General features: G+C 48.8%; 2 protein-coding genes across 4 annotated transcripts; both read left to right on the plus strand.

Moving 5' to 3' along the window:
• The first annotated feature begins 5,645 nt into the window (after window positions 1–5,645).
• Window positions 5,646–35,541, plus strand: LOC141079255 (fatty acyl-CoA hydrolase precursor, medium chain-like). 2 transcript variants are annotated; one of them, XM_073565297.1, is made up of 14 exons: window positions 5,646–5,771; window positions 6,761–6,965; window positions 8,642–8,768; window positions 8,975–9,108; window positions 9,301–9,454; window positions 9,588–9,701; window positions 10,302–10,397; window positions 10,779–10,841; window positions 29,109–29,249; window positions 29,328–29,405; window positions 29,759–29,906; window positions 30,065–30,217; window positions 33,796–33,868; window positions 34,015–35,541. In XM_073565297.1, exons 1-14 carry the CDS (start codon window positions 5,708–5,710, stop codon window positions 34,196–34,198), a joined length of 1,734 nt encoding a protein of 577 aa, XP_073421398.1. In that variant the 5' UTR covers window positions 5,646–5,707; the 3' UTR covers window positions 34,199–35,541. The 2 variants fall into 2 exon arrangements, with proteins under 2 accessions (XP_073421398.1, XP_073421399.1); XM_073565298.1 differs by lacking the exon at window positions 10,779–10,841.
• A 19,903-nt stretch (window positions 35,542–55,444) lies between these two features.
• On the plus strand, window positions 55,445–69,454 carry LOC141079258 (mixed lineage kinase domain-like protein). Of its 2 annotated transcripts, XM_073565301.1 has the most exons (11): window positions 55,445–55,513; window positions 56,333–56,786; window positions 58,289–58,369; window positions 59,035–59,194; window positions 59,546–59,643; window positions 64,136–64,271; window positions 64,350–64,434; window positions 64,653–64,801; window positions 65,135–65,184; window positions 65,278–65,403; window positions 68,919–69,454. In XM_073565301.1, exons 2-11 carry the CDS (start codon window positions 56,336–56,338, stop codon window positions 68,963–68,965), a joined length of 1,383 nt encoding a protein of 460 aa, XP_073421402.1. In that variant the 5' UTR covers window positions 55,445–55,513; window positions 56,333–56,335; the 3' UTR covers window positions 68,966–69,454. The 2 variants fall into 2 exon arrangements, with proteins under 2 accessions (XP_073421402.1, XP_073421403.1); XM_073565302.1 differs by lacking the exon at window positions 58,289–58,369.
• Window positions 69,455–72,089: the final 2,635 nt, after the last annotated feature.

Consider the following 72,089-nt stretch of genomic DNA (forward strand, 5'->3'; position numbering starts at 1 on the left):
CCTGGCTACTGGAGAGAGCCTATCTTCACTCCACTTCCAGTACCGGATTGGAATCTCCACCTTGTCGGGAACAGTTGCGGACACCTGCCAGGCTTTGTGGGACGTCCTCTGTCCAGAATTTATGCCCCTGCTCACCGCGGAAAAGTGGATGGGAATCGCTGAAAAATTCTGGACAGTCTGCAATTTCCCCAACTGTTTGGGAGCGGTGGATGGGAAACACATCCGAATTATCAAACCCAAAAGAACTGGATCGGAGTACTACAACTATAAAAAGTACTTTTCTACAGTACTCATGGCCATTGCGGATGCAGACTGTGTGTTTGTTGCAGTGGACATTGGGTCATTTGGTCGTGGGAATGACTCCCAGGCATTTAAGAACTCTGACATGGGCAGGTGATTGTATGGCAACCATTTCAATTTCCCCATGCCATGGCCTCTTCCCCACACCGAAGGTCCGCCACAGCCATTTGTATTGGTGGTGGATGAGGCCTTTCAAATGTTCCAAAACCTGCTGAAACCCTACTCCAACCGGGACTTGGACCACACCAAAAAATATTTAATTACAGACTGACCAGGGCCAGAAGAACTGTAGCGTGTGCCTTTGGTATTCTTGTCTCCAGATGGCGCATTCTCGCCACAGCCATTAATCTGAAACTGGAAACAGTGGATGAGGTGGTGAAGGCGAGTGTGGTTCTACATAATTTTGTGATGGCTAAAGAGCACCCGAACTTTGATCTCGTTGATGCAGCTCCTAACCCCTTGCCTGAATTTACTCTGCACCCTCTCAGGTCATCAGTTGAAGTTGGACAAATGAGGGACCAATTTGCGGCCTACTTTATCTCTGATTTAGGACGGGTGGAATGGCAAGATCAAATGGTGTAAAATTGTTTTCTTGGGTCTATGTTAATGAAAAACCTGTTTTGATACCTGTACCAAGTGCACTCTGTTTGTGTACACTCCAATACAATAATCAACTAGCCAGGTGTCCAGTGAATTCAGGATGCTGTGTTTTGTGCATCATGAATTTACTAGTACTCCTGACTAGGTGACTAGATACACACAAGTTGTATGACCTTTATCATCTCTCCAGTTTGTGTTCAATGTGCAGCGACGGTGGAGATAATACATATTTGTATCCCATGGCCTGATGTTACAAATAGTGATTTTTGGATGCACTAGCAATCTTCACTCTTTATGACACCTGCCCATGTGAGTATAAATATTATCTGTACCATCACTACTGTGGCTTGAGTTTGAACGCAGACTGGAGAGATGATAAAGTTTATATAACTTCTTCAATCCCCAGGTCTGGTGTCATGCTGAAGTGATGACACCCAAAATAACGTATCCTAACTTCAAAATGTTATCACACCTGGTCAAGTGAATACACATATGAGTTACTGCAGCATCGCTCCAGTCTGCGTGCAATAGATAATGCAGACTGAAGCGACGCTGTAGGTTAACTCATATGTGTATTCACCTGCCCAGGTGTGATAGTTATGATACGAGGCCAGGGTATTGTAGATATGACGTGTATTTTCTCTATCATCTGGTCAGTCTATTCGCCACAGACTGAATAGATGATGTCATTAATTCTAAGGTATATCTAGAATCCCCTGGCCTTGTGTCACAAAGAGTGAAATGATGATGGTAAAAACACACCATCCTCAATTCACTCCTTATGATACCTGGCAAGGTAACAATAGATATGCCTTGCACTCAACACCATCCTCTATTCAGTCTGTGCAATATTAGCAGACTGAAGAGACTGGTGGTGAAAATACAAGTCATATATTTGTGTTTTTGACTACACATATCTCCAGGAATGACACAACAAACATGTGTCAGTAATGGAGCTATGTGGTGGCAAAAACGCAAAGTATACGGCGCAGTGTGTGTACGGCGCAGTGTGTGTAGGCGGCAAAAGACACAATAACCAAACAGTATTATGGGAAACAATAATTTTACATTTATTGTAAAATAATAAAAAAAAGGTTTATCGGGAACGACGTTTTGGGGAAGATGGTGACACTTTGGGGGTGTGGAGAGACGAGGAACGGTTGGAAGGCGAGGAAGGGGTTCTAGGGGAAGGGACGATGAAAGTAGTGGGGGAAGGGAGCTCAGGGATGGAACTAGAGGCAGGGTGAGACACAGTAGGAGGAGAGGGGGGAGGGACAGACAAAGTTTTTTTTTTTTTCCCTGTGTCCTGGAGTCTCCTACCTGGACCTCTTGGCACTGTGTGACCGCCTTGAAGTTCTTGACCGCCTGGAGCCGGTGGACCTTGGCCTTGTTTCGGCAAAGAGGGAATGCAGGTCACCCCTCTGCTGCTCGGTGGTGGCGGTGGCAGTGCTGGTCCAGGCAGGAGTAGCAGTGGCGGTGGTGGTGCTCCTAGCAGGAGGAGCGCTGGCAATGCTCCTAGAAGGAGGAGTGGTGGCGGTGCTCCTAGGAGGAGGAGCGCTGGCGGTGCTCCTAGCAGGAGGAGTGGTGGCGGTGCTCCAAGCAGGAGTTATTGTCTCAGCGCTGCTCCAAGCAGGAGTTGTTTTGGCAGAGCTCCAAGCAGGAGTTGTTGTTTCGGCCGTGCTCCAAGCAGGTGGAGCGGTGGTGGTGGTGCTTTTAACAGGAGGAGTGGTGGCGGTGCTCCTAGCTGGAGGAGCGGTGGTGGTGCTCCTAGCAGAAGTGGTGGCGGTGTTCCAAACAGGAGTTGTTTCGGCGGTGCTCCAAGCAGGAGTTGTTGTTTCGGCGGTGCTCCAAGCAGGAGTTGTTGTTTCGGTGGTGCTCCAAGCAGGTGGAGCGGTGGTGGTGCTCCTAGCAGGAGGATTGGTTTCGGCGGCGGTGCTCCAAGCAGGATTGGTTTCGGCGGCGGTGCGCCAAGCAGGAGGAGTTGTGGCGGCGGTGGTGCTCCAGACAGGAGCAGAGCTTACCATGGTGGTGGCGGGGGAGTGTCCAGCAGCACTCAGCCTTGGGGTGGTGTAGTGGTGTCCGGCTTGACTTGGAATGCAGGTGGCCGTGCAGTGGTATGCAGCAGAAGTCGGTAGTGAGGTGAAGCGAGTCAGTGGTGGCACAGTTGGAAATGACACCACTGACTGCTGCACGTACTGTCTCTGCTGCATAGCCTGCAAGAAAGCAGTGCTGCAGGCCTGCATCACAGTCAGCTGGAGATCTGGACTAAGGTGTTCCGCCATGGCCCGTTCAATTTGGTGGAAAAAATGATGCGCTGGTCTGTTGAGGTCTGCTTCCAGACGGTCAAGGTGACTGTCGACAGACTGGAAGCGGTGGTCCATGTGGTTAAAACCGCTTTCCACTCTGTCTGACAGCGCCTTGAGGCCTTGCTGAAAGACCAAGCTCAAGTGCCTTAACTCGGGCATGACATTCCTGTCCGAGGCCCTCTGCTGCTGGCGGGAAGTGCCCGCAAAACCAGTGGCAGAGACCTAGGACAGGTGAACACCTGACATACCAGCTTCCTGGTCACCAGCTGTCCGTGTTGCTGACCTGCAAGATGCTTCTTGGCTGTTGGATGGCTGGGACGGGTCCAAGGTCGCTCGATGAAGGACCGCTCCAGGGACAGGTTGCAGGGCGCTGCTCCAGGTGCTGTGAATAGAAAATTAGAAAATTACTATCATGCATTTACAAGCACCAACTCCTGTGGAAAAGAAAAGCACAGAGTAAAACACAATACAGTACAAAAAAATACATAGGCTCTGCTGGCAATTACCGGTCTTAGGAACGCCAACACACGATGATATCTGTATTTTGTTCTGGTCCTTGCCGCAGAACCACTGCGAACCTGGCCCTCATTACGAACATCCCTGTTGAAGCGGTCCTTCATCGAGCGCCAACGAGTTCTGACTTTGTTCACTGTCGGAAAAAGAACGAAAAAAATTATACAATGCACTGAGGGCCAAATCTCTAAAATCACACACACCTGTGTGAGCACAGGCAAGAGTCAGTGCGGCATCACACAACAATACAATAGACAATGCACTGTTGGCCATGATAACACAAATGTGTATCATGCTAGAATATATTTAGCATCACACACACCTGTGTGAACACGGCCAAGAGTCAATGAGGCATCACACAGCATTGAAATACTTACGAAACTCCTTTCGGACCCTTTGAGAGGCGTTGTCCCAGCCATCCTCCAGCACTGCGGCCACCTCATTCCAGAGCTGCCGGGTCACCACCTTGTCCGAGTGCTGCTGATCACGGCTGTCCCACAATGGGACTCGCTCCTGGACCAACTGGATGAGGGCATCATTGTCCAGGGCAATTTTTTCATCCCGTTGTGGAGCCTAGAAAAAAAAAGAAAAAGATTATAATCTTGGAAAAATTTGGAAATGAAAAAAATAGAAAAATATACGGAATAGAAGCAAGATTGAAGATGAAAAACAGGACAGAAAAAAAAGGAAGGGGGGGAAAAAAAAAAAAAAAAAGGACATTCACAGTCAGTCTATACCTACAAGCCTTCTCCCTGCCGGCACTTGGCTTGGCTGCTCCTGCTGTTCGTCCTCACTTGCCGTGGCTGATGAGGTATGAAAAAGAACAAAAATTAATTTGCCACATGTGTAGATGCAGCAGCGAATACTTACCCAAACTGTAAGGCAGGAAGATACTCACATCACGCTCTGCTTGGGCCAGTTCACCACGGGACGGCCGACATTCATCCCCAGAAGACATGCTCCAATAAAAAAAAAAAAAAAAAGGCATTAGTACATAATACATTTAAAAGGACAGGCAGACAATAGGTTTTAGAACACTCACATTCTTGACGTTGCAGCTTCAATCCAAAATGCAGAAAGGGCTCTGGTCTCTTGCAGGCTGTCTGTAGAGTATTGTTCTGCCAGTGCAAACACCTTCTTTTATTTGCACAACCACCCAAACAATGCTTCTTTGTGTAGGGGGTGGTTTAAACCAGTGTCTAGACATGTTTACTCAAAAATCGCATGCACTCAAAAGCACAGGTGGGCGCATATCCATGCGCACACCTGCGACCCCATAGACTGTAATGTGTTTCTTGGCGCATTCCGTGAGCACGCGATCGCATGCATTTTTTTTACAAGGTTGGGCAGAACAAAAAATGCAACATGTAGTGTCTAACGCATCTAGGCGCACACCTGGAAAAGCGCATGCGCACAAAATCGCACATAAGCGCATGCAAGCGCTAGAACATGCGCCCGCCATGTTAAACATAGCAGCGCATGGCGCATGCGCCGATAGCGTTTGATGCACTGTGCACAAAAACGCTAATGTGAGACTAGCCTATAGCTGCATTTTTGCTGCAGCTTCTTTCCTGCCAAGAAATCATGTTTTGTTCCAGAAAAAAAGCAGCAAAAACGCCCAGTGTGAACTTACACTGAAGAAGCAAAATGTCAAAACCACAATCTGTGTCAGTGTCAGAACTTTTTGCCACGAATCATATATTCCCCATTTCCAGAGAGTGCAGGCTGTGGCAGAACTCCATAGGAAGGCGCAGTAAGGACGGTCACTGGAACCCCAGGCCCTTACACAGCTGCAGGTCTGTTACATGTTCACCAGCTCTTCTGAAGCCAGTGTCATGTTCTACTGATAGAAGTGGTGATTACACATGATTGACACTCCCATCAGCCAATCACAAGTCCAGCTCTAGCTCCGCCTCCAGATAAAGCCTCAGCCAGGAACTGCTGCCTCATTCATTATGATCTCTGGAGGTCATCTGTGACACTCTACAATGATGGGGGCTCTGATGAGGGTAGTTGTGCTGTGCACCCTGGCTCTGGGGGTCCTGACATCAGGTGAGGAAACATTGTTATGAGGGGGCCCTGAGCAGACTGACAGTGACAGTGTCACACGGAGAGCAGAAGAGAGCTGAGAAACCATGGGAGCACTCTGCTCAGCAGGATCCGACCTCTCCTGTAGAGTGTAAGCTCTTATGGTCAGTGGGGTCCGCTCTCTCCTGTAGAGTGTAAGCTCTTATGGTCAGTGAGGTCCTCTCTCCTGTAGAGTGTAAGCTCTTATGGTCAGTGGGGTCCTCTCTCTCCTGTAGAGTGTAAGCTCTTATGGTCAGTGGGGTCCTCTCTCTCCTGTAGAGTGTAAGCTCTTATGGTCAGTGGGGTCCTCTCTCTCCTGTAGAGTGTAAGCTCTTATGGTCAGTGGGGTCCTCTCTCTCTCTCCTGTAGAGTGTAAGCTCTTATGGTCAGTGGGGTCCCCTCTCTCTCTCTCACCTGTAGAGTGTAAGCTCTTATGGTCAGTGGGGTCCTCTCTCTCCTGTAGCGTGTAAGCTCTTATGGTTATTAGTGGGGTATTCAGTATTGTCATGGATTATTGGCTTCTTGGTTGTACAGCTCTCAGGTCTATGTTGGTGCTATAGAGTAAAGGTGTGGCAGTGTCCCTGGAGCCACAGATAACAGGCTGCTGACATTGCTGTAGCTCATGGGATTGTTACAAAGGTCGTTGATATTCTCAGTAATCAGATGATTTTCTGACAGTTATTCCTCCATCACATGATTGCACAGATTCGGGTGTGAATATGATCGATCCCATCAGTACAAGCCACAATAACACAGGCTACAAAAATCTGAGCCTATCTGATGAAGGGCTGAGGGTCCTGCACACCTGTGAGCGCAGCTCTGGCTGTGACCAGAGTAAAGGGATGATGTGAGTGCAGCTCTGGCTGTGACTGGAGTACAGGGATGATGTGAGTGCAGCTCTGGCTGTGACACAGTACAGGCATGATGCCCCTGCAGTTTTCTGCATCCAATAATCTGCTTTTTTGTGGCTTTAGGAGAGGAGGACGATCGCCCTCAGGTGGAGACACAATATGGTAAACTGCAGGGGAAGACGCTGTCTGCGAAGGGAACAGACAGAACCGTTCATGCCTTCTATGGAGTCCCCTTCGCGAAACCTCCAGTTGGTCCATTGAGATTTGCACCCCCAGAACCGCCCGAGTCCTGGAGCTCGGTGCGGGGGGCCTCAGACCATGCCCCAGTGTAAGTGCACTTAGAGGTTGGTGTGGCAGAACTCTGAACACATTTATACTATAATTAATATATATATATTATACACTGTGCAAAAAATAAAGTGAACACTTAAACAACACAATGTAATCCCCAGTCAATCACACTTCTGTGACATTAACCTGTCCAGTTATGACGCAACAGCGGTTGTAAATCAATTTCTCCTGCTGTTACAGAAATGGAACAGAGAACAGGTAGAAATCATCAGCAATAAGCAAGACAACTCCTATAAAAGAGTATACATTTTTTTTGCAAAAAAGCATATCGACTAAATACCCTGTATTTGTTATCCAGCACTTGCTGATTACTGTCATATATTTTACTGCAGAGTATTTTTGCAAATCTGTTTTCTTGTGTCCTATAAAAGAGTGGTTCTGCAGGGGGTGACCACAGACCCTTTCTCTGCTCTCACCCTTTTTTGCTGTTGTTTTGGTCACTTTTGCATTTTGTCATCGCTGTCACCCCTAGAGGTACAGTACAGTAGCATGAGGCGGTGTCTACAACCCACAGAACTTGCTCAGGTAGTGCGAGTCATCCAGGATGGCACATCAATGCGAGCTGCGGCAAGAAGGGTAGCTGTGTCTGTCAGCACAGTGTCCAGAGCATGGAGCAGATATCAGGAGACAGGACAGTACACCAGGAGACGTGGAGGGGGACATAGGAGGGCAATAACCCAGCAACAGGACCACTACCACCCCAGCAAGGAGGAGCAGTGCCAGAGCTCTGCAAAATGGCCTCCAGCAGAGCACTAACATCCATGTGTCTGCTAAAACGACTCCATGAGGGTGGTATGAGTGCCTGACATCCACAAGTGGGTGTTATGCTTACAGCCCAACACTGTGCAGGTCGACTGGCATGTGCCATAGAACACCAAGATTGGCAGATTTGACATTGGCGCCCTATGCACTACATGGAAGAGAGCAGGTTCACACTGAGCACATGTGACTGACGTGGCAATTCTTTGGAGGGCTGCACAGCCCTCCATGTGCTAGCCAGAGGTACACTGACTGCCATTATGTACCGGGATGAGATTCTCAGACTCCTTGTGAGACCATATTCAGGTGTAGTTGGCCCTGGGTTCCTTCTGATGCATGACAATGCTAGGCCTCGTGTGGCTGAAGTGTCAGCAGTTCATGCATGATGAAGGCATTGATGCTATGGACTGGCCGTTTCTCAGACCATAATCCAAAGACATCTGAGGCATCATTTCTCATTCCATCCACCAACGCTATGTTGCACCACAGACTCTCCAAGAGTTGACTGATGCTTTAATCCAGGCCTGGGAGGAGATCCTTCAGGTTAACATCTGCCGCCTCATCAGGTCCATGCCCAGGCATTGTAGGGAGGTCATACAGGCGCGTGGAGGCCACACACACTACTGAGCATCATTTCCTTGCTTGAGGCATTTCCACTGAAGTTGGATCAGCCTGTAATTTGATTTCCCATTTCATTCAAAATACAGACCTTCATGGGACATTAGTTGTGATTTACATTGATCATTTTTATGTTTTATTGTTCTACACACATTCCACTATACAATGAATGAAGACGTGCAATTGGAATATTTCATTAAGTGATATTTAGGTTGTGGGATTTTAGTATTCCCTTAATTTTTTTGACTTGTATGTGTATATATATTTTTATTACAGGTGTCTGCAGGATCCTCACATACTTGAGGAAGTGAACATCGAAATTACTTTACCTCCTGTGTCAGAGGACTGTCTGTACCTAAACATATTCACACCTGCTGATCGATTGAAGGAGGAGAAGCTTCCGGTAAGAGTCAAGCGTGTATTGTGTGACTATCATTTCTATATAATTGCTGCTGTGTGTAGATGCAAACTTTATGGCTTCCACTTTTGTGTGCACTGAGGCCGTGCCCATGGCGGTCCCTTATGATTCTAATTGGAGACACAGAGAAAAAATCTCATTCACACTTACCTGCATTCCCTATTAATGAACAGCTTCTACTCATTGCCCAGGTCATGGTGTTCATACATGGTGGAGCTCTGATGATGGGGGGAGCCATGATGTTTGAAGGTTCTGCACTGAGTGCCCATGAAAACGTTGTAGTTGTTTCCATCCAGTACCGGCTGGGGCTCCTCGGCTTCCTTAGGTAATGTCTATGCTGTCAGTGACTTTCCTGCCTAGAGTTAAGACATGAAATGACAATGCTATGTGGTGCCAGCCGGCTATACCTGGTGTTATGCGGAAGGGACCATTGTCAGTCTTTGTGTACATTGCTCTGCAGGGAGCCACTGGGTTGAGGTCACCTCATTTTATTAACAGCTATCTTTCCTTGTCACAGCACTGGAGATCACCGCGCTCCTGGGAACTACGGCTTTTTGGATCAGGTTGAAGCTCTCCAGTGGGTTCAGGAGAACATTGCAGGTTTCGGAGGGGACCCCAAGTCTGTGACTATATTTGGGGAGTCTGCGGGGGGAGTCAGCGTCTCTGCACTGGTGAGCAATTGTGATGCTGATATGTTGCTCATTATTGAGGCTCTGATTGGGCGGTTGTTCTGTAGGTGAAGGTAAGGTCCTGTCCTTTAAACCTTAATGATCCTGCTCTCTTTTATGTATTTCTTATATTCAGGTGGCGTCTCCACTGGCCAAAGGCTTGTTCCACAGAGCTATTGCTGAGAGTGGTGTAGCCATAATGCCAGGTTTGGTGGCCCAGACTAAAGAGGAGAGTGTGTTTTACAGTAATGTAAGTATGACTTAGGCCATCAAATGCTGCACTGTGTCTGATGACCCAGCGCCTTGTGCCACCAATCATCCGACCAATGACCACAGCTCTCGTCTGGCGGGTGACTGGATTGCTCATACACCGTCCAGTGTAGTCACAGGCGGTTTGCTGTGGATAACGATGATGCCAGAGTTTGCGTCTGCCGCTGAGCAGATCATTGAGTGACTGCCTATCGGGCGCGGTTGTGTTATCAGACCCTTACACTCTGGGTCCATTACTGTTACCAAAACTTTGCTATATTGTTGTTGTTCTTTTCATCTTCTCCCTCTCACTAATCCTCCCTGCTCTGTTCTGCACTGGCAGACTGTGATCTTATGCAGCTGAGTGCTTTAATATTGCTGCTGGCTACTTGATGGCGCCGTGGGTCCATACTAATAAGGGAGTAGCGGGGAATTGTGCGCCATGTGGCTGAGGCCACATCAGGTGTCTGGGGAGCCTAAATTGCTGCGACAGTCGAGGCCACGTAAGAGCCTGTCGGGTGTGTGACGCGAGACGAGCGCCGGTGCAGGAATGGGGCAAGCACTGACGCTTTGCTTGTATTGGATTTTCTCTCGTCTGCAGATCGTGGCCAATATTTCGGGCTGTGGTTTGGACGCACTGGTGGACTGCCTGAAGGCGAAATCTGAAGAAGAGATCCTGTCTCTAGTTGTCTCTATGGTATGGTCAGCGCAGCATAGGGTTCATTACCCTGATTCCTTCCTATCCCTGAACCCCAGTGATCCAGGGAATATTCACCAGTTCTATCTACATCACACGGATTTCCTACTGGCAGAAAGCTGTGCAGAATTCTGAATGCAGCTCTGGATCTGAATGAAATGTATGAAGTTATACAGAAGGAAAGCATATTACAATATTACATATATACATATTACAAGTCTGCCAAGACTTTAGTCTGCAGTGTGTATCCTATAAGTGTGTATCTTAAAAGTGTGAGATGATATGAATATATGAATTAATCCAGAATGATGCATACAGACTGTGCCCTGCCATCTGCCACCATCGCACTCTAACCGGCATGTCTATCTATTCTCCCTACAGACTGTGCCCTGCCATCTGCCACCATCGCATTCTAACCAGCATGTCTATCTATTCTGCCTACAGGTACGTCACCCAGCTTTCCATACAGACTTCTTACCTCTGCTTCTAATATTCACTTGGTACGTCACCCAGCTTTCCATACAGACTTCTTACCTCTGCTTCTAATATTCACTTGGTACGTCACCCAGCTTCCATACAGACTTCTTACCTCTGCTGCTAATATTCTCTTGGTACGTCACCCAGCTTTCCATACAGACTTCTTACCTCTGCTTCTAATATTCACTTGGTACGTCACCCAGCTTTCCATACAGACTTCTTACCTCTGCTTCTAATATTCACTTGGTACGTCACCCAGCTTTCCATACAGACTTCTTACCTCTGCTTCTAATATTCACTTGGTACGTCACCCAGCATTCCATACAGACTTCTTACCTCTGCTTCTAATATTCACTTGGTACGTCACCCAGCTTTCCATACAGACTTCTTACCTCTGCTGCTAATATTCACTTGGTACGTCACCCAGCATTCCATACAGACTTCTTACCTCTGCTTCTAATATTCACTTGGTACGTCACCCAGCTTTCCATACAGACTTCTTACCTCTGCTTCTAATATTCACTTGGTACGTCACCCAGCTTTCCATACAGACTTCTTACCTCTGCTTCTAATATTCACTTGGTACGTCACCCAGCATTCCATTCAGACTTCTTACCTCTGCTTCTAATATTCACTTGGTACGTCACCCAGCTTTCCATACAGACTTCTTACCTCTGCTGCTAATATTCACTTGGTACGTCACCAAGCATTCCATACAGACTTCTTACCTCTGCTTCTAATATTCACTTGGTACGTCACCCAGCATTCCATACAGACTTCTTACCTCTGCTTCTAATATTCACTTGGTATGTCCTTCAACTAACCCCCTGCTTTACCCCAGTGTTATTTAAGACCTTGTTTACTTTGGCTTGATCATATGCATCTGGTCCACTCTTAATTGTCTGACCAAGATGTGCACAGAACACTCCTCTCAGCTTCACACCTGAATGCACTTTGTAGCACAGATATTGCATAGCACAAGTCTGCCAAGACTTTAGTCTGCAGTGTGTATCCTATAAGTGTGTACCTTAAAAGTGTTAGATGATATGAATATATGAATTAATCCAGAATGGAACCAGAAGGGAACAGAAGGTAACTGGAAAGAGTCACTGTAAACAATGCTTCTGTTTGTTTCCACTCTGACCCCTATAATCCTTCACTTTCTGATAACTCCCCTAATTCCTACACCTAGTAAGGAACTGTTCATCTCTTCTTCAATCCTTCCAATCCATCTCACCTCTTGCTCAGATCTGTTTCTCAACATACAATCTTCTGTCTCCAAACACAGACAGCCCCCTCATGCCCTCTCCTGCTAACACTCTCTCTGCTCCTCCTCACTGCCGGCAATATCTCTCCAAATCCTGGTCCTCCTCACCACATTCCCACAGTCATTTCTACATCCCATCCACCCCCAATCACAGCTTTCCGTAACCACTCCAACCTTATACACATTCACCCGGCCCCAGCTTCCCCACTAACAGAAGCTCTGTGGAACGCTAGCTCTGTCTGCAACAAACTTTCCTTCATCCATGATCTTTTTATTACTAACAAACTATTCTCCCTCGCCATCACTGAAACCTGGCTCACCTCCTCTGACACAGCCTCTCCTGCTGCACTCTCATATGGTGCATTCCACCTATCCCACACCCCCCGCCCCAGCAGCAAGCATGGTGGAGGAGTTGGTTTTCTCCTGTCAGATAACTGCTCTTTCACCCCAATCCCACTGCCGCCCTCTGTTACCCTCCCTTCCTTTGAGGTGCACTCTGTGCGCATCTACTCCCCCTCCAACTGCCAACTAGCTGTCATATACCGCCCTCCAGGGCCAGCCATCACTGTTATGAAAAAGTCACCGTAGGAGGCAGACACAAAAATAGAAGCTACGTCCAGAAAACCAGAGAAGTTGGCAACTATCAGATTGCAGACCCCTGAACCTATCAACACAACTAGCAGTAGCCGTGGGGGGTTCCTACGGTGCCCTAGATCCCTCGATCACAGCCGGAGAGCTAAATAGCCTAAAGACAGAAAAGGAAATCTAAACTGCCCCAGAGCAGACCCCAAAGTAAAAGGCAGCCCCCAACATATAATGACGGTGAAGCAAGATGAAAAAACACTCACACCGACAGAAAGATAGGCTGAGCAAACGATGGGGCCCAAACTAACTACACAGGACAGGAAAGGAAGGTTGCTGTCTGCAATCTGCCAAAACCCTATCAAAGACATAAGCCAACAGGCTGATATGGAAAAAGACCCTGAAGCAGCTAGGCTTCAAAAACTAAATCAGCACTCAGGTATTTTCTGAAGACAGAGCTAAAGGAATTCAGCTCACCCCAGCAGGGAATGGCAGAAATCCAGAAAAACAAAGCAAAACAAAGTCAAAGCACAAATGCAAAAGGCAGAGCAGAAAACTTAGCTTTAGAAGAGCAGGAATTCAGACTGGTCTCCAAGGATCCCACAGAGAAATCACCAGCAGGGCAGAAGGGCGTCGGCGGCCTTATATCCAGTCAGTCACTCCACTCAGCCAGTCATCATCATTAGGCTCAGATGCTTGATAATCAGGCTTACTACCTTTCTTTACCAGAAGAGGGAGTTCATCGGGCCTCAGTAGTGAAGGGGAAAATGAACTCACAACAGTACCTCCCCCTTGAGGAGGGGTCACCGAACACTCAACCACGCCACCAGGGCGATCAGGGTGAGCCCGATGAAAGGCACGCACCAATCTTTTGGCATGAATATCAGAGGCAGAGACCCAGGAATTATCCTCCTGACCATAACCCTTCCACTTAACCAAATACTGGAGTCTCCGTCTAGCCAGACGGGAATCCAGTATTTTCTCTACCTCATATTCCATGTTACCTTCGACCAATACAGGGTCTGGAGGTGCCACCCCCGGAACAATAGGTTCAACAAACCTCTTCAACAAAGACTTATGGAACACATTACGGATTTTAAAAGTGACAGGAAGAGCCAAATGAAAAGAGACCGGATTAATAATCTCCAAAATCTTGTAAGGTCCAATAAATCTAGGCTTAAACTTAGGAGAAGCCACCTTCATAGCAATATTTTTTGATGATAACCACACCATATCACCCACCTTAAACTGGGGATCAATGGTCCTATGTCGGTTGGAAAACCGCTGGGCCTTTTCCTGGGAGAGAGATAACTTATCCACCACTTGGTCCCAGATCTGGTGCATTCTCTCCACCACAGTGTCAACACCTGGGCAGGCAGAGGGCTCCACCTGCCCTGAAGAAAATCGAGCATGAAACCCAAAGTTACAAAAAAAGGTGACATCAAAGTTTCAGAACTAGCTCTATTATTTAAAGCAAATTCGGCCAAGGGCAAAAATGAAACCCAATCATCCTGATCAGCGGAAATAAAACATCTCAAATATGACTCCAAGGTCTGGTTTGTTCTCTCTGTCTGCCCATTGGTCTGAGGGTGAAAAGCAGAGGAGAAGGACAACTGAATTCCCAGCTTGGAACAGAAAGTTCTCCAAAATCTAGACACAAACTGAACTCCTCTGTCAGATACAATATTCTCAGGAATCCCGTGCAAGCGAACCACCTGTTGCAAAAACAGGGGCACCAACTCAGAGGAAGACGGCAACTTAGGGAGTGGTACAAGATGAACCATCTTAGAGAACCTATCACAAATCACCCAAATAACAGTCATCCTTTGAGAGACAGGCATATCAGAGATGAAATCCATTGAAATATGGGTCCATGGCCTCTTGGGGACAGGCAAAGGCATCAACAACCCACTAGTGCGAGAACACGATTTAGCCTGGGAGCAAGTCCCACAGGACTGCACAAAATTCCTGACATCACGAGACAAGGAGGGCCACCAAAAAGACCGACTCACCAGATCTCTAGTACCAAAAATACCTGGATGACCAGCCAAAGCAGAGCAATGAACTTCAGACATCACTCTCCTCTTCCACTGGTCAGGAACATAAAACTTTCTACTGGGACAACGCTCAGGTTTGTCCTCCTGGAACTCTTCCAGAGCACGTCTCAAATCGGGCGAGATGGCAGAAAGAACTAGCGCTTCGCCTAAGATGGTAGCAGGTTTGGTCACCACAGGAGAATCAGCAAAGAAGCTCCTAGAGAGGGCGTCTGCCTTGACATTCTTAGTTCCAGGAAGAAAAGAAACCACAAAATCAAAACGTGTAAAAAACAAGGCCCACCTAGCCTGTCTAGGGTTCAAGCGCTTAGCCGACTCTAGGTAAATCAAATTCTTGTGGTCAGTGAGGACCACGACTTGATGTTTAGCTCCCTCCAACCAATGTCTCCACTCCTCAAATGCCCATTTCATGGCCAACAGTTCCCGATTCCCCACATCATAGTTACGTTCAGATGGAGAGAACTTTCGGGAAAAGAAAGCACAGGGATTCATTTTAGATGTCACAGGATCCTTTTGGGACAAAACAGCTCCTGCACCAATCTCAGAAGCATCCACCTCTACCTGGAACGGAAATGAGACATCAGGTTGCCGCAAAACCGGGGCGGAGGTGAATCTTCGCTTCAGCTCCTGAAAGGAAGAAACAGCCTCAGGAGACCAATTTAACACATCAGCACCCTTCTTAGTCAAATCAGTCAATGACTTGGCAATACTAGAAAATTTCGCTATAAATTTCCGATAAAAATTAGCAAAACCCAAAAACTTCTGAAGGGCCTTCAAAGAAGTGGGCTGAACCCAATCGTAAATGGCCTGTACCTTGGCCGGGTCCATTTCAATAGTTGACGGAGACAAAATAAATCCCAAAAAAGAAATCCTCTGTACTCCAAAAAGGCATTTAGATCCTTTGACATACAGGGAATTCTCCCTCAAGATCCGGAACACAGTCCGAATCTGTTCCACATGAGAATCCCAATCCTTGGAGAAGATCAAAATATCATCCAGATAGATAATCAAAAATTTATCGACAAAATCTCGGAAAATATCGTTCATGAAGCACTGGAAGACAGAAGGGGCATTAGTGAGCCCAAAAGGCATCACCAGGTACTCAAAATGTCCCTCTGGAGTATTAAACGCCGTCTTCCATTCATCCCCATGCTTAATGCGAATAAGATTATACGCCCCCCTGAGGTCAAGCTTGGTAAACCAGCAAGCACCTTTAACTCTAGAGAATAGATCCGAAATCAGGGGTAACGGATACTGATATTTAACAGTAATTTTGTTGAGGGCACGATAATCAATACAAGGTCTTAATGATCCATCCTTTTTGGCTACAAAAAAAAACCCGGCACCTAAGGGTGACGAGGATGGTCTAATATGACCCTTCTCCAACGCCTCCTTAATATAGGATCGCATAGCCTCATGCTCGGGTACAGATAAATTGAAGAGCCGACCCTTGGGGAATTTACACCCCGGGCTCAGTTCAATTGCACAGTCATAACTCCTATGAGGAGGCAGAGACGCAGACTCATTCTCACTAAATACATCATAAAAGTCCGCCAAATAATCAGGAACATCATGCGACTGAGGAGAGGTGGAAAACACCGGAGCCTCACTAAAGGCACACCGACAACCCCAACTCACCACAGACACAGATTTCCAATCCAAAACTGGATTATGAATTTGCAACCAGGGAAACCTGTTGTGAGTTCATTTTCCCCTTCACTACTCAGGCCCGATGAACTCCCTCTGCTGGTTAAGAAAGGTAGTGAGCCTGATTATCAAACATCTGAGACTAATGATGATGACTGGCTGAGTGGAGTCACTGACTGGATATAAGGCTGTCGACGCCCTTCTGCCCTGCGGGTGATTTCTCTGTGGGATCCTTGGATACCAGTCTGAATTCCTGCTCTCCTAAAGCTAAGTTTTCTGCTCTGCCTTTTGCATTTTTTGCTTTGACTTTTGTTTTGCTGGATTTCTGTCTTTCCCTGCTGGGGTGAGCTGAATTCCTTTAGCTCTGTCTTCAGAAAATACCTGAGTGCTGATATAGTTTTTGAAGTCTAGCTGCTTCAGGGCCTTTTTCCATATCAGCCTGTTGGGTTATGTATTTCATAGGGTTTTTGCAGATTGCAGATAGCAGCTCTCCTATCCTGTCCTATTTTAGTGAGTTTGGGCCCCATCGTTTGCTCAGCCTATCTTTCTGTCTGTGTGAGTGTTTTTTCATCTTGCTTCACCGTCATTATATGTTGGGGGCTGCCTTTTACTTTGGGGTCTGCTCTGGGGCAGTTTAGATTTCCTTTTCTGTCTTTAGGCTATTTAGCTCTCCGGCTGTGATCGAGGGGTCTAGGGCACCGTAGGAACCCCCCACGGCTACTGCTAGTTGTGTTGATAGGTTCAGGGGTCTGCAATCTGATAGTTGCCAACTTCTCCGGTTTTCTGGACTTAGCTTCTATTTTTGTGTCTGCCTCCTACGGTGACTCGATCATAACAGAAACCCCAGAACAATGGTATCATGCAGATTATGCAACACCAAAAATCTGCAATTTTCTTGATGGTCTGGGGTGACCCGCATTACCACCTGGGTCCAAAACTGAGGTTTATTTTTCGCCAAAGGAGTAGCATCAATCCCCCTCAAAGGGATAGGCGTCTGCAGAGGTGTCATTGGAAATCCACAACGTTTAGCAAAATCCAAGTCCATTAGGTTTAGGGCTGCTCCCGAATCCACAAAAGCCTTGGCGGAAAATGTGGACAGGGAGCAGATGAGTAATAGCCAGAAGAAACTTAGGTTGAACACCACCAACAGAAAACGTGTGTGCAAAGCGTTTCTCTCGTTTAGGACAGACAGAAATAATATGCGAGGCATCTCCACAGAAAAAACACAACTTATTACGCCTTCTGAACTCCTGACGCTGCTCTCTGGACAAAACTCTATCACATTGCATAGGTTCAGACATTTGTTCAACAGGTGGCAACACCTCTCGTGTAGTTTTTCGTTCGCGCAAACGCCGATCAACCTGAATGGCTAATGACATAGAATCGTCAAGACCGGAGGGAACAGGAAATCCCACCATAGTATCTTTTACGGCTTCTGACAAACTCTTCCGAAAGAGAGCAGCCAAGGCATTATCATTCCAGGTAGTAAGTACCGCCCACTTTCGGAATTTTTGACAGTACAATTCTGCAGAATCTCGACCCTGGTTCAATGCCAGCAGGGTCTTTTCAGCCTGATCAATGGCATTAGGTTCGTCATACAACAACCCTAAGGCTTGAAAAAATGCATTCACATTAGTCAGAATAGGATCATCTGGTTTCAAAGAAAACGCCCAATCCTGGGGATCGCCACGCAGCAAAGAGATGACAATTTTAAACTGCTGCGCGGAGCTCCCTGACGAGTTAGGCTTCAAGGCAAAAAATAATTTACAATTATTTTTGAAATTCAAAAATTTAGACCGATCCCCAAAAAATACATCAGGTGTAGGAATCTTTGGTTCAGCAGCATGTGAATGAGCAAGGTAGGCGGAAATTCCCCGCACTTCCGCAGCAAGCTGCTCCACACGATCAGACAATTGCTTTATCTCCATTGAGAGAAAAAAAAATTCCCCCTACAGCCTCAGAGATATAGAGGAAAAAATATACATACTTTTTTTTTTTTTACAATTCTTTCCTGCTACTGAGTACCCTAGGATCTGCGGTATGGCGGGTGATTCTGTTATGAAAGAGTCACCGTAGGAGGCAGACACAAAAATAGAAGCTACGTCCAGAAAACCAGAGAAGTTGGCAACTATCAGATTGCAGACCCCTGAACCTATCAACACAACTAGCAGTAGCCGTGGGGGGTTCCTACGGTGCCCTAGACCCCTCGATCACAGCCGGAGAGCTAAATAGCCTAAAGACAGAAAAGGAAATCTAAACTGCCCCAGAGCAGACCCCAAAGTAAAAGGCTGCCCCCAACATATAATGATGGTGAAGGAAGATGAAAAAACACTCACACAGACAGAAAGATAGGCTGAGCAAACGATGGGGCCCAAACTAACTACACAGGACAGGAAAGGAAGGTTGCTGTCTGCAATCTGCCAAAACCCTATCAAAGACATAAGCCAACAGGCTGATATGGAAAAAGACCCTGAAGCAGCTAGGCTTCAAAAGCTATATCAGCACTCAGGTACTTTCTGAAGACAAAGCTAAAGGAATTCAGCTCACCCCAGCAGGGAATGGCAGAAATCCAGAAAAACAAAGCAAAACAAAGTCAAAGCACAAATGCAAAAGGCAGAGCAGAAAACTTAGCTGTAGAAGAGCAGGAATTCAGACTGGTCTCCAAGTGTCATGTCGGACACTGTTCACACCAGGGTGTCCGGCAGACAGCGGTAATACCCTGTTGGGTATTCTGTTCCAGTCGGGATAGGGTTAACCAGGTTGTCATGCTGGCTGAGGGCTGGGACACGCCCTTGGTCTTTAAATAGTTCGTCCTGACTATGGGCGTCGCCGACTATAGCTTTAGCCTAGTGCTAGCAATACCGGTCAGCAGTGGTGGTGTTGGAGCGTCTGATATCTGGTGCAGTATATCCCTCAGTGGTTCTTTCTCCAATCTGTTATATATATATTTGGTTGTCCTTGCACATTATTGTATTCCCTTGTGTATTAACTGTGTGGTGTTTCTTTTACCCCTGTCCATACGTATTTGTGGGGTCTGGTGTCTGGTCCCCTCACTGGGTGGAGGGTGGTGGGTTCAGCTTAGGGCTGGACAGGAGACAGGGACAGGGTGGAGGCTCAGGCAGGCACACCTTCAGTGTAAACCCTGGGTAGAGGGACAGACAGGGTCCCCCTAGTCTGAGGGACATCGCAGGGGTCCCGGGGTTTTTGCCTAAAGTAACCTAGGCATACCATGACATTATAGTCGGCCCAAATAATAAAGTGAGAAAAAAAAAAAAAAAAAGGTATAGATAGGGAATATAGGGGTTACTTACTATGGATCCTATACTTTCCCTAACCAAGCAGCTGGAGGCTCTATCCATACAGGTCACTGAACTCAGGGGGGCGGTCCAGCAACAAGGCCTGTCAGCTCCTGCAGTACCTGCTGAGGCTGCAGCCAGGGCAGCTGAGCCCAAGGTTCCCCTTCCTGAACGATTTGCTGGTGATCGTGGTAAGTTCACGGTGTTTCGTGAATCATGCAAATTGTATTTCCGTATGCGTCCACATTCCTCAGGTAATGAGGCTCAACGCGTGGGCTTGGTGATTTCTTTGCTGAGTGGTGATCCACAGGCTTGAGCCTTTTCACTCCCTTCAGACTCACCGGCATTTGAATCTGTAGATTTTTTTTTCTCTGCTCTGGGTTTGATCTATGACGATCCGGATAGATTAAACTTAGCAGAGTCTAAGATACGCTCACTGCTACAGGGTGATCGACCAGCTGAGGATTACTGCACGGAATTCCGGCGCTGGGCGGTGGACACGCAGTGGAATGACCCTGCGCTTAGAAGTCAATTTCTGCATGGGGTTTCTGGAAGGGTTAAACAGACTCTCCTAATGTACGAGACTCCCGCCTCTCTGGAGGCTGCGATGGCACTTGTAGTACGCATAGACCGACGTCTCCGTCAGGGGGCGCTGGTTTCGTTGCCTCCGGGAGGTGGGGGAGTGGTCGGTGAGGTTGCCGCGGGTGAATCCGTGGAACCCATGCAGATCGCTGGTATAGCACAGTCACCGAGTAACAAGCCTAAACGTCCTTGGCACAGAAGGCAGGGGCTCTGTTTTTTTTGTGGCAAAGGAGGACATTTTATTAACGCTTGCCCCCTGGTACCTATGAAGGGCGCACCGGCGGAAAACTGATAGGCTCAGAGGGTTTGGAGGAGTCTAGTCTGAGCCTTTGTGTATCCTCCGTCATGGTTTCCCAGTGTATGCTCCCTGCTAGGGTGGTACTTGGGGGGCAAATGCTCTCTATTACAGTATTTATTGATAGTGGCTCAGCTGCCAATCTCATTGATGAGAGGTTCGCGCATACAGCGGGATCTCCGGTGGAGAAATTGCCGAACCCCATCCGGGTGGTTACCATCAATGCTTCCCCGTTGTCTCAAGGGGAGATCACAGAGTGTGTGTTGGATATACAACTCCACATTGGAGTATTACACTCAGAGCGGGTAACTTGTAAGGTGCTTAGTAACTTACCGGCTCAGATGGTTCTGGGCTTTCCATGGTTGTCAATGCATAATCCTGTTATTGATTGGAAGACCCAGGACATAATTCAGTGGAGCAGGGAGTGTCAGGAGAGGTGCCTGGCTACATGTATTTCCGCTTTGACCCCCAGTATCCCGGAGCCGTTGCTGGATTATGCGGATGTATTTTCTGAGAAGGGTTGTTCGGAACTACCACCGCATCGCCCCTATGACTGTGCTATTAGGTTGAAACCAGGGGCCAAGTTACCTAAAGCTAGAATGTTTAATATCTCAGGTCCCGAGAGGCTAGCTCTCAAGGAATACATTGCGGATAGCCTGAGCAAGGGTCATATTAGACCTTCCTCTTCTCCTCTGGCTGCTGGCTTCTTCTTTGTTAAAAAGAAGGATGGAGGTTTACGCCCGTGTCTGGATTTCAGAGAACTCAACCAGATTACGGTCCGTGATCCTTACCCTATGCCACTTATACCCGATTTATTCAACCAAGTGGTTGGTGCCAGGTGGTTCTCCAAACTGGACCTCAGGGGGGCGTACAATCTTATAAGAGTCCGTCAGGGGGATGAGTGGAAGACAGCGTTCAATACCCCTGAGGGTCACTTTGAGAGTTTGGTAATGCCGTTTGGGTTGACTATGGCACCGGCGGTCTTTCAACACTTCATTAATGATGTCTTCTCTCAGTTGTTGGGGAGGTTCGTTATAATTTATCTTGACGACATCCTCATTTTCTCTCACGACCATGATACACATATAGAGCATGTTAGACAGGTTCTGCAGTTGCTCAGAGAGAACAGACTCTATGTCAAGCTTGAAAAATGTGTGTTTTTCGTACAGGAGCTACCGTTCTTGGGTTATATAATCTCCGCCTCAGGTTTTAAGATGGACACCGCAAAGGTGCAGGCGGTACTACATTGGGATCGGCCTGATAATCTTAAGGCGCTTCAGCGATTTCTTGGCTTCTCCAATTACTATAGGAAATGTATTAAGAACTTCTCTATGATTGCCAAACCACTGACTGACATGACTAAGAAGGGTACCGACTTTTCTGACTGGTCTGAGCCTGCGGTACAGGCGTTTGAATTCCTCAAGAATAGTTTTGCCTCAGCGCCCATTCTGGTGCAGCCCGATGTCTCCTTACCGTTTGTCGTGGAGGTGGATGCGTCAGAGGTTGGAGTGGGGGCTGTACTGTCTCAGGGCCCTTCTTGGGCCAAGTTGCATCCGTGTGCCTTCTTCTCCAAGAAGCTGTCGCCTGCGGAGCGTAATTATGATATTGGCAACAGGGAACTATTGGCCATCAAATTGGCATTTGAGGAGTGGCGACACTTCTTGGAGGGGGCTGTTCATCAGATTACTGTGATAACCGACCATAAGAATTTGCTTTATTTAGAATCTGCTAAGCGCCTGTCCTCCAGACAGGCTCGCTGGGCATTATTCTTCACCCGGTTCAACTTCATTGTTACCTATCGACCTGGGTCGAAGAATGTTAAGGCAGACGCTTTATCCAGGTGTTTTCCTGGTGGAGAGTTATGTGAAGAGCCGGTGCCTATTCTCCAAAAGGGTGTGGTGGTATCTGCCATCACGACAGAGATTGAGGCAGAGATTGCGGAGGCTCAGGAGGTGGTACCGCCGGGGTTGCCTGTTAATAAATCTTTTGTGCCGCTACATCTACGCTCTAGAGTGTTGGGCGAACATCACGACACGGTACTGGCAGGTCATCCAGGGGTTAAGAGCACTCTGGAACTGGTATCGCGTCGTTTTTGGTGGCCTAAAATCTGGCAGGATGTGGCCTCATATGTGGCTGCCTGTACCACGTGCGCACGGGCCAAGACTCCTCGTTCCCGTCCCGCTGGTAGCTTGCAGCCTCTCGGGGTGCCCAGTAAGCCATGGACTGAGATTTCCATGGATTTTATTACTGACTTGCCCGCCTCGGCAGGGAACTCGGTCATTTTGGTAATTGTTGATAGGTTCTCCAAAATGTCACATTTCGTTGCTTTACCGTCTTTGCCCAATGCTAAGACTCTTGCTCAGATATTTATTCGCGAGGTGGTCAGACTTCATGGTGTCCCATCTGACATTGTGTCTGATCGAGGTACGCAGTTTGTGGCAAAGTTTTGGAGAGCTTTTTGTTCTCGCCTTGGAATCAAATTATCTCATTCATCGGCTTTCCACCCTCAGTCGAATGGACAGACTGAGCGGATGAACCAAAACCTGGAGCAATACTTGCGCTGCTTTATTTCCGACAATCAGGAAGAGTGGTCAGCGTTTCTTCCTCTGGCAGAATTCGCAATAAACAACCATTGCCAGGAATCGTCTGGGGAATCTCCTTTTTTTTGTGTGTATGGTCAGCATCCTCAATTTTGCACCTTGCGTCAGGGGTGCTCAGTTGGCGTCCCTGAAGAGGACCAGTTGGGAGCTCAATTGTCGTCTGTTTGGAGGAGAGTCAAGCAGCGCTTGTTGAAGGTGGGTTCCAGGTACAAACGGGTGGCTGACTGCAGACGTGTGCCAGGTCCGGACCTGTGTGTGGGTGATTGGGTGTGGTTATCTACTAGGAACATTAAGCTCAAGATACCGTCACTTAAGTTGGGTCCCAGGTTCATTGGCCCATTTAGAATCTCCGCAGTGATCAACCCAGTGGCATTTTGTTTGGAGTTGCCGGCTGTGTATAAGATTCATAATGTATTTCACAAAGCATTGCTAAAGAAGGTCGTGGGTTTGGTGGATGGTTCCCCCGGGCCACCACCTCCCGTCTTGGTGGATGGCGCGTTGGAATTTGAGGTGTCCAAAGTGGTGGACTCTAGGGTTGTGCGTCGCACTCTACAGTACCTGGTCCACTGGCGTGGCTATGGTCCTGAGGAGAGGACATGGGTGCCGGCCTCTGACATTCATGCTGATCGACTGGTTACTATGTTCCATCGTCGCCATCCGGACAAGCCAGGTCCTCGACATGGTGAGGTTCCGGAGGTCCCTCGTAGAAGGTGGGGTACTGTCATGTCGGACACTGTTCACACCAGGGTGTCCGGCAGACAGCGGTAATACCCTGTTGGGTATTCTGTTCCAGTCGGGATAGGGTTAACCAGGTTGTCATGCTGGCTGAGGGCTGGGCCACGCCCTTGGTCTTTAAATAGTTCGTCCTGACTATGGGCGTCGCCGACTATAGCTTTAGCCTAGTGCTAGCAATACCGGTCAGCAGTGGTGGTGTTGGAGCGTCTGATATCTGGTGCAGTATATCCCTCAGTGGTTCTTTCTCCAATCTGTTATATATATATATTTGGTTGTCCTTGCACATTATTGTATTCCCTTGTGTATTAACTGTGTGGTGTTTCTTTTACCCCTGTCCATACGTATTTGTGGGGTCTGGTGTCTGGTCCCCTCACTGGGTGGAGGGTGGTGGGTTCAGCTTAGGGCTGGACAGGAGACATGGACAGGGTGGAGGCTCAGGCAGGCACACCTTCAGTGTAAACCCTGGGTAGAGGGACAGACAGGGTCCCCCTAGTCTGAGGGACATCGCAGGGGTCCCGGGGTTTTTGCCTAAAGTAACCTAGGCATACCATGACACCAAGGATCCCACAGAGAAATCACCCGCAGGGCAGAAGGGCGTCGGCAGCCTTATATCCAGTCACTCCACTCAGCCAGTCATCATCATTAGGCTCAGATGCTTGATAATCAGGCTCACTACCTTTCTTTACCAGAAGAGGGAGTTCATCGGGCCTCAGTAGTGAAGGGGAAAATGAACTCACAACACACCACCTTCTTTGACCACTTCACCACCTGGCTACTTCATTTCCTTTCCACTGATATCCCCACTATCATCTTGGGCGACTTCAACATCCCCATTGACACTTCCCTCTCAGCTGCCACTAAACTTCTATCTCTCACTTCCTCCTTCGGCCTCACTCAATGGTCTTCTGCAGCCACTCACAAAGATGGCCACACACTAACCTCATCTTCACCCACCTCTGCTCCCTATCTAGCCTCTCTAACTCACCTCTTCCTATCTCTGACCACAACCTACTTACATTCTCTTCCCCCTCCACTCTTTGTCCACAATCCCCACCTCAAAAACTTGCACACCCTCACAGAACACACTCTTTGTCTAAATCCCTCCTCCCTCTTACAGACATAAGTTCCCTACACAATGCGGATGCCGCTGCCGCTCTATATAACAGCACAATAGCTGTAACTTTGGAATCAGTTGCCCCTCTCACACATACCAAAGCTCGCAAAATCAACAGACAGCCCTAGCACACCAGCCTGACCAAAGAACTGAGGCGAACTTCCAGGGCTGCTGAGCGGAGATGGAAAAGATCCCACTCCAATGAGGACTTTATCACATTCAAACAGTCCCTCACTACTTTCAAGGAAACACTTGCTGCAGCAAAACAAACCTACTTCTCATCTCTCATATCCTCCCTGTCTCACAACCCTAAACAGTTACTCAACACCTTCAATTCTCTCCTCCGCCCCCCAGCACCTCCTCCCTCTCCACTCATCTCAGCTGAAGACTTTGCCTCATTTTTCCAGGAGAAGGTTGATAACATCAGAGACAGTCTTGGTCAACAACCCACAGTGCCCTTCCTCCTGACTTCCCAGCCCTCCTCCTCCAAAACCAACTTCTCCACCATTACAGAAGATCGACTCTCCACTCTACTCTCAAGATCACATCTCACTAACTGTTGTACTTGACCCGATCCCATCCCACTTAGAATCATAGAATCATAGAATCGTAGAGTTGGAAGGGACCTCCTGGGCCATCTGGTCCAACCCCCTGCTCAAAGCAGGATTCGCTAAATCATCCCAGTCAGATGTCTGTCCAGCCTCTGTTTGAAGACTTCCATTGAAGGAGAACTCACCACTTCTCGTGGCAGCCTGTTCCATTCATTGATCACTCTAACTGTCAAAAAGTTTTTTCTAATATCTAATCTGTGTCTCCTCCCATTCAGTTTCATCCCATTGCTTCTAGTCTTTCCTTGTGCAAATGAGAATAAAGTTGATCCTTCTACAATGTGACAGCCCTTTAGATATTTGTAGACAGCTATTAAGTCTCCTCTCAGTCTTCTCTTTTGCAAACTAAACATTCCCAAATCCTGCAACCTTTCCTCATAAGACAGGGTTTGCAGACCGGTCACCATTCTGGTCGCTCTTTTCTGAACTTGCTCCAGTTTGTTGATGTCTTTTTTAAAATGTGGTGCCCAAAACTGGACACAATATTCCAGATGAGGTCTGACCAAAGAGGAGTAGAGGGAAATAATGACTTCACGTGATCTAGACTGTATGCTTCTGTTAATACATCCTAGAATTGCATTTGCCTTTTTTGCTGCTGCATCACACTGTTGACTCATATTCAGTCTGTGATCTATTAGTATACCCAAGTCTTTTTCACATGTGCTGTCACTTAGCCCTATTCCTCCCATTCTATATATGCTTTTTTCATTTTTATTGCCCAGATGTAGTACTTTGCATTTTTCCCTGTTAAAAACCATTCTGTTTGTTGCTGCCCACTTCTCCAGTTTATTTATATCTTTTTGAATCCTCTCTCTCTTCTCTAGTATTAGCTATCCCTCCTAGCTTTGTGTCATCAGCAAATTTAATCAGTTTACCCTCAATTCCTTCATCTAAATCGTTGATAAAGATGTTGAACAATACAGGGCCCAGGACAGAGCCCTGTGGTACCCCACTTGAGACATTCTTCCAACTGGATGTGCAGCCATTTACGACCACTCTTTGGGTCCGATCACTAAGCCAGTTATGAATCCACCTAACAGTTGCCTTGTCCATTCCATACTTAGTCATTTTTTCAATAAGGATTGTATGAGAGACTTTGTCAAATGCTTTGCTGAAGTCAAGATATACTATATCTACAGCATTTCCTTGATCCACCCAATCAGTGATACCGTCATAGAAGGAAATTAAGTTAGTCTGACATGACTTATTAGTTACAAACCCATGCTGACTCTGTTTAATCACTTCATTCTTATCCAGGTATTGACATACATGTTGTTTAATAATTTGTTCAAAGATCTTTCCTGGTATAGAAGTCAGACTCACCGGCCTATAGTTGCCTGGGTCCACCTTCTTCCCCTTTTTGAAGATAGGGGAAGAAGGTGGACCTTCATCCCAAACCTCACCACAGTCTTCATCCCAACCCTAACCCACCTCTTCAACCTGTCACTAACAACTGGTGTTTTCCCCTCAAGCTTTAAACATGCCTCAATCACCCCTATCCTTAAAAAGCCCTCTCTTGACCCATCCTCTGTATCTAGCTATCGCCCTATATCACTTGTCCCCTATGCCTCAAAACTACTGAACAACACGTCCATCTTGAACTGTCCTCCCACCACTCTTCTTGCGCGCTCCTTGAACGATTACAATCCGGCTTCCGGCCACACCACTCCACTGAAACTGCCCTAACTAATGTCACCAAAGACCTACTAGCCGCCAAGTCCAAGCGACACTACTCTGTCCTCCTCCTCCTGGACCTGTCCTCTGCCTTTGACACAGTGGACCATTCCCTATTACTACAGACCCTCTCATTTCTTGGTATCACAGATTTGGCCCTATCTTGGATTGCGTCATACCTAACAGACCGGACATTCAGCGTCTCCCACTCGCACACCACCTCCTCACCGCACCCCCTATCTGTCGGAGTCCCGCAAGGTTCAGTCCTAGGGCCCCTGCTCTTCTCCATTTACACCTTTGGCCACGGACCGCTCATAGAATCTTATGGCTTTCAGTATCACCTCTATGCTGATGACGCACAGATCTACATCTCTGGTCCAGATATCACCTCCCTACTAACCAGAATCCCACAATGTCTGTACGCTGTTTCATCCTTCTTCTCCACTAGATTTCTAAAACTTAATATGGACAAAACAGAATTCATCATCTTTCCCCCATCTCACGTGACCCCTCCAACGGACCTATCCATTAAAGTAAACGGCTGCCCACTCTCTCCAGTCCCACAAGCTCGCTGCCTTGGGGTTATCCTTGACACTGGTCTCTCTTTCATACCACATATCCAAGCCCTTTCCACTTCCTGCCGACTTCAACTCAAAAATATTTCACGGATCCGTACATTCCTCAACCAAAAATCTGCAAAAACAATAGTCCATGCCTTCATCATCTCCCACCTTTACTACTGCAACCTCCTGCTCTGTGGCCTCCCCTGTAACACTCTCGCACCCTTCCAATCTATTCTAAACTCTGCTGCTCGACTAATCCACCTGTCCCCCCCCCTGCTATTCCCCGGCCTCTCCCCTCTGTCAATCCCTGCACTGGCTCCCCATTACACAAAGACTCCAGTTCAAAACCCTAACCGTGACATACAAAGCCATCCACAATCTGAGTCCTCCATACATCTGTGACCTAGTCTCCTGGTACTTACCTGCACGAAACCTCCGATCCTCACAAGATATCCTTCTGTACTCCCCTCTTATCTCCTCTTCCCACAATCGCATACAAGATTTCTCCCGCGCATCCCCTCTACTCTGGAACTCTCTACCACAACATATCAGACTCTCGCTTACCATGGAAACCTTCAAAAAGAACCTGAAGACCGACCTCTTCTGACAAGCCTACAACCTGCAGTAACCAGCGATCCACCAAACCGCTGCATGACCAGCTCTACCCTCGCTTACTGTATCCTCAACCATCCCTTGTAGATCGTGAGCCCTCGCGGGCAGGGTCCTCTCTCATCCTGTATCAGTCGTGACTTGTATTGTTTAAGATTACTGTACTTGTATGTATTATGTATACCCCTCCTCACATGTAAAGCGCCATGGAATAAATGGAGCTGTAATTAATAATAATAATAAACAATAATATTACAAAATCTGCAGCATCTCCATTCCAGTGGCCCTCAACACCACACCTCCTGTCCTCTGCCCCGGTGACCCTAACCACCACACCTCCTGTCCTGTGGCCTTCACCACCACTCCTCTCCTCTGCCTCAGTGGCCCTCACCACCACACCTACTGTCCTGTGGCCCCCACCACCACTCCTCCTCTCTTCCGCCCCGGTGGCCCTCACTACCACTCCTCCTCTCCTTGAACATTGAAATTACTGCCCTCTTATTAATGACTGCTTCTGATAGAGGGTTGAATAATTTCTCTGTAATGGTTTGGGTGTCTTGAGGGGACATAGTTGGGTTTCACCCTCCACTTTTCTCCTCCCCCTGCAGAAAATGTTCGCTTTGCCTGCAAGTGTCGATGGGGCATTCTTCCCTAAAGCTGCCCATCAGATTATGGCCGATAAAGAGGTGAACAGCGTTCCTTTTATGGCTGGAGTCAACAACCAGGAATTTGGATGGATCCTCTCGTTGGTAAGACTAATGAAGGAGGAAATGCTGAGATCATTGTGAAGATCTTTACATCATTGATCTTTCTCCTTCTATCCTCAGGCGATGAATATCTCAGGGTTTCGAGAAGGAATAGAGAGAGAAGCAGCAGAAGAAATGCTGAAGAACTTCCCCATTCTGGTACGAGTACTGCTGGCAGGAGATGCCAATGGCTGAGGGTGGATTATGGGGCACTTAGATGGCAACCTGCATGATTATACGCCACAGGTCTCGTAAAGCAGGGTGGTAGCTACAGAAAGCCTTGGGAAAGGTGCCCATTCTGAGGTGATGAACCATCCACCAGTTCTTCTATGCGAACCTGATCCTGCAGGTCCTTACTTGCCCAACATGTCCCGACATCCACATCCTGCAGAGTTTACGAGATTCTGCTCACTTGTCTGTGACCCTACCAGGAGCAGTGGCCGGCAGCCGTCATCTTCTACCACTGATCTCTCCACTTGTGGTGTAATTCTGGTGATATTCATATATTTCAGGGTCCATTCAGGAGCGCCACCAGCTTCCTGCTAGATGAATATATTGAAGATGAGACTGATCCTGCTGAAGTCCGGAACCGCCTTATAGATCTGGTTGGAGACTTTATGTTTGTCATCCCAGCACTACGAACGGCCAAGTACCACCGAGGTACAATGCATGTGATGGAGAATAATCCCCTCACATATGTTGTGTCCCACATACATAGGGTGAAAGGACAGGGACCACGGCCACCTCCTCTTTATGGTGTTGGGGTCTCTGAAGAACGTAAATTCTTGTTCTGAACCCCACACAATCTTTTATTCCAGATTCTGGCCATCCCACCTACTTCTATGAGTTCCAGCATCGGCCATCGTTCTTTGAGGACTCCAAGCCAGATTTTGTGAAAGCCGATCACGGGGACGAGCTGTTCTTTGTGATAGGAGGTCCTTTCTTGAAGGGCGATGTTCTGTTTATAGCAGGTGACCATCTTAGTCTGCAATAATACTGTTAGGAGTCAGATTCCTGCGTTTACTCAGCAGAGATCCAGATCATCACATTCTGCACTCTCTTCCTATTTATCCACTGCAGAGGAGATTGCAGAGGAGATTGCAGAGGAGATTGCAGAGGACATAGCCTTGCAGCAAATCTCTCCTGAGGCTAAGTCCTTCTGTCCTCTTACTGGGCATGCTCATGGGACGATCTCCCATTGGAGATCAGGAGTCATGTGCTCAGGTCCCGCTCCAGTTCTCATTGGTCCATCTCGGAGATCTGGAAGCGTGCAGAAGGTCCCGGCTGCTATAAAAGGCGCGCATGGCTGTTCCGCCATGCGCTAGTATAGACTTACTTGCTGCTGTGTGTATGAGGACGGATGCATGATTCTGGTGACTGACTCATTATGAAACCCCTTCCCTCTGATATTACGCATGTGGATAGGGACTGAGCTAGAATCAGCACCAGCGCTCCTCTGCTGTAACATCCACAGCTGCTAGCGTCCAACATTGCACTTGCGCCTTGCCTTTGTCGTTTAGCGGCAGTGTCAACGCCGCGCTGAAGTAGCAGCCTCCTTTGCGTTCGCAGTTGCGACGCTCCGCATACGGTAGGTCTAGACGGACGTAGTGCCGCCGTCTTGGGCTACTCCTGTGACCTTATACCGTGTGTGCGTTTTTTACTGAGTACTGTGACTACAACAGGCTCAGGCTCATCTCTGTGAGTTAACTGAGATTGCTCTGCGCACCTTGGGTAAAGTTTAACCCTGTGTGCATTTCCGCCATATTGCTCCTGCCACCACTTAGCAGCGGTTATATCACCTACTGCACGGTGGACCCCGAGCGGCGAACGCATTTTATTATTATTTTTATTTAGTGCGTTCCGCCGTCCCTAACAAATACATGCGGGATGATGATGATGATGATGATATATGGGGGCATTTATAGATCAGTCACGCACCGTAGCCAAGTAGTTGGTACTTTCTCTCCTGAAACGACTCTTCCACGGTTGTTGGTATCATTCTTACATTTCTCTTGTTTTGCTCCATTTTTGGGACACCAGTACCTTTCTGTTCTGCAGGAGACACTTCTGTGATTTGGTGCCGGAGCGCAGAGTAATATAGAATAACATTTATCGAAAATAAGAATGTGCTGAACTGGCAATCTCTTCTCGCCATATTGTTTCACACAGAACAGATCAGAAGTGGAATTTTCAATATTTTTTGAAAATTCAGCAAAATGTTACTGTACGTAAAGTTAATAAGCAAATTGCCTCTTCAGAGAGAAAGAGGACTTTTACTCTACAGCGCCACCTATTGGTAGTAGCGATCCTACAAGTCACAATCAACCCTTTAACGAGTCTTGTAACATGACTTAGGATAAAAACCAAATCAGAATCTCAATTTGCAGACACGGTGTTTCGGGATATTGGCCCTCGTCAGTACAAAGTATGAGATCTGATTTGGCTAGGTGTACGTAAAGTTACAGACTTTGACTATCAACGACCTATAGCGTATATTAAGGTTCAGAGATTGTGGAGAAATCCATCTGCACAAGGGAGAAGGTGGACGGTCACTAGTGGGGGCTCGGGGTCTTGAGATGCCACTGCATTAAATACAGAAAGGATCCGGTCCGGCAAATCACTGAATGGGCTCAGGAAAACGTCCAGAAATCATTATCTATGATCATAGGTGGCCGAGCACTCCACAAATGCTACGGACAGCTCCATTATGTAGAGAAGTAGCACACTTTAGAAGCGCTGCCGTCTTCTTTGGGCCTCAGATCATTTATAATGAATGGAGGCAAAAAGGAAAACTGTGGAGTGGTCGGAGGGATCAGAATGTGAAATTATCTATGGAGACCCGGGACGCTGTGTCCTGCAGCTTCAGGAGGACAGGGACCATCCAGCTTATTGATGATAGCGGACCACCCAGCTTGTTATCGAGGAGAGGGGACCGCCCAGCTTGTCATTGGGGTGAGGGACCGTCCTGCTTGTCATCAGGGAGAGGGGACTGTCCAGCTTGTCATTGGGGAGAGGGACCGTCCAGCTTGTCATTGGGGAGAGGGACCGTCCAGCTTGTCATGGAGGAGAGGGGACTGTCCAGCTTGTCATTGTTGAGAGGGACCATCCAGCTTGTTATCAGCACACTGATCACATTTCTGAAGCATGGGGGGCATTAGTGTCCGTGGCTGGAGCGGCACACACATGAGACCCCAGTATTATCATAGAATCATAGAATCGTAGAGTTGGAAGGGACCTCCTGGGCCATCTGGTCCAACCCCCTGCTCAAAGCAGGATTCGCTAAATCATCCCAGTCAGATGTCTGTTCAGCCTCTGTTTGAAGACTTCCATTGAAGGAGAACTCACCACTTCTCGTGGCAGCCTGTTCCACTCACTGATCACTCTAACTGTCAAAAAGTTTTTTCTAATATCTAATCTGTGTCTCCTCCCATTCAGTTTCATCCCATTGCTTCTAGTCTTTCCTTGTGCAAATGAGAATAAAGTTGATCCTTCTACAATGTGACAGCCCTTTAGATATTTGTAGACAGCTATTAGGTCTCCTCTCAGTCTTCTCTTTTGCAAACTAAACATTCCCAAATCCTGCAACCTTTCCTCATAAGACAGGGTTTGCAGACCGGTCACCATTCTGGTCGCTCTTTTCTGAACTTGCTCCAGTTTGTTGATGTCTTTTTTAAAATGTGGTGCCCAAAACTGGACACAATATTCCAGATGAGGTCTGACCAAAGAGGAGTAGAGGGAAATAATGACTTCACGTGATCTAGACTGTATGCTTCTGTTAATACATCCTAGAATTGCATTTGCCTTTTTTGCTGCTGCATCACACTGTTGACTCACATTCAGACTGTGATCTATTAGTATACCCAAGTCTTTTTCACATGTGCTGTCACTTAGCCCTATTCCTCCCATTCTGTATATGCTTTTTTCATTTTTATTGCCCAGATGTAGTACTTTGCATTTCTCCCTGTTAAAAACCATTCTGTTAGTTGCTGCCCACTTCTCCAGTTTATTTAAATCTTTTTTAATCCTCTCTCTCTCTTCTCTAGTATTAGCTATCCCTCCTAGCTTTGTGTCATCAGCAAATTTAATCAGTTTACCCTCAATTCCTTCATCTAAATCGTTGATAAAGATGTTGAACAATACAGGGCCCAGGACAGAGCCCTGTGGTACCCCACTTGAGACATTCTTCCAACTGGATGTGCAGCCATTTACGACCACTCTTTGGGTCCGATCACTAAGCCAGTTATGAATCCACCTAACAGTTGCCTTGTCCATTCCATACTTAGTCATTAAGTGGTGTTAGAGGTGTTAGACGTCTGCATGTGGAAGATGTTGTCCTGTTCCAGGGAAGTCTTTGTATATTTCAGTAACATAATGCAGGACCACATCCTGACTCCATCATTGTACTTTGCGGCACAGAATTTGTTTTTCATTCTCAAACCTGGTTTCTCTTTCCTACATATTAGATGTTCTGGTGATAACTTCTCTTTTCTGGTCCCGTGCAGGAACATTTACTGCGTGTTGTGATCTAATTCTTCTATTTTTCTCTCAGGAGCCGCCACAGAAGAAGAGAAGGTTCTGAGCAAAGCAGTTATGAGATACTGGGCCAACTTTGCCCGCACCGGGTAAGACATATGCTGGGTGACGGACAGATATTGGGGGCTTCCTTGCCTTCAGCCCCCCCACTACACCCCCCATACCACATGTATATCCCGCCACTGTCCCGTGCTGAAGTTGATGCATCTTTACGCTTTCTCCACTTTGTCTCCAGAGACCCCAATGGTCCGGGCTTGGTGCACTGGCCACAGTACGATGAGGATGAAGATTACATGGAGATAAACCTGAAGCAGAAAGCGGCAAAACAGCTCAAGGCCGGAAAGTATGAATTCTGGACCCACGTGCTCCCTGAGAAGATGCAGGAGGCGCCGCAGCAGCAGCAGCACAGCGAGCTGTAACCGCTGCCACAGTCATTTACTGCAGAGTGTAAAAGACGCACTGACCCCTGTTCACACGCACACTCCTACAGTGCCTTGCGAAAGTATTCGGCCCCCTGGAACTTTTCAACCTTTTCCCACATATCATGCTTCAAACATAAAGATACCAAATGTAAATTTTTGGTGAAGAATCAACAAGCGGGACACAATTGAGAAGTGATCAACCCCACCCCCAGAGGTCTTATTTAACCATAAGAATGAATTCAGATAAATTGGTGCCAGCCATAGCTTTCCAATTTCTGTCTATTTATTGTATGCCCAAAGCAATGTCCACGAGGGAATTCTACGTAAATGAGCAGCCCAATAGTATTTAAAGGGAATCTGTCACCTATTTTTTCGCATATAAGATGCGGCCACCGCCATCAGGGGCTTATCTCCAGCATTCTGTAATGCATTCTATAATGCTGTAGATAAGCCCCCGATGTAACCTGAAAGATAAGAAAAACGAGTTATATTATACTCACCGGGGTGGGCGGTCCGGTCCAGGTCTGATGGGTGTCGCAGTCCGAGTCCGGCACCTCCCATCTTCTAGCGATGACGTCCTCTTCTTTGCTTCCCGTCGCGCACCTGCGCAGGCGCACTGTTCTGCCCTGTTGAGGGCAGAGCAGAGTACTGCAGTGCGCAGAAGGTCAGAGAGGTCCTCAACAGGGCAGAGCAGTACACCTGCGCCAGAAAGCAAGGAAGAGGAAGTCATCTCTAGAAGATGGGAGGCGCCAGACCTGGACCGCAACACCCACCGGACCGCCCCCCCTCCCCGGTGAGTATGATATAACTGTTTTTTCTCCTCTTTCAGGTTACATCGGGGGCTTATCTACAGCATTACAGAATGCATTACAGAATGCTGTAGATAAGCCCCTAATGGCGGTGGAAAAATGAGGTGATAGATTCCCTTTAATAATGTCAAGGACCGACAGCCCCCCTTGCGATCTGTGAGACACAGATCCTGTGATGTTTATCATATGAACCATAACATGGCTGCATGGAGGGATTTAAGTTCACACATGGGGACTGTGACCGGTAGGGTCTCAAAAAAAAATATAGTAACTTAGGAAGGAGGGACATCTTAATTGAAGTAATGCGGCCAATTAGTGAGAGCGAGAGGGGTTCCCATTTATCTAATGGAAAGTGGGAGAACTTGCACAATTGGTGGCGACTAAATACTTTTTTCCCCACTGTAATGGTTGGATTATAGCGGATCGTGCCGTCCACTCCTCTCAGAGGGCTTCCCTGAGAAACCGAATGTGAAGGAACCGAACCCTCATCCAGATGGAAGAAGTCAGTTCAATAAAGTTTTCCAAATAGTTGGATCTTTTAATTAGAAACTCATTCAATCGCCAGTGACATTTTTTGGTAAATGATTGAGTAGATTTAAGGTCCAACACCACAGCGTGCGCAGTCCAGGTGATGTGCCCCATCACAGCCTTCGTCATCATTCTAAGGGTCAAAATATGTGCAAAAAAAAAAAATCAATTCTAGTGTGATGAGAGGGATAATAGAAGGAGAAGACCCTGTCCCCGGGATGATCTATTCTCCACAAACCAAACAAGGAGTTAGCCCTAATTAATTTCCTAAAGTCTCTCGCCATTCTAGTTAGGTTTTGTGATGGGGGATTATTATTAATAGATTGTCTGTCAAAGTATCAGCGAAGACCCATTGTTCCTCTCTTTCCGCCTACGACACTCAAACGTTCCTTTCTTCTCTTCTGGGTCCAGAAGAGTGGAAGATCCTCAAGGGAGCGCAGTGTCGCCGAAACTCCCTCTCTCCGCGCTGTCAGGGCAAAGGGGACTCCCCATCTATAAGGGATCTTAAGGTCTTTCCGGACAGTTAGCAAGGGACTAAGCAGCCTCCTCTTTTGTGGAGTAATGAGAGACAGGTCCGGGAATAGTTGAATGGCAGTGTCCTGGAAAGTAATCTCCTTTAAGGACCTGGCCTTCATCATAATTCTTTCCTTGATTTCAAAATCATGTAAACATCATATTATGTCTCTTGGAAATGGTGTTGAGCCCTTAGGCTGAAGGGACCTATGAGCCCGATCAAATTTAAGGGGTGCAAGGCCTGGGTCATCCAAACTGGAGGAGAAGATTTCCTGCAAGATTAGCTTAGTATTTTCCTGCTGGTTTCATTCCGGGACTCCCCTCACTCTGATGTTACGTCTCCTGCCCCTGTTATCTAAGGGGTACTTCACACGTAGCGAGATCGCTATCGAGATCGCTGAAACGTCACAGCTTAAGGCCAACGGTATCAAGGAGGAGATTGAGCTGCTCATGGACCGGCTCGGTGACACCGCCTCACACGTCTCCCTGATGTTGGCGATCTAACACAGAGAAAAGTTTTTTAATGTCTTTACAGAGAATATAAGAAAACGCCAAAACCAGAAGGCCATAAACAAAGACCTGAAGCAGCTGAAGGAGTACCTCACCGGTAAGACATTCAGACAACGTGGGATATATATGTGTGCGACCACCAAAACGCAGACCATGTAGTGTCCTCACACTGGGGTGTACGACCACTGTAGCCAGGCCATGCAGTGTCCTCACACTGGGGTGTACGACCACCGTCACACAGGCCATGATGTCCTCACACTTGGGCACACGACCACTATAGCCAGGCCATGCAATGTCCTCACACTGGGGTGTATGACCGCTGTAGCCAGGCCATGGTGTCCTCACACTTGGGCACACAACCACTATAGCCAGGCCATGCAATGTCCTCACACTGGGGTGTACGACCACTGTAGCGCACCATGCAGTATCCTCACACTGGGGTGTATGACCACTGTAGCGCACCATGCAGTATCCTCACACTGGGGTGTACGACCACCGTCACACAGGCCATGGTGTCCTCACACTTGGGCACACGACCACTATAGCCAGGCCATGCAATGTCCTCACACTGGGGTGTACGACCACTGTAGCGCACCATGCAGTATCCTCACACTGGGGTGTACGACCACTGTAACGCACCATGCAGTATCCTCACACTGGGGTGTATGACCGCTGTAGCTAGGCCATGCAGTGTCCTCACACTGGGGTGTATGACCACCGTCACACACCCCTATCGAGGTCTGAGTCGTCAGAATAGCTGCTGTGTGACAAGGTCCCAACGACCGCCGAGGTCGTTATACGGATCGCCGGATCGTTGCTGCGTCGTTGAGTAGAGCTGCCTGTTTGACAGCTTACTAGCAACCACGTGGTGACGCACCAGCGATCCTTACCAGGTCTTATCGTTGTCGGGATCGCTGGAGCGTCGCTACGTGTAACGGGGCCCTAAGTCTTTCATTTGAAGATGGAGATCTGTGAGCATTTTCTGCTGCGTATTGGATGACTGTTGCAGCTCAGACATGTAGGATCTGGTTGCATAGTGTTCTTGCTCATAGTGTTCTCACTCCAAGGAGTCAATTCTGACTGATAAAAGCTGCAAGTCCTGTCACACGCAAGCAATTTCAGATCTGGATGTATCGTTAACCTCTGATATAAGTGCTTTAAAGTCTTTTGAGGGGAAATGTGCAAAAAAACAGCCATTGTGGAGGAAAGTGCTCATCCAGGCTGTCCCCCTCCTCATCAGAAGACCCCTCTAAATAGTAACTCTCATCATCTTCAAGGGAGATACTAGGGGTTAGCTTGGGAGGATCTTTTTGGTAGCTTAATATTCCCCTTTTCCCAGATTTACCCTTCCCTACATTGTTTGTTAAATGACGTGTTGTTAAATGGCATGATGAGTCTGATTTGTTGAGTTTTGGCTATTAAAGGATGATTGTTTGTCTAGTAATTCATTTCTTGGAACACCCTTTGGTATCCTCGCCAGGTGGATCTCTGGCTGTAATCTCGCTCATGAAATCTCATGCTAATCTGTTCCTTGGGGCTTGGGAGCCTGATATTTTCCTATGTACCGTAATCCAATTAAGCAAATTGGTAAAATACACAAATGGATCCGCTATCTAGACAACATTTCTTTAATCTGGGAAGCTTCCATGGAACAACTGAACACTCGGATGTGTGAACTGAATTCTAATGAATGCACCTTTGGTCACAGCTAAAAGATCAAGAAATTTACGGGACCTTTTTGTCAAAAGTCACTCTGCTCCTGATTCCAACAACACCAATGTATCTGGCTCTTTCCTTCAAGGCTTCGTGGGTTACGCAAAGCGTGCAGAAACCTAATCAAGTGTAAAGAATTTCAGAACTCGGAAAGGACCCGTACTTGTGAGATCTTACATCGACTGCCCTGTCCTTCTTCAGGTGTAATTTACTATGCTCAATGTCCGTGTAAAATAATTTCCATTGGAACGACCACTCGGGAATGTAAAATTTGTGTAAGGGAGCACAGACGTGATAAAGCCAGGACTTCGAGAGATGGTGAACCCTTAACGACCTTACCAATACACTTCACATAATTTCACAATTCCGACTCAGGCAAACTCATCTTGGGAGCCATCGATCAGGTATCAGTGGGGCAGAGGGGTGGGAATTTATGTAAAACATTAGCACAGATTGAAAGTCGTTGGATTTTCCGGTTACACACAGTTGCTCCGTTAGGCCTCAATGAGAGCCTTGGGTTTAGTTCTTTTATTTCAATTATGGTCTCACTTTTCCATCCTGGGAGCGGGTGGGGGGGAGTTCCCTTTCCTTTTTGTGTAGTTTTTAATCTCATACATTCCATTCTGGTCTTTTTCCATCATTTTATTACTCTATCAAACACTAATCTAATTTCTATCTTACAGCTGAACTGTATGTACCATGATGATCTGAGGTCGGGCTGCGTTGGTTGGGTCTCGTGCATCCTCACAGGTCTCCCTCCTGCCGCTTCCTCTTCTTTCTTACAAGAATCTATGCCGGAATCTTTAGAACAATCTCATCCCTCTGGGCCGGCTGCCATTTCTGGACTGCTCACATCTTTTAGTCCATTGCAGGAACATTTTTTTCAGGACTTTATGTGATTTGGACTGGAAGATTATTTATATTTTGCTTCTTCTACACATATCTCTTACATTTACTTAAAGCTTGAACTATACTATATATTTTGAGTTTTCTTCTCAGTGGGCGTTTTCTCATCCACTTTATATCATGTCGCTAGCCTTTTAGTGTCTCTGTCGTCTCTTTACAGCTTTGTGCTCTTTTTATCCTCGTGGCTATCACACTCGCTGCACTTTATAATATTCTCTGGCGTATCTTGTCATTAATAGCGCTCATCATTTCACATTGATGTCAGCAGTTTAGTTTGATGCTGAATTCTTTATATTAATCCCTGCCTTTTTTGCACACAATAATATTTCCACACCAATCTTTCATTTCTAGACACATCATCACACATTTAGTTTTTCATTAGAAACCTCCACCTTTCAGCACTTACACAGTCTACCTGTCCCAATACCTTCTTTTGGTTATTTTCCCCAGTGTTACGCATGCAGCGCTTTCTCACCCTCGGATGTCTAGATAAGTGGCCTCAGGAACCAAGGCGCATGCGCCGTCTCCTTGATGGACCATGCCGGCTGTCGTACCACGGCCGCGTCCCATCTAAGAGGAGTCACGTTGGCGGCACATGTGCCATTCGAACTGGGGCTTTCCTTCCGTTTGCCGCACTTCCCTGAATACACCTGCACATACCTGCTAAATACATACCGCCGATTGGCCTCTCACACTATTTAACCTGTCCAACCCCTCCCAACACACGCCTCCTTACGAAGGAGCGAAACGTGCCTTGGGGTGGCGGGGACACCACACACCACTGCTTTATTTCATATAAGTGCTGTCTTTTACGTTACTTTAGCAGCCTATCAACTCTACATGGAACAATATATCCCTCTATTAAGTGCTATGTATTAAAGGCGCTCCTTACACTTCAGCTTGCTGCACCTTTCCACTAGATTGTTCAGGATGCTGTCCTCCCCGCTTACTGCGCAGTCACCTTGTATTTAATAGTGTGTTTTACTCATTGTAATCTTGCGCAAAATAAAATTAGCTTTTTCCTGGCATTATATACTGTAGCTCTGTGCTGTTCATATATTTGACCCAGTTCATGCGGAATCTACCTTTATTTATGGCTTTATTGGTGTAGTTATCAGTATTTATAAGCCAGAACCAGCAGTGGTGACGAGTCTCCATTATACGCCTCCAAATACAGATATAAAATACTGACCAGATACTGAGCGTGTGAACGTGGACTTACACTCAGCAGCCAAAACTAAAGGGAATACCAGACACAACCCCTGGAGGAGGATCCGACGTCACCAATAATCACACAGCACTGACATAAACCGCAGGAGGAATGAAGGAAACCGGGGCTGAGCCTTGTAATCGCCCACCATGAGGGCTCCGGAAATATCACCGACAGAACAAGAGGTAGAGCACACGAGCACAACACGAAAGGCTTGTTTATAGCAGGTCACCATGGAGACTCCTAGGTCTGCGTTAGAGCTGTATACAGAAAACACAATAATTTTATTACACTATTTTCATTCACCTCAGTTATTTTAGATGAAAAAATATCCATCCCCCCAAGGAACAGTCAGCAGATAATAGTCCTACACTGTGCGGGAGAACGATAAAGGACGAATTCTCATTGAAGATATTCCTAATGAAAAGTGGTGGCCTGCCAGCAGCTGTAGGATGGCGTATGCTGGATGGCGTACGCTGGATGACGTATGCGGGATGTCGTATGCTGGATGGAGTATGCTGGATGACGTATGTGGGATAACGTATGCGGGATGACATATGTGGGATGTTGTATGCTGGATGGCGTATGCGGGATGTCGTATGCTGGATGGCGTATGCTGGATGACGTATGCGGGATGTCGTATGCTGGATGACGTATGCTGGATGGCGTATGCTGGATGACGTATGCGGGATGTCGTATGCTGGATGACGTATGTGGGATAACGTATGCGGGATGACATATGTGGGATGTCGTATGCTGGATGGCGTATGCTGGATGGCGTATGCTGGATGTCGTATGCGGGATGTCGTATGCTGGATGTCGTATGCTGGATGGCGTATGCTGGATGACGTATGCGGGATGTCGTATGCGGGATGACGTATGTGGGATAACGTATGCGGGATGACATATGTGGGATGTCGTATGCTGGATGGCGTATGCTGGATGGCGTATGCTGGATGACGTATGCGGGATGTCGTATGCTGGATGTCGTATGCTGGATGGCGTATGCTGGATGACGTATGCGGGATGTCGTATGCTGGATGATGTATGTGGGATAACGTATGCGGGATGACATATGTGGGATGTCGTATGCTGGATGGCGTATGCTGGATGTCGTATGCTGAATGGCGTATGCTGGATGACGTATGCGGGATGTCGTATGCTGGATGACGTATGCGGGATGTCGTATGCTGGATGACGTATGTGGGATAACGTATGCGGGGTGACATATGTGGGATGTCGTATGCTGGATGACATATGTGGGATGACGTATGTGGGATGGCGAATGCTGGATGACATGTGGGATAACGTATGCGGGATGTCATATGCTGGATGACGTATGCGGGATAACGTATGCTGGATGACATATGTGGGATGACGTATGTGGGATAACGTATGCGGGATGACATATGTGGGATGTCGTATGCTGGATGACATATGTGGGATAACGTATGCGGGATGACATATGCTGGATGACGTATGCTGGATGACATATGTGGGATGAAGTATGTGGGATGGCGTATGCGGGATGACGTATGCGGGATGACTTATGCAGGATGACGTATGTGGGATGACGTATGCGGGATGTCGTATGCTGGATAACGTATGCGGGATGACATATGCTGGATAACGTATGCTGGATGACGTATGTGGGATGGCGTATGCTGGATGACGTATGCAGGATGACGTATGCGGGATGGCGTATGCGGGATGGCGTATGCGGGATGACATATGCTGGATAACGTATGCTGGATGACGTATGTGGGATGGCGTATGCTGGATGACGTATGCAGGATGACGTATGCGGGATGGCGTATGCGGGATGGCGTATGCGGGATGACGTATGCGGGATGACGTATGCGGGATGACGTATGCTGGATGACGTATGCGGGATGACATATGCTGGATAACGTATGCTGGATGACGTATGTGGGATGGCGTATGCTGGATGACGTATGCAGGATGACGTATGCGGGATGGCGTATGCGGGATGGCGTATGCGGGATGACGTATGCGGGATGACGTATGCGGGATGACGTATGCTGGATGACGTATGCGGGATGTCGTATGCTGGATAACGTATGCGGGATTACATATGCTGGATAACGTATGCTTGATGACGTATGTGGGATGGCGTATGCAGGATGACGTATGTGGGATGGCGTATGCTGGATGACGTATGTGGGATGGCGTATGCTGGATGACGTATGCGGGATAACGTATGCTGGATGACATATGTGGGATGACGTATGTGGGATGGCGTATGCGGGATGGCGTATGTGGGATGGCGTATGCTGGATGACGTATGCGGGATAACGTATGCTGGATGACATATGTGGGATGACGTATGTGGGATAACGTATGCGGGATGACATATGTGGGATGTCGTATGCTGGATGACATATGTGGGATAACGTATGCGGGATGACATATGCTGGATGACGTATGCTGGATGACATATGTGGGATGAAGTATGTGGGATGGCGTATGCGGGATGACGTATGCGGGATGACTTATGCAGGATGACGTATGTGGGATGACGTATGCGGGATGTCGTATGCTGGATAACGTATGCGGGATCACATATGCTGGATAACGTATGCTGGATGACGTATGTGGGATGGCGTATGCTGGATGACGTATGCAGGATGACGTATGCGGGATGGCGTATGCGGGATGGCGTATGCGGGATGACGTATGCGGGATGACGTATGCGGGATGACGTATGCTGGATGACGTATGCGGGATGTCGTATGCTGGATAACGTATGCGGGATTACATATGCTGGATAACGTATGCTTGATGACGTATGTGGGATGGCGTATGCAGGATGACGTATGTGGGATGGCGTATGCTGGATGACGTATGTGGGATGGCGTATGCTGGATGACGTATGCGGGATAACGTATGCTGGATGACATATGTGGGATGACGTATGTGGGATGGCGTATGCGGGATGGCGTATGTGGGATGGCGTATGCTGGATGACGTATGCGGGATAACGTATGCTGGATGACATATGTGGGATGACGTATGTGGGATAACGTATGCGGGATGACATATGTGGGATGTCGTATGCTGGATGACGTATGCGGGATGGCGAATGCGGGATGACATTATGGATAACGTATGCTGGATGACAAAAGTGGGATGACGTATGTGGGATGGCGTATGCGGGATGACGTATGTGGGATGGCGTATGCTGGATGACGTATGCGGGATAACGTATGCTGGATGACATATGTGGGATGACGTATGTGGATAACGTATGCGGGATGACATATGTGGGATGTCGTATGCTGGATGACGTATGCGGGATGGCGAATGCTGGATGACATGCTGGATAACGTATGCTGGATGACATATGTGGGATGACGTATGTGGGATGGCGAATGCTGGATGACATGTGGGATAACGTATGCGGGATAACGTATGCTGGATGACATATGTGGGATGACGTATGTGGGATGGTGTATGCGGGATGACGTATGTGGGATGGCGTATGCGTGATAACGTATGCTGGATGACATATGTGGGATGACGTATGCGGGATGACGTATGTGGGATGACGTATGCTGGATGACGTATGCAGGATGTCGTATGCTGGATAACGTATGTGGGATGACGTATGTGGGATGACGTATGCTGGATGACGTATGTGGGATGGCGTATGCTGGATGACGTATGCAGGATGACGTATGTGGGATGGCGTATGCGGGATGATGTATGTGGGATGATGTATGTGGGATGGCGTATGCGGGATGACGTATGTGGGATGGCGTATGCTGGATGACGTATGCGGGATAACGTATGCTGGATGACATATGTGGGATGGCGTATGCTGGATGACGTATGCGGGATAACGTATGCGGGATGGCGTATGCGAGATGGCGTATGCGGGATGACGTATGCGGGATGGCGTATGCTGGATGACGTACGCGGGATGGCGTATGCTGGATGACGTATGCGGGATAACGTATGCTGGATGACATGTGGGTTGACGTATGCTGGATGACGTATGCGGGATAATGTATGCGGGATGACATATGTGGGATGACGTATGCGGGATGGCGTATGCTGGATGACGTATGCGGGATAACGAATGCTGGATGACATATGTGGGATGACGTATGAGGGATGGCGGATGCTGGATGACGTATGTGGGATGGCGTATGTGGGATGGCGTATGCTGGATGACGTATGTGGGACGACGTATGCGGGATGGCGTATGCTGGATGACGTATGCGGGATAACGTATGCTGGATGACATGTTTGATGACGTATGCTGGATAACGTACGCTGGATGACATATGTGGGATGACGTATGTGGGATGGCGTATGCTGGATGACGTATGTGGGATGGCGTATGCGGGATGACGTATGCGGGATGGCGTATGCTGGATGACGTATGCGGGATAACGTATGTCGGATGACATGTGGAATGACGTATGCTGGATGACGTATGCGGGATAACGTATGCGTGATGACATATGTGGGATGACGTATGCGGAATGGCGTATGCTGGATTACGTATGTGGGATGGCGTATGTGGGATGGCGTATGCTGGATGACGTATGCCGGATGACGTATGTGGGATGGCGTATGCTGGATGATGTATGCGGGATAACGTATGCTGGATGACATGTGGGATGTCGTATGCTGGATGACGTATGCTGGATAACGTACGCTGGATGACATATGTGGGATGACGTATGCTGGATGACGTATGTGGGATGGCGTATGCTGGATGACGTATGTGGGATGATGTAAGCGGGATGACGTATGCTGGATAACGTATGCTGGATGACATATGCGGGATGTCGTATGCTGGATGACGTATGCTGGATAACGTATGCTGGATGACGTATGTGGGATGGCGTATGCTGGATGACGTATGCGGGATAACGTACGCTGGATGACATATGTGGGATGACGTATGTGGGATGGCGTATGCGGGATGACGTATGTGGGATGGCGTATGCTGGATGACGTATGCGGGATGGCGTATGCTGGATGACGTATGCGGGATAACGTTTGCTGGATGACATGTGGGATGACGTATGCTGGATGACGTATGCGGGATAATGTATGCGGGATGACATATGTGGGATGACGTATGCGGGATGGCGTATGCTGGATGACATGTGGGATGACGTATGCTGGATGACGTATGTGGGATGGCGTATGCTGGATGACGTATGCGGGATAACATACGCTGGATGACATATGTGGGATGACGTATGTGGGATGGCGTATGCTGGATGACGTATGCGGGATGGCGTATGCTGGATGACGTATGCGGGATAACGTACGCTGGATGACATATGTGGGATGACGTATGTGGGATGGCGTACGCTGGATGACGTATGCGGGATGGCGTATGCTGGATGACGTATGCGGGATAACGTATGCTGGATGACATGTGGGATGACGTATGCTGGATGACGTATGCGGGATAACGTATGCGGGATGACATATGTGGGATGACGTATGCGGGATGGCGTATGCTGGATTACGTATGTGGGATGGCGTATGTGGGATGGCGTATGCTGGATGACGTATGTGGGACGACGTATGCGGGATGGCGTATGCGGGATAACGCATGCTGGATGACATATGTGGGATGACGTATGCGGGATGGCGTATGCGGGATGACGTATGCGGGATGGCGTATGCTGGATGACGTATGTGGGATAACGTACGCTGGATGACATATGTGGGATAACGTACGCTGGATGACATATGTGGGATGACGTATGTGGGATGGTGTATGTGGGATGGCGTATGTGGGATGGCGTATGCTGGATTACGTATGTGGGATAGCGTATGTGGGATGGCGTATGCTGGATGACGTATGCGGGATGACGTATGTGGGACGACGTATGCGGGATGGCGTATGCTGGATGACGTTTGCGGGATGGCGTATGCTGGATGACGTATGCGGGATAACGTATTCTGGATGACATATGCTGGATAACGTACGCTGGATGACATATGTGGGATGACGTATGTGGGATGGCGTATGCTGGATGACGTATGTGGGATGGCGTATGCTGGATGACGTATGTGGGATGATGTAAGCGGGATGACGTATGCTGGATAACGTATGCTGGATGACATATGCGGGATGTCGTATGCTGGATGACGTATGCTGGATAACGTATGTGGGATGGCGTATGCTGGATGACGTATGTGGGATGACGTATGCGGGATGGCGTATGCTGGATGACGTATGCTGGATAACGTATGTGGGATGACGTATGCTGGATGACGTATGCGGGATAACGTACGCTGGATGACATATGTGGGATGACGTATGTGGGATGGCGTATGCGGGATGACATATGTGGGATGGCGTATGCTGGATGATGTATGCGGGATGGCGTATGCTGGATGACGTATGCGGGATAACGTATGCTGGATGACATGTGGGATGACGTATGCTGGATGACGTATGCGGGATAACGTATGCGGGATGACATTATGTGGGATGACGTATGCGGGATGGCGTATGCTGGATTACGTATGTGGGATGTTGTATGTGGGATGGCGTATGCTGGATGACGTATGTGGGATGACGTAGGTGGGACGACGTATGCGGGATGGCGTATGCTGGATGACGTATGCGGGATAACGTATGCTGGATGACATGTGGGATGTCTTATGCCGTATGGATGGATGACGTATGTGGGATGGCGTATGTGGGATGGCGTATGCTGGATGACGTATGTGGGATGATGTAAGCGGGATGACGTATGCTGGATAACGTATGCTGGATGACATATGCGGGATGTCGTATGCTGGATGACGTATGCTGGATAACGTATGCTGGATGACGTATGCGGGATAACGTACGCTGGATGACATATGTGGGATGACGTATGTGGGATGGCGTATGCGGGATGACGTATGTGGGATGGCGTATGCTGGATGACGTATGCGGGATTGCGTATGCTGGATGACGTATGCGGGATAACGTTTGCTGGATGACATGTGGGATGACGTATGCTGGATGACGTATGCGGGATAATGTATGCGGGATGACATATGTGGGATGACGTATGCGGGATGGCGTATGCTGGATGACATGTGGGATGACGTATGCTGGATGACGTATGCTGGATGACGTATGTGGGATGGCGTATGCTGGATGACGTATGCGGGATAACGTACGCTGGATGACATATGTGGGATGACGTATGTGGGATGGCGTATGCTGGATGACGTATGCGGGATGGCGTATGCTGGATGACGTATGCGGGATAACGTACGCTGGATGACATATGTGGGATGACGTATGTGGGATGGCGTATGGTGGATGACGTATGCGGGATGGCGTATGCTGGATGACGTATGCGGGATAACGTATGCTGGATGACATGTGGGATGACGTATGCTGGATGACGTATGCGGGATAACGTATGCGGGATGACATATGTGGGATGACGTATGCGGGATGGCGTATGCTGGATTACGTATGTGGGATGGCGTATGTGGGATGGCGTATGCTGGATGACGTATGTGGGACGACGTATGCGGGATGGCGTATGCTGGATGACGTATGCGGGATAACGTATGCTGGATGACATGTGGGGTGTCATATGCTGGATGACGTATGCTGGACAACGTACGCTGGATGACATACAGTGGGGAAAAAAAGTATTTAGTCAGTCAGCAATAGTGCAAGTTCCACCACTTAAAAAGATGAGAGGCGTCTGTAATTTACATCATAGGTAGACCTCAACTATGGGAGACAAACTGAGAAAAAAAAATCCAGAAAATCACATTGTCTGTTTTTTTTTCATTTTATTTGCATATTATGGTGGAAAATAAGTATTTGGTCAGAAACAAGCAATCAAGATTTCTGGCTCTCACAGACCTGTAACTTCTTCTTTAAGAGTCTCCTCTTTCCTCCACTCATTACCTGTAGTAATGGCACCTGTTTAAACTTGTTATCAGTATTAAAAGACACCTGTGCACACCCTCAAACAGTCTGACTCCAAACTCCACTATGGTGAAGACCAAAGAGCTGTCAAAGGACACCAGAAACAAAATTGTAGCCCTGCACCAGGCTGGGAAGACTGAATCTGCAACAGCCAACCAGCTTGGAGTGAAGAAATCAACTGTGGGAGCAATAATTAGAAAATGGAAGACATACAAGACCACTGATAATCTCCCTCGATCTGGTGCTCCACGCAAAATCCCACCCCGTGGGGTCAGAATGATCACAAGAACGGTGAGCAAAAATCCCAGAACCACGCGGGGGGACCTAGTGAATGAACTGCAGAGAGCTGGGACCAATGTAACAAGGCCTACCGTAAGTAACACACTACGCCACCATGGACTCAGATCCTGCAGTGCCAGACGTGTCCCACTGCTTAAGCCTGTACATGTCCGGGCCCGTCTGAAGTTTGCTAGAGAGCATTTGGATGATCCAGAGGAGTTTTGGGAGAATGTCCTATGGTCTGATGAAACCAAACTGGAACTGTTTGGTAGAAACACAACTTGTCGTGTTTGGAGGAAAAAGAATACTGAGTTGCATCCATCAAACACCATACCTACTGTAAAGCATGGTGGTGGAAACATCATGCTTTGGGGCTGTTTCTCTGCAAAGGGGCCAGGACGACTGATCCGGGTACATGAAAGAATGAATGGGGCCATGTATGGTGAGATTTTGAGTGCAAACCTCCTTCCATCAGCAAGGGCATTGAAGATGAAACGTGGCTGGGTCTTTCAACATGACAATGATCCAAAGCACACCGCCAGGGCAACGAAGGAGTGGCTTCGTAAGAAGCATTTCAAGGTCCTGGAGTGGCCTAGCCAGTCTCCAGATCTCAACCCTATAGAAAACCTTTGGAGGGAGTTGAAAGTCTGTGTTGCCAAGCGAAAAGCCAAAAACATCACTGCTCTAGAGGAGATCTGCATGGAGGAATGGGCCAACATACCAACAACAGTGTGTGGCAACCTTGTGAAGACTTACAGAAAACGTTTGACCTCTGTCATTGCCAACAAAGGATATATCACAAAGTATTGAGATGAAATTTTGTTTCTGACCAAATACTTATTTTCCACCATAATATGCAAATAAAATGAAAAAAAAACAGACAATGTGATTTTCTGGATTTTTTTTTCTCAGTTTGTCTCCCATAGTTGAGGTATACCTATGATGTAAATTACAGACGCCTCTCATCTTTTTAAGTGGTAGAACTTGCACTATTGCTGACTGACTAAATACTTTTTTTCCCCACTGTATGTGGGATGACGTATGTGGGATGGCGTATGCTGGATGACGTATGTGGGATGGCGTATGTGGGATGGCGTATGCGGGATGACGTATGCGGGATGACGTATGTGGGATGGCGTATGCTGGATGACATGTGGGATGGCGTATGCTGGATGACGTATGCGGGATAACGTATGCTGGATGACGTATGCGGGATAACGTATGCTGGATGACATATGTGGGATGACGTATGTGGGATGGCGTATGCGGGATGACATATGTGGGATGGCGTATGCTGGATGACGTATGCGGGATGGCGTATGCTGGATGACGTATGCGGGATAACGTATGCTGGATGACATGTGGGATGACATATGCTGGATGACGTATGCGGGATAACGTATGCGGGATGACATTATGTGGGATGACGTATGCGGGATGGCGTATGCTGGATTACGTATGTGGGATGACGTATGTGGGATGACGTAGGTGGGACGACGTATGCGGGATGGCGTATGCTGGATGACGTATGCGGGATAACATATGCTGGATGACATGTGGGATGTCTTATGCTGGATGACGTATGCTGGATAACGTACGCTGGATGACATATGTGGAATGACGTATGTGGGATGGCGTATGCTGGATGACGTATGTGGGATGGCGTATGCTGGATGACGTATGTGGGATGACGTATGTGGGATGGCGTATGCTGGATGACATGTGGGATGGTGTATGCTGGATGACGTATGCGGGATAACGTATGCTGGATGACATATGTGGGATGGCGTATGCTGGATGACGTATGCGGGATAACGTATGCTGGATGACATGTGGGATGTCGTATGCTGGATGACGTATGCTGGATAACGTACGCTGGATGACATATGTGGGATGACGTATGTGGGATGGCGTATGCTGGATGACATATGTGGGATGGCGTATGTGGGATGGCGTATGCTGGATGACGTATGTGGGATGATGTATGCGGGATGACATATGCTGGATGATGTATGCGGGATGTCGTATGCTGGATAACGTATGCGGGATGACGTATGCTGGATAACGTATGCTGGATGACGTATGTGGGATGGCGTATGCTGGATGACGTATGTGGGATGACGTATACGGGATGGCGTATGCTGGATGACGTATGTGGGATGGCGTATGCTGGATGACGTATGTGGTATGCTGGATGACGTATGTGGGATGGCGTATGCTGGATGACGTATGTGGGATGACGTATGCGGGATGGCGTATGTGGGATGACGTATGAGGGATGGCGTATGTGGGATGACGTATGCGGGATGACGTATGTAGGATGACGTATGCGGGATGACGTATGCGGGATGACGTATGCGGGATGACGTATGAGGGATGGCGTATGCTGGATGATGTATGCGGGATGGCGTATGCTGGATGACGTATGCGGGATGTTGTATGCTGGATGACGTATGCGGGATGGCTATGCCGGATGATGTATGCAGAATGATCTATGCTGGGTGAACCATGCCGGATTACTCAGGATGGATTACATATGACGTATATCGGGTGATGCATGCCAGATGACGTACGTTGAATGATGGATGCCGGATGACGTACGTTGAATGATGGATGCCGGATGACGTATGCTGGGTGACATTTGCCGGATGCCGTATGCTGAGTGACATTTGCTGGATGACGTATGCTGAATGATGTATGCCAGGTGACGCATGCCGGATTACTCATGACATATGAAGTATGTCGGGTGACGCATGCCAGATGACGTACGCTGAATGGTGTATGCTGGGTGACGTATGCCGAATGACATACGCTGGGTGACGTATGCCAGTTGATGAATGCTGGGTGACGTATGCCGGGTGACATATGCTGAATGACGCCGGGTGACGTATGTTGAATTCTGGGTGACATATGCCAGGTGATGTATGCTGGGTGACGTATGCTGAATTCTGGGTGACGTATGCTGAATTCTGGGTGACGTATGCCGGGTGACGTATGCTGAATTCTGGGTGACGTATGCCGGGTGATGCATGCTGGGTGACGTATGTTGAATTCTGGGTGACATATGCCAGGTGATGTATGCTGGGTGACGTATGCTGAATTCTGGGTGACGTATGCTGAATTCTGGTGACGTATGCCGGGTGATGCATGCTGGGTGACGTATGCTGAATTCTGGGTGACATATGCCAGGTGATGTATGCCGGGTGACGTATGCGGAATTCTGGGTGACGTATGCTGAATTCTGGGTGACGTATGCTGAATTCTGGTGACGTATGCCGGGTGATGCATGCTGGGTGACGTATGTTGAATTCTGGTGACATATGCCAGGTGACGTATGCTGGGTGACGTATGCTGAATTCTGGTGACGTATGCCGGGTGATGCATGCTGAGTGACGTATGTTGAATTCTGGGTGACATATGCCAGGTGATGTATGCCGGGTGACGTATGCTGAATTCTGGTGACGTATGCCGGGTGATGCATGCTGAGTGACGTATGTTGAATTCTGGGTGACATATGCCAAGTGATGTATGCTGGGTGACATATGCTGAATTCTGGGTGACGTATCCTGGGTGACGTATGCTGAATTCTGGGTGACGTATGCCAGGTGATGCATGCTGGGTGACGTACAGTACAGACCAAAAGTTTGGACACACCTTCTCATTCAAAGAGTTTTCTTTATTTTCATGACTATGAAAATTGTAGATTTACTCTGAAGGCATCAAAACTATGAATTACCACATGTGGAATTATAGAATTACCAAAAAAGTGTGAAACAATTGAAAATATGTCTTATATTCTAGGTTCTTCAGAGTAGCCACCTATTGCTTTGATTACTGCTTTGCACACTCTTGGCATTCTCTTGATGAGCTTCAAGAGGTAGTCACCGGAAATGGTTTTCACGTCACAGGTGTGCCCTGTCAGGTTTAATAAGTGGGATTTCTTGCCTTATAAATGGGGTTGGGACCATCAGTTGTGTTGTGCAGAAGTCTGGTGGATACACAGCTGATAGTCCTACTGAATAGACTGTTAGAATTTGTATTATGGCAAGAAAAAAGCCATAAAAGAAAAACGAGTGGCCATCATTACTTTAAGAAATGAAGGTCAGTCAGTCCGAAAAATTTGGAAAACTTTGAAAGTGTCCCCAAGTGCATTGGCAAAAACCATCAAGCGCTACAAAGAAACTGGCTCACATGAGGACCGCCCCAGGAAAGGAAGACCAAGAGTCACCTCTGCTGCAGAGGATAAGTTCATCCGAGTAACCAGCCTCAGAAATCGCAGGTTAACAGCAGCTCAGAATAGAAACCAGGTCAATGCCACACAGAGTTCTAGCAGCAGACACATCTCTACAACAACTGTTAAGAGGAGACTGTGCAGCAGGCCTTCATGGTAAAATAGCTGCTAGGAAACCACTGCTAAGGACAGGCCACAAGCAGAAGAGACTTGTTTGGGCTAGAGAACACAAGGAATGGACATTAGACCAGTGGAAATCTGTGCTTTGGTCTGATGAGTCCAAATTTGAGATCTTTGGTTCCAACCACCATGTCTTTGTGCGAAGCAGAAAAGGTGAACGGATGGACTCTACATGCCTGGTTCCCACCGTGAAGCATGGAGGAGGAGGTGTGATGGTGCTTTGCTGGTGACACTGTTGGGGATTTATTCAAAATAGGAGGCATACTGAACCAGCATGGATACCCCAGCATCTTGCAGCGGCATGCTATTCCATCTGGTTTGTGTTTAGTTGGACCATCATTTATTATTCAACAGGACAATGACCTCAAACACACCTCCAGGCTGTGTAAGGGCTATTTGACCAAGAAGGAGAGTGATGGGGTGCTACGCCAGATGACCTGGCCTCCACAGTCACCAGACCTGAACCCAATCGAGATGGTTTGGGGTGAGCTGGACCGCAGAGTGAAGGCAAAAGGGCAAACAAGTGCTAAGCATCTCTGGGAACTCCTTCAAGACTGTTGGAAGACCATTTCCGGTGACTACCTCTTGAAGCTCATCAAGAGAATGCCAAGAGTGTGCAAAGCAGTAATCAAAGCAAAAGGTGGCTACTTTGAAGAATCTAGAATATAAGACATATTTTCAGTTGTTTCACACTTTAATTATATAATTCCACATGTGTTAATTCATAGTTTTGATGCCTTCAGAGTGAATCTACAATTTTCATAGTCATGAAAATAAAGAAAACTCTTTGAATGAGGTGTGTCCAAACTTTTGGTCTGTACTGTATGCCGGGTGACGTATGCAGAATTCTGGGTGACGTATGCCGGGTGACGTATGCTGAATTCTGGGTGACATATGCCGGGTGACGTATGCTGAATTTTGGGTGAGGTATGCCAGGTGACGTATGCTGAATTCTGGGTGAGGTATGCCGGGTGACGTTTGCTGAATTCTGGGTGAGGTATGCCAGGTGACGTATGCTAAATTCTGGGTGATGTATGCCGGGTGACGTATGCTGAATTCTGGGTGAGCTACGCCGGGTGACGTATGCTTAATTCTGGGTGAGGTATGCCGGGTAACGTATGCTGAATTCTGGGTGAGCTATGCCGGGTGACGTATGCTTAATTCTGGGTGAGGTGTGCCGAGTGACGTATGCTGAATTCTGGGTGATGTATGCCGGGTGACGTATGCTGAATTCTGGGTGAGCTATGCCGGGTGACGTATGCTGAATTCTGGGTGAGGTATGCCGGGTGACGTATGCTGAATTCTGGGTGACGTATGCCGGGTGACGTATGCTTAATTCTGGGTGAGGTATGCCGGGTGACGTATGCTGAATTCTGGGTGACGTATGCCGGGTGACGTATGCTGAATTCTGGGTGAGGTATGCCAGGTGACATATGCTGAATTCTGGGTGAGGTATGCCGGGTGACGTATGCTGAATTCTGGGTGAAGTATGCTGAATTCTGGGTGAGCTATGCCGGGTGACGTATGCTTAATTCTGGGTGAAGTATGCTGAATTCTGGGTGACGTATGCCGGGTGACGTATGCTTAATTCTGGGTGAGGTATGCCGGGTGACGTATGCTGAATTCTGGGTGACGTATGCCGGGTGACGTATGCTGAATTCTGGGTGAGGTATGCCGGGTGACGTATGCTGAATTCTGGGTGACGTATGCAGGGTGACGTATGCTGAATTCTGGGTGAGGTATGCCGAGTGACGTATGCTGAATTCTGGGTGATGTATGCCGGGTGACGTATGCTGAATTCTGGGTGAGCTATGCCGGGTGACGTATGCTTAATTCTGGGTGAGGTATGCCGGGTGACGTATGCTGAATTCTGGGTGACGTATGCCGGGTGACGTATGCTGAATTCTGGGTGAGGTATGCATGGTGACGTATGCTGAATTCTGGGTGACGTATGCTGGGTGACGTATGCTGAATTCTGGGTGACGTATGCCGGGTGACGTATGCTGAATTCTGGGTGACGTATGCCGGGTGACGTATGCTGAATTCTGGGTGAGGTATGCCGGGTGACGTATGCTGAATTCTGGGTGAGCTATCCCGGGTGACGTATGCTTAATTCTGGGTGAGGTATGCCGGGTGACGTATGCTGAATTCTGGGTGATGTATGCCGGGTGACGTATGCTTAATTCTGGGTGAGGTATGCCGGGTGACGTATGCTGACAAGGCGATGAGACTTTTTCAACAATTTTTAAGTTTCTTCCTCTAATATGAAATCCGCAAATAACGAGAAGTTTCACATCTTTGGATTTTCACAGTAAATTTGCATCATCTCAGCTCCTGTCCATCCGTCTCACATGATGGGAACGATATAAATGAGGGTAATCTGGGGATGGGCGGGCGCAGGGCGCAGGGAGGGCGCTGGGCCAGGGTATAACAGGCTGGGCCTCTGAGTCACAGGACAGAGGAGAGAAGTCGGAGCCTTGCACAACCAGTGAGTACACGCTGTAATGTTCAGTGAGTGACGGGGAAGAGTGCAGCTTGTGTATCCTGACCTAATACTTCTCACAGCTGAGGCTTTGTTACAATTGTATCCAGCAGAGTGAATTCTGTACTAATCTCTCTCGTCGTGACAATGTGTCAGTGCAGGTGATTTCTGGTTTAGCAGCAGTCAGATCAGGACGGTTTTCAGGTTTTGTAGGTAGAATTGTAGGATCTGACTCTTGACATCTGTTGCAGAACTGTTCACGGAAAGCCCCTTTCTTTTTTACATCTTCTTCCTGAAATCTGCGAGTTCCTGTAAGCACACGTCCCCGGAAGCCTTCGTACTGTTGGAAAGTTGGGTGACCTCCAATATGGCCGTCATTGCAGTCCCCATGAGGGTCACGTGAGGATTTTTCCCAGCCAAAGGGCATGTAATATATTGGGTATAGAGGGTCATCTTCATGTGACTTGTCAGGAGTTGACCAGGCCGCAGCGGGGGGGGTTAGTCTCATCCTTCCTCCATTGTGCGGTGTTGGTGGTCTCAGGTGTGGCGTCTGATGGAGGGGACGTCCGGGGCAGTCTATCATATTGTACCTTCTGCGGCCACCGGGTATCACAGCAGATGAGACATCTGTACCTGGAGACTTGTGTCCTGGGTGATACGTGGCCTGGCGGTAGAGGATGTCTCGGATGGTTCGGTTGTCGGAGCTGCTGTGTCACATCCGATACCAGTGACCATGTTCTGCTCCCGCTTCCAATGTGATTTCACGAAGTGGGATTACCTGCCGTCACGTCCCTCACTGTGTCCTCTCCGGGTGATGTCTTGTAGGTGATGGACGTCCTGGGTCAGGTCCTGGACATTGCCCAAACCATCTATGGACTGTGTGACAAGGCCAGCTCCAATAAGCAGCAGTGCCGTCGCCTGAAGAAGCGGATACAAATTCTGATGATGGCCTCGAAGGCTTTACAGATGCAGAAGGAGAAGTCCGAGCAGCTGAAGGTGGTGATGAAGGAGCTGCGGGTGACCCTGGACAATGCCAAGTGCTGGGTCATAAAGTATTCACACCAGGCTTGGTGGCAGCAGATACTTAAGGCCAACGGTATCAAGGAGGAGTTTGAGCTGCTCACGGACCGGCTCGGTGACGCCGCCTCACATGTCTCCCTGATGTTGGCGATCGAACATAGAGAAAAGTTTTTTAATGTCTTTACAGAGAATATAAGAAAACGCCAAAACCAGAAGGACATAAACAAAGACCTGAAGCAGCTGAAGGAGTACCTCACCGGTAAGACATTCAGACAACGTGGGATATATATGTGTGCGACCACCGAAACGCAGACTATGTAGTGTCCTCACACTGGGGTGTACGACCACTGTAGCCAGACCATGCAGTGTCCTCACACTGGGGTTTACGACCACCGTCACACAGGCCATGATGTCCTCACACTTGGGCACACGACCACTATAGCCAGGCCATGCAATGTCCTCACACTGGGGTGTACGACCACCATCACACAGGCCATGATGTCCTCACACTTGGGCACACGACCACTATAGCCAGGCCATGCAGTATCCTCACACTGGGGTGTACGACCACTGTAGCGCACCATGCAGTATCCTCACACTGGGGTGTATGACCACTGTAGCGCACCATGCAGTATCCTCACACTGGGGTGTATGACCACTGTAGCGCACCATGCAGTATCCTCACACTGGGGTGTATGACTGCTGTAGCCAGGCTATGCATTGTCCTCACACTGGGGTGTACGACCACTGTAGCCAGGCCATGCAGTGTCCTCACACTGGGTTGTACAACCACCATCACACAGGCCATGCTGTCCTCACACTGGGGCACACGACCACTATAGCCAGGCCATGCAATGTCCTCACACTGGGTTGTATGACCACTGTAGTGCACCATGCAGTGTCTTCCTAGTGGGGTGTACGACCACTGTAGCGCAGGCCATGCAGTGTCCTCACACTGGGTTGTACAACCACCGTCACACAGGCCATGCTGTCCTCACACTTGAGCACACGACCACTATAGCCAGGCCATGCAATGTCCTCACACTGGGGTGTACGACCACTGTAGCGCACCATGCAGTATCCTCACACTGGGGTGTATGACCACTGTAGCGCACCATGCAGTATCCTCACACTGGGGTGTATGACCACTGTAGCGCACCATGAAGTATCCTCACACTGGGGTGTATGACCACTGTAGCGCACCATGCAGTATCCTCACACTGGGGTGTATGACCGCTGTAGCCAGGCCATGCAGTGTCCTCACACTGGGGTGTACGACCACTAAATCTCACCATGCAGTGTCCTTACACTGGGATGTATGATCACTGTAGTGCACCATGCAGTGTCCTCATAGTGGGGTGTACGACCACTGTAGCGCAGGCCATGCGGTGTCCTCACACTGGGATGTATGACCACTGTAGTGCACCATGCAGTGTCCTCACACTTGGGCACACGACCACTGTAGCACACGCCATGCAGTGTCCTCACACTGGGGTGTACGACCACTAAATCTCACCATGCAGTGTCCTTACACTGGGATGTATGATCACTGTAGTGCACCATGCAGTGTCCTCATAGTGGGGTGTACGACCACTGTAGCGCAGGCCATGCAGTGTCCTCACACTGGGGTGTACGACCACTATATCTCACCATGCAGTATCCTCACACTGGGATGTATGACCAGATTTACTCTTGGGGTGATAGAATAATTTGGGTGCCTTTTTTTATATATAAAATCATTTTTTTGTTTGTTTGAGGCAGAAAACCTTTGTGAAAAGATGGAGAATGTAGAGGACAGAATGGATAAAATCCTCTCTGAAATGTCCGCCATAAAGGCTGTGTGTAAGTGCCGTGGGCTCCTCCATGGGAAGAAAAGCAGCACCAGCCGGATGCGGGGACTCTAACCTGCAGGCTGCGGTCGGGCGGGGATGCTGGGAGTTGTGGTTGGGGGGCAGTCGGACAGCACTCACATTTCTTGCACGTGGCCATTCTGTTGTTAGATCCCACAGTCGGATTAAGCAAGTTTCCCATTTTCTGTGACTTTCCAATAGAAGGTTACGATCTCTGCTTGTCGTCAATGACTGGAAGCAGTCTGGCCTCCATTTCTGTACACGCTGGCCTTAACGTCCATCTGTTTCCAGACGACACATCGGCCCCCGGCCACCTCGAGTGGACAGAATTGAAACGTGATTATTAGATCACCGAGGCGGCTTGGCCTTGTGACCATATTTGCCCCAGTTTTCAGTCTTTCGCCTGCTTTGTGGAACGTTTGTGAAGTGTCTTCCCCGCTCTGCGCCGTAGCTCAGACATCGGCATGATTATAGCGGGAGCCTGTGCCGCCTCCCGGTCACTGACTTACGTACTTATTACAAGGCACTCGCCTATGGTGCATCCTCCCTGGCCGGCGTCTGTATAGACGTGATGTGTATGACCCACAGTGACACAATTACCGGGGCCTCGGCCGCGAGGCTCCTGCCGGTAACGATCCCCCATTCTTGTGTCTGCAGGTAAACGCTCGTCCTGGCACATCACCGAGATTCGAGCCACGGATCTAAAGCGTGGACCGTTGTTACTGGAGAAACCCACCCATGACTTGTACCTCGGCGAATATCACAAGAGTCCAGTGGCCATTAAAGTCTTCAAGGGTCAACAGATCAAGAACCAAGCGTGAGTAACTGACAGAGAAATGAGGCCGGTAATCAGTGAACGCAGAGACAGACGAGTGGCAGAGCGTTGAGTGCAGTGACCGCGACTCATCAGACGGGTCACTCTCGTGCCAGACCTGTGATCACTGAGGATGAGAACAGCCTCGCAGCAGACTGTAAAGCGAGACAGCCATATGTGCGGCTCTGCACTGACATCTAGTGGTCAATATAAATAGAGCAACAATTCACCACTGGTCTCGGGATTTGTTACAATCACCATCAAACTAATAAAATACAACCCCCTCAGTCCCTCCGCCATGTTCAGGCGCCGTCCCCCTGTTCTCGTCACTCATCTATCACTTTACTTCTCCAGATTTATCATAAAAACCTTCCAGTCTGAGAGTGAGACCATGAAGAGGTTTGAGAGCCTGAATATTTTACGGCTTTATGGTATTTTCATAGACAATTCGGGTAAGAGCCAGGTCACATGTGACATCACACCGTACAGGACACACACCATACAGGACACACATGGTGACATCACACCGGACGGGACACACACCGTGACATCACACACCGTACAGGACACACATGGTGACATCACACCGTACAGGACACACACCATACGGGACACACATGGTGACATCACACCGGACAGGACACACACCGTGACATCACACCGGACGGGACACACATGGTGACATCACACCGGACGGGACACACACCATGACATCACACCGGACGGGACACACATGGTGACATCACACTGCACAGGACACACACGGTGACATCACAAAGTACAGGACACACACCATACGGGACACAATGGTGACATCACACCGGACGGGACACACACGGTGACATCACACCGGACGGGACACACATGGTGACATCACACCGTACAGGACACACATGGTGACATCACACCGTACAGGACACACATGGTGACATCACAAAGTACAGGACACACACCATACGGGACACAATGGTGACATCACACCGCACAGGACACACATGGTGACATCACACCGTACGGGACACACATGGTGACATCACACCGCACAGGACACACATGGTGACATCACACGTACGGGACACACATGGTGACATCACACCGCACAGGACACACATGGTGACATCACACCGTACGGGACACACATGGTGACATCACACCGCACAGGACACACACGGTGACATCACAAAGTACAGGACACACACCATACGGGACACAATGGTGACATCACACCGTACAGGACACACACCGTGACATCACACCGTGCAGGACACACATGGTGACATGACAAAGTACAGGACACACACCATACGGGACACAATGGTGACATCACACCGTACAGGACACACACCGTGACATCACACCGTACAGGACACACACGGTGACATCACACCGTACAGGACACACATGGTGACATCACACCGCACAGGACACACACGGTGACATCACAAAGTACAGGACACACACCATACGGGACACAATGGTGACATCACACCGCACAGGACACACATGGTGACATCACACCGTACGGGACACACATGGTGACATCACACCGCACAGGACACACATGGTGACATCACACCGTACGGGACACACATGGTGACATCACACCGCACAGGACACACACGGTGACATCACAAAGTACAGGACACACACCATACGGGACACAATGGTGACATCACACCGGACGGGACACACACGGTGACATCACAGCGTACAGGACACACATGGTGACATGACAAAGTACAGGACACACACCATACGGGACACAATGGTGACATCACACCGTACAGGACACACATGGTGACATCACACCGTACAGGACACACATGGTGACATCACACCGCACAGGACACACACGGTGACATCACAAAGTACAGGACACACACCATACGGGACACAATGGTGACATCACACCGTACAGGACACACACCGTGACATCACACCGTACAGGACACACATGGTGACATCACACCGTACAGGACACACATGGTGACATCACACCGTACAGGACACACACGGTGACATCACAAAGTACAGGACACACACCATACGGGACACACACGGTGACATCACACCGTACAGGACACACACCATACTGGACACACATGATGACATCATACCGGACGGGAAACACACGATGACATCACACCATACGGGACACACATGGTGACATCACACCGGACAGGGCACACATGGTGACATCACACTGTACAGGACACACACCATACGGGACACACATGATGACATCACACCGTACGGGCAACACACGATGACATCACACAATACGGGACACACATGGTTACATCACACCGTACAGGACACACACGGTGACATCACTCCGTACTGGACACACACCATACAGGACATACATGGTGACATCACACCGTACGGGACACACATGGTGAGATCACACCGGACAGGACACACATGGTGACATCACACCGCACAGGACACACACCATACGGGACACAATGGTGACATCACACCAGAGGGGACACACACGATGACATGTCACTGGACAGGACACAGATCGTGACATCACACCGTACAGGACACACATGGTGACATCACACCGGACGGGACACACAGTGACATCACACCGTACAGGACACACATGGTGACATCACACCGGACGGGACACACAGTGACATCACACCGGACGGGACACGCATGGTGACATCACACCGGACGGGACACACATGGTGACATCACACCGGACGGGACACACACGGTGACATCACACCGTACAGGACACACACCGTGACATCACACCGTACAGGACACACATGGTGACATGACAAAGTACAGGACACACACCATACGGGACACAATGGTGACATCACACCGTACAGGACACACACCGTGACATAACACCGGACAGGACACACAGTGACATCACAACATACAGGACACACACGGTGACATCACACCGTACAGGAAACACACGGTGAACTCACACTGAACGTGACACGCATGGTGACATCACACTGTACAGGACACAAACAGTGACATCACACTGTACAGGACACACACATGGTGACATCACACTCTACAGGACACACATAGTGACATCACACTGTATCCCGATGTCTCACTACAGTCCGCCCTCTTGCACCCCAATGTCTCACTACTGTCCACCCTCTTATCCCCTGATGTCTCACTACGGTCCGCCCTCTTATACCCCGATGTCTCACTACAGTCCGCCCTCTTGCACCCCAATGTCTCACTACTGTCCACCCTCTTATCCCCTGATGTCTCACTACGGTCCGCCCTCTTATACCCCGATGTCTCACTATAGTCTAACCTTATCCTCCGATGTCTCCCTACAGTCTGCCCTCTTGTACTCTGATGTCTCCCTACAGTCCGCCCTATTGTACCCCAATGTCTCACTACAGTCCGCCCTCTTGTACCCCAATGTCTCACTACAGTCCGACCTCTTATACCTCGATGTTTCACTACAGTCCGACTTCTTATCCCCCGATGTCTCACTACTGTCCAACCTCTTATCCTCTGATGTCTCACTACAGTCCGACCTCTTATTCCCCGATGTCTCACTACTGTCCAACCTCTTATCCCCTGATGTCTCACTACAGTCCGACCTCTTATTCCCCGATGTCTCACTACAGTCCGACCTCTTATCCCCCGATGTCTCACTACAGTCCGACCTCTTATACCTCGATGTTTCACTACAGTCCGACCTCTTATCCCCGATGTCTCACTACAGTCCGACCTCTTATCCCCTGATGACTCACTACAGTCCGCCCTCTTATCCCCCGATGTCTCACTACAGTCCGCCCTCTTATACCTCGATGTCTCACTACAGTCCAACCTCTTGTCCTCTGATGTCTCACTACAGTCCGACCTCTTATCCCCTGATGACTCACTACAGTCCGCCCTCTTATCCCGAGATGTCTCACTACTGTCCAACCTCTTATCCTCTGATGTCTCACTACAGTCCGCCCTCTTATCCCCCGATGTCTCACTACTGTCCAACCTCTTATCCCGAGGTCTCACTATAGTCTGCTCTCTTGTACCCCGATGTTTCACTAGAGTCCCCCCTCTTATACTCCGATGTCTCACTACAGTCTGCCCTCTTATCCCCTGATGTCTCACTACAGTCCGCCCTATTGTACCCCAATGTCTCACTACAGTCCGCCCTCTTGTACCCCAATGTCTCACTACAGTCCGACCTCTTATACCTCGATGTTTCACTACAGTCCGACCTCTTATCCCCCGATGTCTCACTACTGTCCAACCTCTTATCCTCCGATGTCTCACTACAGTCCGACCTCTTATCTCCTGATGTCTCACTACAGTCCGACCTCTTATCTCCTGATGTCTCACTACAGTCCGACCTCTTATCCCCGGATGTCTCACTACAGTCCGACCTCTTATACCTCGATGTTTCACTACAGTCCGACCTCTTATCCCCCGATGTCTCATTACAGTCCGACCTCTTATCCCCTGATGACTCACTACAGTCCGCCCTCTTATCCCCCGATGTCTCACTACAGTCCGCCCTCTTATACCTCGATGTCTCACTAGTCCAACCTCTTATCCTCTGATGTCTCACTACAGTCCGACCTCTTATCCCCTGATGACTCACTACAATCCGCCCTCTTATCCCGAGATGTCTCACTACTGTCCAACCTCTTATCCTCTGATGTCTCACTACAGTCCGCCCTCTTATCCCCCGATGTCTCACTACTGTCCAACCTCTTATCCCGAGGTCTCACTATAGTCTGCTCTCTTGTACCCCGATGTTTCACTAGAGTCCGCCCTCTTATACTCCGATGTCTCACTACAGTCTGCCCTCTTATCCCCTGATGTCTCACTACAGTCTGCCCTCTTATCCCCCGATGTCTCACTACTGTCCACCTTCTTATACCACGATGTTTCACTACAGTCCTCCATCTTCATGATTACTGAGTCTCCTCTGTTGGTCAGGTACGGACACCTGCTACTCCCTGGTGATGGAATATTGTGAGAAGGGAACCGTGCGGCAGCTGCTGGACAATGAGCCTGACCTGTCATGTGAGCACCGTGTCCGCATGGCTCTGGATGCGGCCAGAGCAGTATACCGGTGCGTATTCTGCAATCGGCATTACCGATTCTCTGATTTTTCCTGAACATGTGAACGATACATTCTACCATCTCGCAGGTTACATCAGACGGAGAAGAAGCCAATCCTGCACGGGAGTCTGAGCAGCTCCAAATTCCTGGTTGACAGGACGTACTGTGTAAAGGTAACAGCCACATGTGGTGCATTACCGCGAGTCACTAAGCCCCGCCCCATTGTCAGTCACACCCCTGCAGAGCATTTCCCACCTTCGCCAGTTGTTTGACAGCTTAGCGTTCGGCCTCATACGCAACATAATGGCTGCAGACTGACGGCCTCCGTCCCAACGCTTGTACTGTACGTGTCGGACAGGCACAACCTCATCCGGACTCTTCACATCTACAGCTTTGGGGATTTGAGATCTCAAAGACTGAATCATCCCTAAGACGACCATCTAATGCAGAGAGGAGGCGGAGGAGCACGGAGCTGGCGTACATCGCCCCCGAGACCCTGCAGGACATCAACGCCTACGAGAAACCAAGTGAGATTTACAGGTCAGTTCTGCAGCATCACAGCCCCCGACCCACGCTGGCGCCCCCCAGCAGAAGGCTGTGCACACATTTTGTGATGCTGAAAAAAGGGAAATTTCACATTCATGGAATGAAACTTCTCCAGAAGAAAAGTTCCTCTAATCACTTCTGCAATAACTTCCTTCTCCAATGGCGCCTGTGACGTGTGAGATTGTGCAACTGCCCCAGATGGCGGTCGCCGCACATCTCCATGCTGGGCAGTAACCTGTGTATACACGGAGGGGCCGACGTCAGCACTGGTCAGGGGTCTTATGGTCCATAGTACATTGTTGTACATCTTGCTGTTGTCTCTTCCAGCCTCGGCATGGTGCTTTATGAGATTGCAAGTGGGAGACTCCCATATCAGGGTAAGTCCTGCCGATGCACCATCCACGGGTCATTATATTGCATCCTGCAGGTCAGCACCTGACAAAATAATCCACAATGGTTTACTGTTGTAGGTCCGGCCGGCGACAAGGACAATCAGCCGAAGGATGCGGAGCTGACCGCGTCCTGTCCTCCTGTGTTACACGAAATTATTACAAGCTGCCTGCAGAGGAATCCGAGTGATCGCCCGACAGCAGGAGGTGAGCCCTGCCCGATATACTGTCCAACACATAGCCCGCTGCCCAACACACTGCCTGCTGCCCGAAACACTGCCTAACACACTGCCCGCCACCCAACACATTGTCCAACACACCACCCGCTGCCCGATACACTACCTAACACACCGCCCGCTGCCCGATACACTACCTAACACACCGCCCGCCACACTGTCCAACACACCATCCGCTGCCCGACACACTACCTAACACACCGCCCGCCACACTGTCCAACACACCACCCGCTGCCCGAGACACTACCTAACACACCACCCGCTGCCCGATACACTACCTAACACACCGCCCGCCACACTGTCCAACACACCACCCGCTGCCCGACACACTACCTAACACACCACCCGCTGCCCGACAAACTACCTAACACACCGCCCGCCACACTGTCCAACACACCACCCGCTGCCCGACACACTACCTAACACACCGCCCGCCACACTGTCCAACACACCACCCGCTGCCCGATACACTACCTAACACACCGCCCGCCACACTGTCCAACACACCACCCGCTGCCCGACACACTACCTAACACCACCTGCTGCCCGACAAACTACCTAACACACCGCCCGCCACACTGTCAAACACACCACCCGCTGCCCGACACACTACCTAACACACCGCCCGCCACACTGTCCAACACACCACCCGCTGCCCGATACACTACCTAACACACCGCCCGCTGCCCGATACACTACCTAACACACCGCCCGCCACACTGTTCAACACACCACCCGCTGCCCGACACACTACCTAACACACCGCCCGCCACACTGTCCAACACACCACCCGCTGCCCGACACACTACCTAACACACCGCCCGCCACACTGTCCAACACACCACCCGCTGCCCGATACACTACCTAACACACCGCCCGCTGCCCGATACACTACCTAACACACCGCCCGCCACACTGTCCAACACACCACCCGCTGCCCGACACACTACCTAACACACCGCCCGCCACACTGTCCAACACACCACCCGCTGCCCGATACACTACCTAACACACCGCCCGCTGCCCGATACACTACCTAACACACCGCCCGCCACACTGTCCAACACACCACCCGCTGCCCGACACACTACCTAACACACCTCCCGCCACACTGTCCAACACAACACCCGCTGTCTGACACACTACCTAACACACCGCCCGCCACCCAGCACACTGTCCAACACACCACCCGCTGCCTGACACACGACCTAACACACCGCCCGCCACACTGTCCAACACACCACCCGCTGCCCGAGACAGAGCCCGCTGTCCGACACATCACCTACTGCCCAACACACCGCCTGTGTGGAGAAAGTTGGCAGGCGCCTCGGTCCGCTAGCCGAAACCGCATGAACTAAGGATCGTCCCGCCGAATGCCCGCTCTCCCTTTAACATGGGCATAACCCTACTCAGACAACACAGGGTGAGGGTAAAACAGTGTGGCAATGCTTTATTTATCCACAAAACAGGCAGGTAACACATAGAACAGTCCCTGCAAATACACAAGATGGTGCACATTACAGAGTCTTATCCTTCCGCTGACCCGCTGGGATAATGGTAACTGTTACTTCAGATCTCCCAGGGCCGATTACCCCACCTGTGTCATGCACAGAGAGGAGGTAACGACAAGCGTAGGAAGATGACAGTCCATTCAGGTACAAGGCACGTTGACCCAAGGGTCACAACCTGGCTTCACTAAACATCTCCATGGAGCCAGGTGACCGGTGGGTCTCATTCCTGTCTTTCTCCAAACCTATCCAAGGTTCAGCAATGTTTAATTGATATGTATTCTTCCAGCTGGGGATGAGGTTCCCTAAGCTGGCATCCTGTAGAATGTCCCTCATGATGGAGCCACGGTATCTTGGCTGCTGTCCTGTAGAGTCACTGGATGTTTGGCTGTCTTGGCAGAATCTTTGTCTGTCTCTCTACACAGAGGCATGAAGCCTCTTTTTTATAATAAACAAGTGTGCTTCATCCAGTATTCACAAATAAAAGAAGAAGAATGGAGATCTATTTGCAAACTTTTTCCTCATTTAGAAAGTCAACAACTATCTGGCCTATACTAAGTATAATTAGCATATCAGTAAACATCACTAATCATCATGGATTGTCACGATCCATTTTCGGATCTCTGGCAGAATCTGGACTCTCTTATATGAACCTTTTTCCTTTCTGGCCCTCGGGGGTTAATATGGGGTTTTGCCCCCGATGGCTGCTGGTGTTACTACAACTGTAGTTGGTCGGCTGCTGGGTTTTTGCCCCCGGTGGCCGCTGGTGTTACTACATGTTTAATTAGTCAGCAGGTGGTGACCCCCCCCTCCTTCCTATAAAAGGTCATCAGCTGCTACAGCTCCCTGTTGGTAATACTGGTCATTCACTAACCAACCTTTCTGAAGAGAGGAGCTATTTGGAGCAGTGCTGTTGCAGCTTATCTGGAGCCTTGGTGTTTCTGCTGGAAGCTGTGTCCAGGTGCCTTACTCTGCGGTCCTGTGCATGACTGCAGAGCAAGCTAAGTGTTGTTTGTGTTTCCCTGTCTGTTATTTTCCCTGGTGTCTTATTAGTGCAGCGGTGAGGACCAGTGTCTGCACTTGCCAGTTCCCTAGTAAGGGATAGTTGCAGGGCTAGTGAGGGACCTACTGTAGGTATCCTGGTCGGCGACAGGTTGAAAGAACCTGTATAGGGAACGTGAGGAGAGTTCAGGGCTCTTCATTAGGAGAGTGCAAGATGTGTCCACTTCCCCGTTCCCTATTATAGGGCCCACCGTTGTAATTGCTTCCCCGTTGTCCCCTTTTCTGTTTTGTTGTTTTGTGACCGACCGATCATCGGGTCGCGTCACTCAGAGCCAGACATATCATGACATGGATAAGAGCACAATATGTTACATCAAATGTCAACTTACAAAACAATATTACAAGGTTACACAAGAAAAAGTCTGTTTTCTTGACCAACCAGAAAGAAGAACACAAATTCAAAAGTCAACATATAGATAACAGTCTATTCTTTCTGGCTTACTAAAAATAGTCTGGCTAATTAAGATATAATGCCGTATCTTCACAGCCTGCTTCCCAACACACAGCCGGCTGCCCGACACACTGACTGACACTCCGCCCGCTGCGTAAAACACCGTACAACACATCGCCTGACACACCATGCGAAACACCGCCCGCTGACCAACACACCGCGAGCACATTGACAGCTGCCCAACACACCGTCCTCTGCCAAAACAGCAATGTCCAACCAGTACTTAACCGCCATTTGACCTCATATAATAGCAGTAGACTTGCCTCCTGAAATACTCTGTGCTGCCAGGAAGGCTCTTCTCCCTCTGCTGTGTACCTCTCAATCGATGACCTCCCATGATACCAGCACACTCCACTCGGGAAATACTCTGTGCTGTAGGCAGCAATCTAATGCGAATGTTAAGATGCACAATGTAGATATTTAGAGGAGAATAACGTCTGTCCTGATTCTCTTCTGTCTCTGCAGTAATTGTAGATTTACTCATTGCTCATCTGAATCAATGTGAGTCCTGAATCCTCCCGGCCCCAGGTGAAGCTCATTCAGCCACAGACGATGAAGATGCCTCCACAAGTGACCGTGCCAATGATCAACCTGCCAAAGCTGCCCCCATCTGTACAAATGCCCCCCTACCCCCCACTGAAGGTGATGGCACCATCGCCTCACCAGGGATAGGATAATGAGAGACTGCATGGCTTGTGTCTGCCACTAGATGGCAGAACAGAAAACATAAGCTCCTGGCCCCTACAGTGAGACGAGTGCCATTTACAGAACGCTGTGAAGGCACAATCTCATCAGTGTGGTCTTGTATGAAACCAGATAGGAAGACGCATTAGATGGATATAGGGAAGGAATACATAACGGTGGCCTGGATCCTGAATGGACTTGATGCTCTCACATGTACGCCCACTGATGCGTTGGGAAAATTCAGGGAATGCATCGCACTGTACAATAAATACTAAATATGTCATTTCCTCAGGGAAATAAAATACTTTGTAAGTTTATTTTTCCAGAATTTAGATTATTTTCTGTTGTATGGCCGTCAGTGTCTTCCTTCACAGCTACAATGTGCGGTTCAGATGGAGCCTCTGCTTCTGTACTGCGCAGCGTTGCTGAGGAGCACACAAGTGGCCACCTAAACTGTCCATGGATGAGACCTATCCTAGGACTCTCGTGTGTGACAGAGGACCATACAAGCGGCCACCTAAACTGTCCATGGAAGAGACATATCCTAGGACTCTCGTGTGTGAAGAAGGAGCACACAAGCAGCCACCTAAACTGTCCATGGATGAGACTTATCCTAGGACTCTCGTGTGTGACAGAGGACCATACAAGCGGCCACCTAAACTGTCCATGGAAGAGACTTATCCTAGGACTCTCGTGTGTGACAGAGGACCATACAAGCGGCCACCTAAACTGTCCATGGAAGAGACTTATCCTAGGACTCTCGTGTGTGACAGAGGACCATACAAGCGGCCACCTAAACTGTCCATGGAAGAGACTTATCCTAGGACTCTCGTGTGTGACAGAGGACCATACAAGCGGCCACCTAAACTGTCCATGGAAGAGACTTATCCTAGGACTCTCGTGTGTGACAGAGGACCATACAAGCGGCCACCTAAACTGTCCATGGATGAGACTTATCCTAGGACTCACGTGTGTGAAGGAGGAGCACACAAGCAGCCACCTAAACTGTCCATGGATGAGACTTATCCTAGGACTCTCGTGTGTAAAGGAGGAGCACACAAGCGGCCACCTAAACTGTGTGTTAGCTTTGTACTAGGCAAGGCGGACTTCCCGGAGTGGACCCTCTGGACCGTGACACCGAGGGACCCCGGACGAGCAACCAGGTGGAACCGACCCCTATACAGGGATCGTTAGGAGCAGGTCCAGGGGTTCGAATGCCACGGCAGCCGGAACCAAGAGGGGCGGCTCGGAGTGGAGTACGGGGACTAACACGGGAAGGCAGGTCTGGAGTAGAACAGTAAATACAAACACGGGTAGGCTGGACTGGAACAGGACTGCAGGTGCGGACACCGACAGGCAGGACCGGAGTAGGACTGCAGGTACGGACACGGGTAGACTAGACGGGAACAGGACTGCAGGTGCGGACACAGACAGGCAGGACCGCAGTAGGACAGCAGGTACGGACACGGGTAGACTGGACTGGAACAGGACTGCAGGTGCGGACACGGACAGGCAGGACCGGAGTAGGACTGCAAGGAAGCACAAGGCACTGAGAGGGAGTGGAAGCTGCAAGGCAATCCACAGGACCTGGATGGATGTCAGAAATAACAACGATCAGGCGCCTCCATTAAGGGAGGGTGGCCTGATATAGCTGCAGATGTGCCCCCATTGGTCCGGCGGTGCTACCGGGTCAGGGCACCGCCGGCCGATAAGATCATAGGCAGAGGGCCGGCCGCGGCCTATGGCGCATGCGCAGAGCACGCAATGACGTCACAGGCCGCGGGCCGGTCACAAGAGGACAGCTACGCTGGAGCAGGGGAGAGCGAGGCTGCGGCGCCGAGTAAGAATGAGCGCTCGCGACAGGGGGGGGGCCGCGCAGCGCATGGCTGGAGGCACGGAGTCGTGACACTGTGCATGGATGGGCTTATCCTAGGGCTCGTGTCTGACAGAGGAGCACGCAAGCAGCCACATAAACTGTCCATGGATGAAATTTATCCTAGGACTCTCATGTCTGACGGAGGAGCACTCAAGCAGCTATTCACTGAAATGTTCAAATGTGATCACATAGCATTTAATCTTAATTATCCAGACTTCTATTTTCAGTAGGCCAGGAAAAATAAGCTATTGTCTGAACGTTGACTAGTGAATTTGTGTTTTTCTTCAGTTGGTCAAGAAACATGACTATCTTCCTTTCTGGTGTTTGAAGGATGTCCATATTTCTATTTCCAGTTCCCTGTTGCAGCTTGGAGCTGTAGCAGTTGGCCCAATTTTGCGGAAGGGGGTAGGCATCTTGGCCTTGTACACTGCCCTGGAGGGTGAGCTGTTGGAAGCTCAGGGGGATGCCTGTGCCTCCTGCCCTTCGGGGAAGTTGTTTGTGCCATCTAAATTGTGCTGCAAAGTAAGTAAAGAATATCATCACTCTGTACTTGCTGACGACCGAGGTGGTAAGGCAATTGCAGACCTCCTTTCTCATCGTTTTTAGTTTGTGATAAGCAATGTACTGCCGGCACTTACTTCTGTGATTATCACAGCTGTGAGTGAAAATCTACCTGTGTGAGTGTGATAGCTGAACACCACACAACTGTAGGAATACGGGTGCACACCAAAAAGATAAATCCAATATAGTCCAACAAAAACAAAAAAGGTGGAACTCACCATCCAATTAAAACAGTCCTTTATTTAATCCATAAAACGGGTACAGCGGGAGAGAAGTGGAAACCTGTGGACGACATGAGCACAGGACCGTAGAAGCGCAGTCAGCGCGAAACGGCCGTCGTCCACAGGTTTTCCACTCCACTCCCGCTGTAACCGTTTTATGATTAAATAAAGGACTGTTTTAATTGGATGGTGAGTGCCACCTTTTTTCCTTTTTTGGACTAGATCAGGCAGGGATTAGGTATCCTGCTCAGTGCTAGGTGTGGAACCTGTATAGGGACGACAGGGCAGACAGGG

The sequence above is a fragment of the Dendrobates tinctorius genome, unplaced genomic scaffold, assembly GCF_039654945.1.
Source record: "Dendrobates tinctorius isolate UK_male_01 unplaced genomic scaffold, ASM3965494v1 ptg000643l, whole genome shotgun sequence".
Taxonomy (NCBI): domain Eukaryota; kingdom Metazoa; phylum Chordata; class Amphibia; order Anura; family Dendrobatidae; genus Dendrobates; species Dendrobates tinctorius.

Bases quoted from the DNA above. Each gene is read 5' to 3' on its own strand.
- LOC141079255 (XM_073565297.1), top strand. From the start codon at position 5,708: ATGATGGGGGCTCTGATGAGGGTAGTTGTGCTGTGCACCCTGGCTCTG. The intron at 9,702-10,301 runs GTAAGTATGACT...TCTCGTCTGCAG, and splicing joins AGAGTGTGTTTTACAGTAAT to ATCGTGGCCAATATTTCGGG. The intron at 29,907-30,064 runs GTACAATGCATG...CTTTTATTCCAG, and splicing joins AACGGCCAAGTACCACCGAG to ATTCTGGCCATCCCACCTAC.
- LOC141079258 (XM_073565301.1), top strand. From the start codon at position 56,336: ATGGACGTCCTGGGTCAGGTCCTGGACATTGCCCAAACCATCTATGGA. The intron at 56,787-58,288 runs GTAAGACATTCA...TGTTTGAGGCAG, and splicing joins GCTGAAGGAGTACCTCACCG to AAAACCTTTGTGAAAAGATG. The intron at 59,195-59,545 runs GTGAGTAACTGA...TTACTTCTCCAG, and splicing joins CAACAGATCAAGAACCAAGC to ATTTATCATAAAAACCTTCC.